General features: G+C 37.1%; 5 protein-coding genes across 6 annotated transcripts; 3 read left to right on the forward strand and 2 right to left on the reverse strand.

The window, feature by feature from the left end:
- Positions 1 to 2,368: 2,368 nt before the first annotated feature.
- Positions 2,369 to 8,404, forward strand: LOC126714607 (uncharacterized). Of its 2 annotated transcripts, XM_050414824.1 has the most exons (8): positions 2,369 to 2,528; positions 3,675 to 3,744; positions 4,414 to 5,084; positions 5,173 to 5,376; positions 6,537 to 6,629; positions 6,767 to 6,868; positions 6,964 to 7,348; positions 8,117 to 8,404. In XM_050414824.1, the coding sequence occupies exons 3-8, from the start codon at positions 4,446 to 4,448 to the stop codon at positions 8,170 to 8,172; spliced, it is 1,479 nt and encodes a 492-aa protein (XP_050270781.1). In that variant the 5' UTR covers positions 2,369 to 2,528; positions 3,675 to 3,744; positions 4,414 to 4,445; the 3' UTR covers positions 8,173 to 8,404. The 2 variants fall into 2 exon arrangements, with proteins under 2 accessions (XP_050270781.1, XP_050270782.1); XM_050414825.1 differs by lacking the exon at positions 3,675 to 3,744 and having other exon boundaries at positions 2,403 to 2,528.
- A 4,438-nt stretch (positions 8,405 to 12,842) lies between these two features.
- Positions 12,843 to 16,103, forward strand: LOC126714608 (pentatricopeptide repeat-containing protein At5g06540-like). The gene has a single exon (XM_050414826.1). It carries the CDS (start codon positions 13,006 to 13,008, stop codon positions 14,491 to 14,493), a length of 1,488 nt encoding a protein of 495 aa, XP_050270783.1. The 5' UTR covers positions 12,843 to 13,005; the 3' UTR covers positions 14,494 to 16,103.
- Positions 16,104 to 23,605: 7,502 nt separating this feature from the next.
- LOC126702163 (uncharacterized) lies at positions 23,606 to 24,052 on the reverse strand. Its single transcript, XM_050400825.1, has one exon. It carries the CDS (start codon positions 24,050 to 24,052, stop codon positions 23,606 to 23,608), a length of 447 nt encoding a protein of 148 aa, XP_050256782.1.
- Positions 24,053 to 25,929: 1,877 nt separating this feature from the next.
- LOC126702181 (uncharacterized) lies at positions 25,930 to 26,445 on the reverse strand. Its single transcript, XM_050400841.1, has one exon. The coding sequence runs from the start codon at positions 26,443 to 26,445 to the stop codon at positions 25,930 to 25,932; it is 516 nt and encodes a 171-aa protein (XP_050256798.1).
- Positions 26,446 to 33,241: 6,796 nt separating this feature from the next.
- LOC126714609 (uncharacterized) lies at positions 33,242 to 35,451 on the forward strand. The gene is made up of 3 exons (XM_050414827.1): positions 33,242 to 33,403; positions 33,566 to 34,081; positions 34,691 to 35,451. Exons 1-3 carry the CDS (start codon positions 33,349 to 33,351, stop codon positions 35,281 to 35,283), a joined length of 1,164 nt encoding a protein of 387 aa, XP_050270784.1. The 5' UTR covers positions 33,242 to 33,348; the 3' UTR covers positions 35,284 to 35,451.
- Positions 35,452 to 58,312: the final 22,861 nt, after the last annotated feature.

A 58,312-nucleotide genomic window follows, 5' to 3' on the forward strand; every position in this document is an offset into this window, starting at 1 on the left:
AGGAAAACCAATGGCCATACCAAGCCACTGGGGGAAAGAGTAAACAGCTGGCCTAAAGAGGCCCAGCAGGATTGAGTCATTACCGCAGGAATAACAGAATAATATGGCAGGAAATGAGGGCAATCAAGAAGTGGGCCAAAGAAATATAAGACCCATTATCAAATAAGGCACAGCTCCTAAGAGGAGCGGGAAATCGAAAAGCAGCTCATATAAAAGGTCAAAGAAAACGGACGGCAGGCTATGCAGGCAAGCCTCCAAACCACGGCAGACAAATGAGCAGCAGACAAATTTTGGACACATGGAAGGAAGGCACATGCAAGGCCCAAGCACCACCAGCCTGTACCTAACCAATACAGGGCATGGTGAGGTCAGGGGTTAGAGATTCAGAGGGCATGGTTTGGTGGTGGGGAGAGGGGAAAAATCTATTTTTGAGATTTCCACTCAAGTTCTTTCGGGGAAGTGTCCTGCTGGGATGACTTACTACCCAAAAGAAGCAAGCTGAGTTGGAACTACTAGGTGCATGCCATGAGGGATAGGGAGAGAGAAAGAACCCAGATCGTAGCAGGAAAGGGTGCCACGGTAGACAAACAAACAAAATACTCTTCTTTGTCTGGTGATGAGGGGGTGGCACACAGACGGACCAGTGGTGGTCGGCTAGTACACCTAGACCATACAAAGGAGGTTAAGGGCTAAAACAGTAAAATCCGATCACGGCAGGCACTATAAAAAGAGAACCTTGCCGTGAACAAAAAACAGAGTAAGAACGGAAATCATAACTAAGAAATAGGAATTCAAAAAGAAAGACCAAAAAATAGAAAAGAAACGAGTGGGAGGGAAAAAAGGAAAACAACCAGAAAGAAAATAAAGTGAGAATTAGAACGGCAGGCATGCACCGGTAGATTGATTCCCTCTCTCCCTCACGAAATCCTACTCTCTGTTAAAACCAAAAGGGGCCTCTGTGCATCAATCATTCAGGTCTGTTTCTCTCAGGGCAGTTAATCTCCACGGTAGGATTTTTCTTGAGAGATTAATTGCGTTGAGAAGGAACGTTCTTTCCTCTCTGGTTTTGCTCTTGCGGACTAGATTTTAGTCGATTTCTTCATCTTCTGATTAACCCATACATATTACTATTTGCCCCCTTTTGTTCTGTTCTTTTCTTTCTGTAAAAGTGATTATTATTACTGTGATTGTGTTTGGGGGATTATTTGGTCATTTCCTACTAAGTAGCCAGATATTTTATTTTTTTATTATTATGTCTGTCTGCTACAACTTGTCTGAAACAGCTCTGCCTGCCGCAAGCACGTTCCTGGCAAACCATGCTTAGTTTGCGCACAAGCCGGACCAAATTGAGTTGTAGCTGGACCGGTCCCAACTCCCTTACCCAGAAAACTTGGGCCTAGTGCAGTAGGAAGCAGCCCAACATTACTAGCACAGCCCACCACTTTACACATGGTAAATCGGGTACCACTTGGGCCACAAGGCCCAGTGGTGCCTACTATGGGCATATGAATGAAGTTCTTGGCAAATGAGGCATAATTTGTGCACAAGCCGAACCAAAATGAGTTGTAGTTGGACCGGTCTCAACTCCCTTACTCAAAACACTTGGGCCTAGTATAGCAGGAGGCGGCCTAACCCAACATTACAAAAAAAGGCCCACCATAGAAATTTATGTAAGTTGCATGTGGTATTTGTCTAGCTACTAAAAACTAACCATCAGTAAGTAAAATTTTGACGTATAAAAAACAAATAAAAGGATTATTAATGAGAAAAAAACACTTAATAAACAAACAAAATATATGATGGATATTCTATCTTTTGGTGAGTTTTCTATGTTTTCTTACATTAAAAAAAAAAAAAAAAAAAAATCAGGCGGTATCATGTCTAAATGAATGACTTCATATTTATCAAATTTATGTGTAACGTAAGTATACTCACTACCCAAAAAAAAAAAAAAAAAAAATACTTGACTTATTTTGATCCAATTTTTTTAAGGGGTTAACTAAAAAGGGTCGAAATAAACACTAAAAATGGGTGTCCGCGTATTAAGTATTAAGGTTGCGTTTAGTATTAACTGAAAAATGTAGTTTTTTTTACTATTTAACTTATTTTTGTTACTATTTATGAGTTTTATCGCACTTTTTGATTTATGAGTCTCACACTATTTCAACTAGTTTTTAACTTTATTTTTTGTATTTTCAGCAAAAAAATTTTAATTTCGGTTAAATAAGCTGTTTTAAATCCACTCTGTTAGGAGGGTTGTAAGATTTAAGTTTTGAGTTTAACCCTCGAAATAAACCAACAGAACCGTTAAGAGAAAAAAAAAAAAGAAAAAAAAAAAAAGAAGAAACAGAAAAAGAAAAAAGCGGGAGAGTGGCTCCATGTATTTATATTTAGAATTTAAAAAAATAAAAAGAAAAAACTCATTTCGTTCAGTCAGTCCCATTTTCGTTGATTTTAAGCTCTCCGACGACGATCAGAGGCGTGGTGGTCGGCGATATCATCTCCGCCACTTCTTCGTCCGATTACAGGTCTCTCTATTTAACTCTCTGTTTGTTTCCCGAGAATTTTTTTTTTTTTTTAAGTCTGTCACGTAAATTGCATAGCAGACCTTGCCAAACATTTTTTTTTTTGGTATTCTCTCTCATTTTCTCACTCCCGTTCTCTTCATTGGTAGAGAGAGACTACGAAGTATTGGTCCAATTTTGGGTTAGTCCTAGTGTTTTGGGGGTTCAGAGCGAAAGCAGTAGTATAATTTGGGGTCTAGGGTTTGGATACTTTGGAATTGGAATTGCGTAACTCTCCTATGGAATCTGAAGCATTGGCTTTGGGTTTTCTTTATTTCTTTCTTTATATCTGTTATTTTTATTCCAATCATAATATAGGATATGCATCTATTTCATTTGGTTGGGTCTTGACGATGAGAGGGAACGATGGGTTTGGTGAGAATTGGGATAACGTGAAGCATTTTGATGTTGTTCTTCATTATCCGAAGGATTCTGGCATTTTTGTTGTTTGATTGGGGGTGCATTACAGAGTTTGAATGTTGAGGATGATTATGGGTACATTATAGAGTTGATAAGTGTTGATGGTGTAGTATTTCAATAGTATCAATTTAAGTATGGGTTGGATTTATGAGGTTTTTTTTTTTTTTTGGTGATGCTGTTTTGTTAATTTTTGTTTCCCTGTAGACACTGCTTGCGCCCACACTTTGGAAATGAGCACTGGTTTTGTTTTTTGTTTTGTGTGGAGCACAAGGATTGGATGATGAAGTTTTGAGCTTCTGGGAAAGTGTTTGATCTGAGATTTTGATGCTGGTTTTGAAAAATCTATGTGTATAATTATTGTCCATTTCTTTTGATTCAGTGCTTAGGATTTCGTTTGACCTTTAAGCTATAGATTTTTTTTGATACAAGTAATTTAGCTATTTCTCATTTATTTTGAAATTGGTCTTGTTTTCTTAATTCTTTTAGTTGTAATCTTGTCTGTGTAAATTGCATAACTTGTAACTCTGAGAAAAAACTGGAGAGGGACATATGTTATAGTCATGTTGATTATGAGACTTTATTTGTACGGTCAATGGAAAGTAGTAGGCTTGGGCAATTTTGTTTTGTTTCATGTGTTGTACATTTTAATTTCTCTCAGTTCTAAATCTAACATGGGTTCTCACTTGACAGAGAAGCCAAATAAGTCATGAAAGACTTGGAGAAAAGGGCATTGGGAGAGGAACCATAGAGTGGTTTGTTGGTAATGTGTTATAGCAGCAAGGATTCAAATTTCACTAGGAATTTAAAAAATACAAGATCTATCATCTATCCATCATATTATATAATTTGCAAGTCAGGTTGTTCACTCTATCATATTGCACTAGTGATCTATCAGCTATCATATTGGTGCCATTGTGCCAAGGACAAAGTTATGTCTTTTTAAATTGTGACTTTTTTCCCATTTATTTCATATCTCAAACTCTAACATGGAATATTTCTTTTTTTTTTAGTCTTTTCCACTGGCTTTATCACTTGTTTTAGTATTCTTTTCAGGAAGAGGACAACCTAAGGGGTGTCCCTCATTTAAAATTTCTTACAATTTTATTACTGGGTTTGTATATTTAGTTATCAAGTTATTTTTTATCATTGGATTTATCACTGGTTTTGACTGGCTTTATCACTGATTTTGTAGATATAGTTATCAAGTAATTTTTTCCTATAATTTTTAGCTTGAGTAAATGAAGACTTGGATATTATGCTCCTAATTTTATATAATGTTCTTCATGCATTGGTTTTAAAATGACAAGAACAATGATAGTGCCTTATAGGCAAAAATATTTTAGAATAATTTTTCTATTGATTAGTGATAACACTTCGATGTACTTTGATGATAATAATTCAGTAAGTTGTTCTTTTATTCATATTGCAGCATTATATTAAGATATCATTTCTACATATAAGATGGAACACAATTGGGTAAAACTCAGGAGTAGAGCCCATCCTGAGTATAGACAAGGAGTTAAAGACTTCCTAGATTTTGCATTTGAGCATACAACAATGGGGAATAAAATTTTTTGTCCATGTAAGCGATGCAACAATTACTTTGCAAAGACTCGAGATGATGTTGAGGGTGATTTGCTTACTATTGGTATTCTCCCAAGCTATACTCGATGGTTTAGACATGGTGAGGAGAGACGTTTTGAGACATGTGATTCTTTGAATAGTGATGATGAGTCAGATAAGGATGGCGAGTTAGATGAGGATGGCTTGAGTGAGATGGAAGAAGATTATTGTGCAGTTTTCAAAGCAACAAGTTGTATAGCTGGAGATTCAAGTGGCAATGGTACTCCTAAAGGGAAGAAAAAAAGGAAGAAGAGAGGGCGAGGGCCTACTCGGAATCTTAAATTGTCCAAAGAGTTCAAAGGGGGAGAAAAATATGAAATCAGTTGGTTGAATGGAAGACCTATAGGGCCTCATGCTCGTGCTTTAATAAATGAATGTACAAAACTTGTTAGGGAACAAGAAAATGTACCTCTAAAGTTCACAGATTGGAAAAAAGTACCCGATATCAACAAAAGGAAGCTTTTTGATAAAGTATTGGTATGTAGTATAACAAAATCTAGTAGCAGCCTCTATGTCTTTTTTGTGATATTCTCATTTTTGTAAATTTTTTTTCATTCTATTTTAGGAGTATTTCAAAGTTGAGGGCCGAGAGAAAGAGGTTTGGCGACAAATGGGTAATTCTTACTCAAATTATCGTGACTTCCTAAAAACAAATTGGTTTAAGCCATATGGTGAAGCAACGGAAGAGGCGCGAGCTAATGTTCCACCTGGAGTAGAGAGGGATGATTGGAACTGTCTTGTGGATTTGTGGACCAACAAAGATTATATGGTACCATTACATAAAATTTATTCTTAATTATGACCTATGATGACTTGCTTAGCAATACAAAATATGCCTTTATTTTTAAAAAATAAAAACATCTCTACAACCCAATTTACTTTATGCATTTGTGGTTACTTTGTTACCTGTGAATCATTGAATTTATGTCATCCTTGATACCTTATTCATGTGTGGTTACATTGTTATTATCTCAAATAATGATTCTACATCATACAATGTTATACCATCAAGAAATTTTGCACTCATTTTCTTGATTCAAAACTGATAAGAATGAGTTTTTGAACACAGTAGTATTACTTAACGTTAAGACCCTCCACTGCTGCTACATATTGCAATGGACCCATTCTACTGCATTAACCTCTGCTGCATTAGTTTGCTGCTGAATTGATGAAGTGTTGAGCTACTGAACTGAAGTGATGTAATCTAGATATTGTGATGAACAGTTTATGTACTTAGTCTAGTATGTACTCAACTGATTGTAACAGTTAAGATCGGTTAATCCATTCTACTGCATTAACCACATCCCATCTCATTCCATCTTTCTAACAATTAAGATCAGTAGGACCTTAACAATTTATAAGTAGTAGACAATGGGGGCATAGGATTAGTTAGATTATGCAGCAAATAAAGACTTACCATTAGTAAGTCATTATTTATTTGTATATAGAGATTTAATTTATAAAATGGTCTAATGGGTTTTTAAATTTCATCTTTAAAGAATGATTTTTAAGCTCATTCAGTGCTTTTCTTGATGTAGCTGTTGATGGGTATTCTTCTGTCAGAAACTTAGAATAAGTGTATGGTTAATGCAGTAGATTATTAAAGGGGGAGTAAACATTTAATGGCTTCTCAGAATAATTTTTATCTCACTTGTCAAAAAATAAGAAAAAACTTAAAACATTTAAAATACTACAAATTGCTTGAATGTTTTGGAGTTGGCTGGTTTGTATACAATAAAATGTAAATATAAAACCTTGGTGGTTATGTATTGATGCATAGTTGATTTAGTATAATATTCTATGCTTTGATTCTATTATAATGTTTATTAGTGCTTAATCAAGGCTGGGCACGCTAATATAATGTAGGCAAAGATTAATTATTGTGTTATTAGAAATGTAGTTAATGCGTACTTATCATTCTTAATGTAGGACATGTGTTTGATAAACAAGAACAATCGGAGCAAAAATGATATTGTCCACACTTCTGGATCAAAAAGTTTTCAACAACGGAGTGCGGAAGAGGTATAATTTGATAAATTATCAGAGTTCATATAGTTACACATGATGTTTTTGTTGAAAATACCTTTTTTGCTTATTCTTATAATTATAATCTAGTCAAAAACCAAGTTTATTTCCTCCTTTGTTTTGTCAAATGGTAGAAAGAGAAGACGGGTCATGACCCTACAAGAGTTCAATTATTTGACGTCACCCATGTGCAACCTAATGGGCAAGCAGTAAATGAACCAACACAAGATGCATTGGTATGAAACCTTCTAATCATATTAATATAACTAGTTGTATATGGTAATTTTTTATGTGGTTTTGTTGCATGTTATACAATTACTTTTCTCTATAGATGGCTTTGAGGAATCTTACTGCTCAAGTGAATGAGGGAGCATTGCATATGTCTCAAGACCAAATGTTTACGGAGGTGTTTGGACCTGAGCGTCATGGACGAGTTCGTGGCTATGGGGCCGGTATTACTCCTACAAAGTTAAAGGGCTCCTCCTCATCCATAATGCATGACCTTGAGAAACAACTCCAGGAATCTGAGCAAAAACGTGTGGAGGCAGATGCAGAAGCTAATGCTAAGGTTGAGTTGTTGAAAGGAGAGGTAGATCAACTTAAGAGCATGTTGGAACAACAAGCTAGTCAAATGGCAGAACAAAGTAGACGTTTTGAAGATATGATGGCGCAAGTGATGAGTTGTATGACCTCACAATCAGCTCAATCAAATAGAGGTTTAAGGATCATTAACTTCAATTTATAGCTCTAAAATTTTCTTACTATTCTTAGGAAAATTTTGTAGTACAGTCATCATTATAACTAAGATAGCTATGCATCTTTTAGAAATCTGGTCTTATGACTAGGACATACAGCACTAAAGAGATGTTAAAACAGATAACAAGGAATTGGAAATCTGCTGAATTCTAATATTTCCCAGTTTAACCCAGACTCTCTCTCTCTCTCTCCCCAGCTTAATGAAATGAAAATTATTTTGGTATGATAGCCAGACTTACATAATTATTATATTAGCAAGTAGATTCTTGAAATGATTTAATTACACAATTCTGCTCGCTTATGCAAGTTGGCCAGAGTGGCATGGTGTTAGTAAAAATATCAATTAAAAATTGAAGCCTATTACCAATTACATAGATGAATTCTTTTTGAAAGTCCATTACTTCTTTTTTTTGGGGTAAAACTTTGGAAGTCCATAACTAGTTAGGAATGAATATGAAAGTACACGATGGCCTTATTAATATGTTGGTCTAGGGGTCTAGTTATATGATTAATGGTTCGTTTGGATGGAGGGAGAAAGGGGGGAGTAGAGTAAAATAGAGTAGATTTAGCACAAAATTAACTTATTTTTAGCCTACTCTACTCTACTCCCTCTCCTTCCCCCCTCCATCCAAACAGGCCATAAAGGTATCTAAGTTTGGTTTTGCCTGTCATCTCTTATAGTGAATTATTAAACTGAAGTCTTTTTGGTTTTCCTTCTTTACCATCAGCTTTACCATCAGCTTCAAGAGAAACAACACGAAATAGAAGGACAAAGAGAAAATAATTCTGATTGATATGATCGCCAAAGAAAGGGACCAGCAAATTGTGGAAGAGAAGTTAAGAGTAAGCCAAAAAAAAAAAAATCTGATTGTAAATTTAACAAAGATGCATATGGTGAAATGTGGTTTTTTTTTTTTTTTTTTTTTTTTTTTTGATGTTTTAGTTTATCATGTTAGGATTTTGGAACACATCGAAAGAGATTTGGAGCATGTTATATAATATTGTGTTTTGAGATAGTTTAGACCTTGTAATGTGCTTTAGAGTATATATGCATGGTTGTGGTATGTATTGAAATGGTCTGGAGCAGGTTATATAATATAATATTGTGTTTTGGAATATTTTGATTGAAGAAGCGAAGAAAAAAAGAAGAAGCAAAACAAACAAACGAAAAACAAAACTTATTTCGAGGGTTTGGAGACCTTTAAAAAAGGCTACTATTATGGAGGAATATGCAATTGGGAATTTCTCTACCTTGAGCATTCGCACTCGGGATTACAAATGCTAAATGTAAGGCATTTCAAGCATAAAAGAGCTCAGCATCTGGAATTGTAAATGTAGACTATTGCAAAAAAATTTGCAATTGTGCTATAGTGCAATTCTATATGTAGAATTGCATTGTAGCACAATTGTAAAAATAAAAATTTTATTTTATTCCTTTTCTCTCTTATCTATTCCTGAATCTCCCACTCTCTCAACTCTATCTCCCAGGTCTCTCTCTCTTTCAGATTTCTCTCTCTCCCCCTTTCCTCTCTCTCAGTGATTTCTCCCTCTCCCTTTACTCTCCCTTAAGCCACTGTTGGCCACCATCGCCCAGCAATGCCAAGCCCAAGCTGCGTCTCGATGTTTTGCTCCGATGGGTTCGATGTGGCTTCGACGGGTCTGGTGATGATCCCCAGGAGGATTGTGACCAGTGGCGTGGAGGGTCTCTCATGGTGTGATGCTCATGGACTAGGTGGAGGTTGATCTTGTCGTGGCTATGGTGATGAGTACTGTGGTGTTAAATCTTGTGGTGGTGGTGGTGGGTCTTGCATTGGTGGGTATTTGTTTTGTTTATGGGTGAAGATCGAGTGGGTTTGTGGTGGAGATCGTGGCAGATTAGTGGTGGGTTTTGGTAGATTGGCTTGGGTTATTATGGCGTGGGTTTCTTCGGAGGCATGGTTCAGGTGGTGGGTTTTGTTTGGCGTGAGTTGTGGTGTGGAGATTTGCTGTCCGGTGTGGAGTTGTGGTGGTTATGGCATTGTGATTGGCTTTGATGGCTCCATTAATGTTTTTTTTTTGGTATATGTGGGTTGTTTTGGTTTGGTTTTATGGCTTTTTTTTTTTTTTTTTTACATGGTTTTGCTTTTGGTGGTGGTGGTGTCAGGTGTGTGTAGTGCAACGATGGTGGGCTTGTGGTGATGGTGGTTTCAGTAAATTTGTGGTTGTTCTTAAACAGAAAGAATGAGAGGAAAAGAATAAATAATGTGTTTCATTGTAAATGATGGTGATTTTGGGATATATTATTTTATTGTGTAGAAATATTATTTTAATGAGTAGAATAGGAAAATAAAAATTGGAATGTTGGGAGTGTTGTAAAATGATATGGTATAAATAATAAAGTAAGTTTTAAGATGGTAAAATAGAATAATTTGAAGATTTCAGATGCGAATAATTATAAGTGGGTTAATTTTTATATATATTTCAATAGTTGGTGACCCTCGATAAAAATGAACTTGAAGAAAATCATTTTTTTTTTTTTTTTGGGTGGTGGGCACTTTATCATTAATGAAATAATTTCTCCATTTTAAAATTCTCCACGTGAAAAATAAAATAGTAAGACTCCTATACTATCTAAAGATTATTACCAACCATCATTATGGAAACAGGTGTAATCCAAAAATAGAGATGGATAAATAGTAACAAATTATATAAATCAAAGCAATGAACTATAATGCATTTGTAGGATAGAATACCTCATGGTTAAAATAGAGGTGAGCTCATGTGTTAAATGGCAAACCTAGAGGTCCTAGACCAATCAAATATTTGTAATAGCCACTTTTCCACTCTCCAAGTTCTCAAATTATAAATAAAGTCCATTAAACACACTCAATTCAATTTAACTAATTCCTCCAAATATTTCCAAATAGTATAAACAACATGCAAAGATTTTCTACTTTTGACTTCTATCAAGTCTAAAGATTTCTATGTTTGATTTTCACATTTTCATCAAACGAATGTAAGAGAAAGCTGTCTATAAATTATGCCATGACCACAAATATTTTTTTGGGATGAAATAAAAGTTGTTTATTTTATGAGATTACTTTAGCATGGATATTTGGACATTATATATTGTAATAGAATTTGCATACGGAAGCTCTAAGGAACTTGTTATCTAAATAACAAGTTTCTTGTAAACTCATAAATCCTAGTTCATAGTCGGTGGTAAATTTAAGAATTTTATAAAGTATCAATCAAAATGATTTGTTTTGATCATGGAAGTGCAGATTTCTAATTGATAGATTAGTGTGTCTTAAATATGTAAGATACATTGAACTTGATTATTGTGAGATCTATTACTCTACAAACTATTGTTACCTGAATAATAAATTTTACAACTTCTATTTTCATAGACTCTCAATCATGAGAGAATTGTGAACTTGAGCATAAAATGTTTGCTTTGATGTATACAAGAGTGAGATATCACATGTTTAAAACCTCAGTACGTTAGGCAATTACATGTAGTGTTGTAGAAACATACATTCTCAAGACATAATTCACAATCTTTTTCTAGAGAAACAAAACATTATCTTGAGATAAGCCTAATGAGAATTGGTTATTCTAAGTGTTAGACCCGACTACTTTAGTAAAGAGTTACTAAAATTTATATTTAATGAAATTAAATTTCACAATTATAAGAATAACTAGAAGATTAAACTAAGGACTCAAGGAATAAAAAATAGTGATTTACAAAATCACCATGTTTTTTATGACTTTGTTTTACTATGAGTATTTTTAAGGAGGGGTTGAATGCTAGTATAATATAGTTTTGGGATTTAATTTAATTAATAAAACCTATAGTACAATTTTATTTTTATAGTAGAATTAAATATAATTAATGATAATTTTGTGCTTTTAACGAGTTGACAAGAGGCTCAAAGTTCCATGGAGCTAAAGTTTTATTTATTCATTTAGTCTCATCTCAAGTCACATATTAAGGATGTGTTTGGATACTGTTTATTTGCTAAAACTGAAAACACTGTAGTAAAATAATTTTTAAATGTGTAAATAGTGCCGTGGAACCCATTTTTAATGAAATTTTTGTTGAAAAAAAAAGAAGTTTGTGGGTCCCATGAATAGTGCACAGGACCCACTGGAAACACACCACAACTACATAACACGCATCTAAAAAAAAAAAAAAAAAAAAAACGCATATGCAAGATGCTGCCTTTTCATCAATACCCAAACGGGTACTAAGGCCTAAAAAGCTAATCTATTTATTAAAAGGATTAGTTATCTGTAAGTAACATTTTGCTAACAGTTATTTAAAAAAAAAAAAAAAAAAATACTCCATGTAGGTTTTATGTAAGTTTTCAGCAGATCATAAAAGATCTCTCAAGCGTTCCCTTTTATTTCTTAATTAAGTGCATCAAGGTATGTATTCTACAAACAATATTCCAGTATTCAAAGATTATATATGTTTTCTTGTATAATGGGAGTAGATCCATTTTGTCTTCCGCTGCATACGTTTTGTATGCGATGCAAATAGGTTTTTCCAACGTATATGCATCAACAATACCACGTCATCTAACTTTAGTTGATATGAGAGAAGTCATATGCTTCAAGCATACATTCCACGAAAATACATTTTACAAGAAAAGCAAAAGTTAAGAAATAACCAATTATATGCTCGAGAAAACCAAGAAATAGATGTTGGACGAGCTGAGGTGTTTCTAAAAGTTCCAAAAAATATATATGTATTATTAGGAGTTGAGACTATTAATCTCTTAAATTCAAATGTCATATCACATATGTCGTTATGTACTATGATTTTTGCCTCTATATCTAATATGCATAATATTACAAAACAACCAAGAGGAAATTATAGTAGATAAAGTAGCAAGAGCCAACGTTGAGAGAAAATATAAGTTCCAATTAATTAAATTTTTTTTTCAAGATTGTAGTTTCATACCACTCTAAATCAAATGACATAGAAGCAGACTGCATAACCTTGTCATTTGTCTAAGCCTCTTTTTTTTTTTTTTTTGCTTAACTTGTCTAAGCCTCTTAAATAAGAGGCTCCTACTAAGCTAAATAATGCTAATACTAGAAAAACATTAGTATTTTCTTTAAGATCATGTTGAATATAATATATAGAGACACCATTTAACCCAAAAAACTATCACTCATTCTTTTCATTAATATTTAATCACACCTCTCATATGTAAATATTAATTCCAACAAATCCCTTTTTTTCATCTAAAATAACAAGAAGGTAAACCTTTTTTTCATTCTGAAAAGATAAATGCAAAGAACTCATCTAGTGATGTAATATTTTGCATTTAAATGAAGTGAAAAAGAATGAAAAAAAAAAGCATAAAAAAGAAGCATCCAGCAATGTTTTTTTTAATGATTTAGAATACATTTTAGTATTTTACTATACCAAAATTCCAAAATCAAATTCAAATCAAACATAATTTGACTTTCTTTCATCCCCGATCCCATTAATATTTAAGGAGAAAAAAAGGATCCTTGTTCAATAAATTAAAGAGAACGTGTAACAATATTTGAGTATAATGCAAAGTTTCTCTGCTATTCTCTAACGGCTCGTTTTCATGTCGGTCTCAACCAACCTCCAAAAATGTTCCCGCCAAAACCGATCTTCTTCACCAACTCACTCTCTCTCTTCACACTACGCTTACACTCTTCTTACACCTGTTTTCCTCTACCGCCAAAGCCTCCTGGTCTTTCTCTCCTAGCAGACCAATGCACTTCAATGCGCCAACTCAAACAAGTCCACGCCCAAATGATTGTCTCTGCTCGCATCCACGATACTTTCGCCGCTAGCAGATTGCTCTCCTTCTGCTCTCTCTCTGAGTTCGGCGATGTTCTTTACGCTCTAAAGATCTTCGAGAACACACAAACCCCGAATGGCTTTATGTGGAACACGCTCATTAGAGCTAACGCTAGTGGCCCAAACCCTTGTGAGGCTCTGTTTCTTTATGTAAGGATGAGGAGGGTCGGTGTTGTACCGGGTAAACACACGTTCCCTTTTGTTCTCAAAGCTTGTTCTCGGTTTTGCTCGGTTTTATTGTGCAAACAGGTTCATACCCATGTTGTGAAATTTGGGTTGGACTTGGATTTGCATGTGGTTAATGTGTTGGTGAGGGGTTACTCTGTTTCGAGTAGTTTAGGGGATGCCCGGTTGGTGTTTGAGGAATTTCCTGAGAGGAATTTGAGTATTTGGACGACGATGATTAGTGGGTATGCGCAGAATTTTTGTTCCAATGAGGCTTTGGTGCTTTTTGATCAAATGGTTGCTGAGGGGTTTGAACCAAACGTTGCAACTTTGGCCTCTGTGTTGTCTGCTTGTGCTCGATCGGGTTGTTTAGAATTGGGAGAAAGAATTCACTTGTTTATGAAGGAGAAAGGGATTGAGGTGGGAGTGATTCTTGGGACGGCATTGGTGCATATGTATGCGAAGAATGGAGCGATTTTGGTAGCTCAGGAATTGTTTGATAGTATGTGTGAAAAGAATGTTGCGACTTGGAATGCAATAATTTGTGGGTTGGCAAGTCATGGCCATGTTGAAGAGGCACTTAGTCTCTTCCGAAAGCTAGAGAATGTGCGGGTTCTGCCAAATGACATTACATTTGTTGGGGTTTTATCTGCCTGTTGTCATGCTGGCTTGATTGATGTTGGAAGTGAGATTTTTCGTTCCATGAAAAGGGTGTATGGCATTGAACCGAAGATTGAGCATTTTGGGTGCATGGTTGATCTTCTTGGGAGAGGTGGGAAGCTGCTGGAAGCAGAGGAATTGATAAAAGGAATGGTGTGGAAGCCTGATGTGGTGATCTGGGGAGCTTTGTTGGGGGCCAGTAAAAACCATGGAAATATCGAGGTTGCTGAAAGAGTGGTAAACGAAATTCTTGTTTTGGAACCTCATAATCATGGGGTTTATGTTGTTTTGTCTAATATGTATGCAGAGGCTGGACAGTGGGGAGATGTTTTGAGGCTGAGAAAGTTAATGAAAGAAGGGAGCCTGAAGAAAACACCTGGATGGAGCCTGGTGGATAGTGAAAATGTTGTATGTAAATATGCATCAGAAAATACCCATTTGGCAGTGTGAAATAGAAATGGCTTGATGATATATCATGATTGAGAGATGGTATAAATTTTAATTAACATACGAGAAGAGACCAGTGGTTTTTATCATGCATAAGTATCTTGATTGGTCTTTCTTGTAGACAAAAGAAGTGGGAAGGGGTATTTGATCTTGATTCATGTGATCTAATTATGTTTAGGCTGCCTTTTATTCTGATCTTAGTTAGAGGAGACACAAATTGCACTTCGAAGCCAAATTACATGGACTCCTGACGCACTTCGTTCCTAAAGTCAAAACATCAATTAAGATTGTTGCTCAGGTTTGCAGCCAGTTTAGAGCTGCATGACAGCTTAAGATTAATTGGAATTATAGCCAGTTTAGAGCTGCATGACAGCTTAAGATTAATTGGAATTATAACTTGAAATTACCATTTAGAGATTCTAATAACTTCTTTATCAGAGATTTTACCAGAGGGGCTCAAGCTAGACTGACAATTTAGTTCCTGGCAGAAAGGAACTGGATCAACCAAGGAATGTCTTCTTCTTCTTTTTTTAAACTGAATTCAAGCCACATGGAGTCTTAACTCCTATCAGTTTGCTCAACTATACCACCGTTTAGACCAAAGATGGAGTTTTCTGTTCAGCAACACAGGATGTGGTTTTGCATTTATTATAGTTTGTAATTCAATAGTTAGGGTAACCAATTCACTGTCATCAAACTTGAATTTGATTTTCAATTTAAAACGGAAGTTTGTGAAATACCAAATTGTTCTGATTGTAATATTTGTACTCTCTTTGGTACCCATTTGGGCAAGTCTGTTTATGCAGTATGATTCATCTATAGCTGACAAACTGCTCTTTTATATGTTCCTCACACTGTGGATTACAAAGGTACATTCTCTGTTAGAGCTACAAGCTGCCATGAACCATGTGTATTTGTCTACTTGGTTGATGGTAATATCTGCTTTTAAGCTTCCCAACTGAATTCCATCTTCTGATTTGATTCTGCAGGAACACAACCCATTAGTTCATCATGTGGGTATGAAAAATCATCTTCACTCTCAACAAAAGTAGCTTGGACTCCTCCTCCATTGGGTTGGCTCAAACTCAAATTTGATGCAACCATTTGTTGTGACCATGGATCTTACCTAACAGTTGTGGCCACTGACTGGCAAAGGACCGATCAACAAGTGGCTCTCTTGGCAACCACTTGTGCCAAGAATCTTGGAATTAATTTTGTAAATCTGAGGGGGACTTTCAATCTCTTTTGACAGTAATTAATGACTCCTCAGGAGATTAGCTTCTGGGAAATCCATTCACTAGTCCTTGATACGTCCAAAGCTATTTGAACTCTTTTGTTTTATGGACTTCTTAATATCCGAGTATTTCCTTTTATACAAATATCATAGCTGAGCCCCAGGAGATTATAGTCCAGCAACTTTCACTGGCTGAAACAGACAAGGATGGCAGCTTCCTATCTACAATATACAACCTATTGCTTTTCTCTTTTTCTGTCATGAGTAAATTTCATCAAGCATGATGAAGCTTGCGACTGGCATGCATATTGGTAATGGTTACCAAAATACTTTGTACAAAATAATTTCCTCTTTATTAATTGAGTTGTCTTTTCCCTAACATATTGGTGATGGGAGAGGGGTCCTTGACTTTTTAACCCCCTCCCACAAAGTATAATAATTATACAGTAATAATTTAATATAGTGAATAAATTTTACATTATGCCCTCTTCAAATTTTTTTTAAATTTTTATGTCTCATATTTTTTAATATTCAATTTGTTAGCCATATATAGCTCAATAATTTTAGGAGCATTTCAACCTTTTTAAGCTGATTTTCAAAAATATGTATAAGTAAATCTTTTATTAAAAAAAATTATTTTTCATTTTGTATTTAGAAAACTAGACATTAAGGAATACATTTCCCCCCCTCCCGTTGGAATAAAAATGCTATGATTTTATGGTTAAAAGTTTGTGTCATATTCTACTTTGTTATTTGTAAGCAAAAGGAAAGTTTTTCATTTAGTGTTGTTAATATTATTTTTCTCTTATATTACATTGTATATGTAAGTACTAGGAAATTGACAGCCCAGGCCCACTAAGAACAGTGATGCCTTGTCCCTCAACTCAAGCCCACACTAGGGGTGTGCATGGGTCGGGTTGGGTCGGGTTGAGGGGACTTTTTGACCCAACCCACCATGGTGGGTCAAAAAAATTTCAACCCAACCCAACCCATCACATAAGTCCAACCCAACCCAACCCAACCCACATGGGTTGGGTTGGGTCGGGTTGAACCCATGGGTTTGACAAAATTTTTTTATTATTATTATTAAATTGAGTAGAAAAAAATATTAATATTAATATATTAAAAAAACCTAAAGATTAGTATCAATGTAACTCCTTAAAGGCTCAACACTAATGACTAAACAACAATAGTAATTTATTAGGATTTATGTAAACTAATTGGCTTTTATATAGGATAGGAATAATTTGTTATTTAAAAAAAATTATTAATTATATAATATATTTTATATATATAATGAATTAGTATTAGTAGGAGAAATTGAGGAAATGTTGCTCTACAACTGGTTTTTTTTTTAAATTATTAAATATAATATATATATATATATATATATATATATAAGTTCCCTACAATTGATTTAAAAAAATTATTAAATATAAAATATATTTTAAATATATGTTAAATATGGTGGGTCGGGTCGGGTTTGGCGGGTTTGTAATTTTATGACCCAAACCCAACCCGACCCGCTATAAAATTATTTTTTGTAACCCAACCCAACCCACCAAGCCTTAAAAACCGACCCAACCCGGTGGGTTGGGTTTGGCGGGTCGGTGGGTTTTCTGCACACCCCTAGCCCACACAATAGAATTTTTAAGGAGAATGGGAAAAAAGTTTTAACGTAATTCTTGGACTAAATTCTGGTCTAATCTGAGGAACTAGAACCTCTAAAGATAGACAATTCAAATACTAATTAAGAATTTTACTGTCCTCGGGAGAATCCGAGGACTTGTTCTTATAGATGAATGATACAAATTCTACACCAAACCTTCACTGTTCATTCTATAGTTTATTTTTACACTTAGAGAAAAAATCCTCCTTTAACTGGGAGGTTCCCCTCTCTTATATATATATCCTTCCTCTTGGCATCCTAGCCCTCCACCTATATGCCACAAGACTTTCCTTAGGTCACTTGTCCCGTCAGAGCTTTGATGAAGATGGTAGAAGGGGTTGCTAGCTGTGAAACTACTGTTTAGGTGTCATTTCCTCATTAATGCAGCTAATATGGTTGTTGCAGTGCATTCAATGCAGTGGGGGAAGGTATACCCTTTACATGAAGCTTCCTCCCACCGTCTTGGCCCTCCTTCCATGATCCTTTCTCCTCCAAATGAGTCCGCCTATAATGCTACTCTGCATCCCTTTCCCTTCTCGAATTGGTGAAGTTCTTGGGTCAGATATATTTTTACAAGTGGAACCATGCGATACTTCATTTTACATTGTCTTTGGTCCTCGGATGCCCTACAACATATGTTAAGACATATTAAAGTAACATTTTTTTTAAACAAAATAGTTGATTTGTATATATTTTATTTTTTCTAAAACTATAGAAAAAGTTTAGGTTCAACTTCAAACCAATTTGAAGCCATCTTCCTCTATCCTAAGAAGTGGCGATTAAAAAGATCATACATATATAAATTTACTCACATTACTCAAAGTTTAGCTCCAAACTAGTTTGAAAATATCTTTCTGCATCCTACTAAGTGATGATTGAAAAGATTATCCATGTGTAATTTTAGAGTCACAAGACTTTTTTAATAAGTTATGTGACTTGTGAGAAATGTTTTTATGCACTTGGATTGCATGAATTTTTATGCAACCCAATACGTTGCGGTTAAAAAAACCATCCACAAACATAGTGAGTTGCATAAAAAATCTTGTAGTCCATGTTGTATAAAAGCTTTTCATTTAAATAATACACACAAATAATCTTATAAATCTCGATGTAAGGGGTTGAAGGAGATTCTTCCAAGCTAATTAGGAAGTTAACTTTGTTCTAAGACTATTACTATACTCTAATGTATACATTTTAATTTATTTAATACAAACTATGATTTAAAATATTTAAATAATATTAATTAAAATTAATATAATTTAACAATATTTGCCTTGAATTATATAAAACTAACTTGAAATTTTCTTATAAAACAAGGGTAAACAACCATGCCTTAATCCTAAGAAAATTGTTGATTTTTTCTTATATAGAAGAGTATTATATATATATATATATGTGTGTGTGTGTGTGTGTGTGTTATTTTATAGACTTAAAAGTTATTGATTTATTTAGTTTAGCCCCTTACAAATATTATTTTTTGGCTGTGTCACAAGTAGTTAAAGTGTTGAACAATTAGTGTAGTGAATTGAAAACAAGCCAATCAAAATTTCAACCAATTAAATTAATAATTTAATAAGAATGAAATTGAAAACAAAGAACTTTTTTTGTTAAAAAAATTAAACAAAAATATACTCCGCTGCCAGGACTCGAACCTGGGACCTTCTTGCGAAGGCCGGATAATCCAAATTTACTTAGCTACAGCGGAATCCTTGTAGTTCGTTGCACTAGTAATTTATTTATCTATAATTAGGTTGTGGTAATCAAGTGAGATCCATCTGACAACATATTCCTATTATAAAAAAAAATGACAATATAAATTTCATTATTCTTTTTTTGAGAACAACCTTTCATTATCTAAAGTCTTCACAAGCTCCCAATTAGGCAATTAGTCTTTGGTGTTCACTGTTCAGTCAAGCAGTATTGAAGCCCCAGACCGTCTAAAAAGGGCTTAGCCTGAGCTAAAAAATTAAAAATTGGATTTTGATATTAATTGCACAAATTATATTCAATCAAGGCAAAGTATCAAATTACAAATACATAAACAAAGCTCAAAGATCAAAGTTACATTCTTACAAATACCAAGTTCTAAATTATAACCACAAACATACATAATGTCTCACATAAACAACACAAAACAAATAACAATAAATAATTTTTGTAAGGACTGGGTTCGAGCACTTCTTCTATTGGAGGAGTGGACTCAAGCCCAACTAGCTCAATACAATAAATTTATAGAGAGTAAGTTCAAGAACTAGGTTTTAGTGAGGATTACAACAACCAGACACGGTTACAAACAGATTGAACAACAAGGACATGGACTAAAGTATAAAATTCTGTCCTAGGGTCTTCCGTTCAAGGAACTTAATGTTCTTATTCTTTTTTCAGTGCTAGGTTGCAAAGGTTTTCTAGAATCATGCAAATTGTTACCATTCCCCCCTCTATCGAGGAGGATTTTTCTCATTATATATCCCCTTTCGGTTGATCTTGGCCCTCCATCTGTTGGTCATGCAGGTTAACGCTCGAGTGCTTGTCCCATCAGCCACTTTCCCAGGCCTTCTGTGTGTTGCAGCGACTAAGACAGCACTGTTTATGGGTCATTTCCTCATTAATGCGACCAGAACGTTAGTTGTGGGCATTTAATGTGGAGGTGACAGTTTCTCCTTGAGCTATTCCTACACCATGCTTTCGTGGCTGTCCTACAGTACTTGTTCTTTTTCTTGGGACGCTCTGGGAGGCTGCCGTTAATGGCGGACCATTCTTCCCTACTAGGATCTGGGTTGGTTGAGGACAGGATTGTCCTCGGCGATGTTTCTGGACCACTTGGGCTTTCTTTATTCGTCCTCAGCCATTACTTCCTCCTCGGCATGGGCCTTGGGCTTAGTATGAGGTGAGCCGAGGTTGTCAGATTCTTTGACCCCACAATAGCCCTTCAAAATCCTGCTGTCCGGCTCCTTAGACGGAGAGGGGGATTTCGGTGTCCTCGGGCCTTTATCATGGTTTGTCAAGTCTTGTCCTCCGTCAGTGCCAGAGCCTCTTCGCTTGTCCAAGGCTTGCTCATGATGCTTTGGTATACGGAACACGCCCTCATTAAATTCTGGCAGCTCTGTGCTCCCCACTGATATGGCCGAGTTGGGGAATCTAAGGAGGCAGGAGGTCTTCCTCATCATCAAGAGGTATTTGGGCATGGTAAGGCTTCTAACACTTATGACTTCGTTGATTTTTGTTCCTTGATTTCCAACTTACCGTGTCCTTGTTTCTATTGGTAGGCTATCTAGGCCACCTATAGGCTGGAAGAGGACGCTAAGGAGCAGAGCAGGTCTTTGGAGCTCGAGCGTGACAAGTGCTTGGATGCTACGCGGACCCTCAAAAACTCCGAGGCTGATCTCTCGAAGGCCAGGGAGGAGCTGAAGGAGATGACCAGGGCCAGAGACAGCGCTGAAGCAGGCCTAACTGGCACTCAAAAACAGGCCGACGACCAGACGAGGCGCTTACTCGAAGCCGAGGGCCAGTTGAAGATCGCCAAGGAGGAGATCAATGATTTAAAGAAGAAACTGTGCGAGGCGGAGGGGGCCAAAAGCGTCGCGGAATGGGCCAGGGATAAAGCCTTAAGGGCTAAGGCAGAGGCGGAATTCGCCAGGACGGAGGCCGAAAGCTCTAAGGAGAAAGCCGAGGAGAAGGCCTATGACTTGGGAGTGGTTGAGACCCAGGCCACTCTCAAGGCTCAAGTCCTTGGAGTATGCAGGCTCTACTGCTCCCAGGTTTGGAATGAAGCCCTCAAGCAAGTTGGGGTTAAGGCTTCATCCAATTTGTGGAAGGTGGAGAATGTATACTACCTTTCGGCAATCTGGGAAACTGCCCCTGCCAGCTCCGAGGATGAGAGTGTTCCTGAGGAGGCTGAGACTGCTCAGCCTGAGGCTGCTCTGGCCACAACCGCTCCTAATGAGCCAGCCGAGGAGGGTGAGTTTCTTAGGGCCGCAGAAACACATGGAGATCTGAATCCTGTAGTGCCCCAGGAGGCTGCAGAGTCTACAGCTAATGCTCAGGCCCCTCATGCTGAGGAGCTAGCTCTCTCGGTTCAACCCCTCCAGACCGTTCCTCCGGGTGATGGCTCCAAGGGTCCTGAGGTCATTCCTACTCAGCTCCCCAAGGAAGGGGTCAAAATAAAGTTGAAGAAATAGGCAGCCTAGCTAACTTTTGTATTAGTCTTTTAGTTAGTTTTTTATTTTTTATTTTATTATTATTATTTTTTTATTTTAAGGACGTTGGAATCATTGTAATTAAACTTTTAGATTAAATATATGAAATTCCTTTCTTTCCCTCCTTTTTTTTTTTTTTTTTTTTTACATTATGTGTTTATTGTTATTACTGCTATTGTTATTACTGTGAGCCTTGTGTCTTATGAATCGGTTACCCTAATGGGTAAGAATGGCTATGTACATATCATACTTGAAATTAAACCTTTAAATTCTAACTCACCGGTATTGAGGGGACGCTTAGCTCGCCTTTACCCATATTTTTAAGGGGCAGGGGCCGAGTATATGATCCGAGGTTCCTAGCGTGTACTTAGGCCATATTCGCAACTTTTACGAATCTTGAAGTAGCTAGTTTCCTCATAGGTTTGAGTCCGAGGATCATGCAAGACCTTGGTTCTGTCTAGCACTTAGATTTTTCTTGAAGTAGCTAGTTTCCACATAGGTTTGAGTCCGAGGACCATGCAAGACCTTGGTTCTATCTAGTACTTAGATTTTTCTTGAAGTAGCTAGTTTCCCCATAGGTTTGAGTCCGAGGACCATGCAAGACCTTAGTTTTATCTAGTACTTAGATGGTCGCCGTAATACGAGACATATAACCATAATGGATTGAAAATTTGAATTAAAGAAATACTTTTGTTAATAATAATACCTTCTCAGGTTATTTACATTCTAGGGATGAGGTACAGCTTTTTCATCTAAGTCTTCTAAGTAGTATGCACCTATTCTTGCTATTGAAGTAATTCGGCATAGTCCTTCCCAATTGGGTCCTAGCTTTCCCTAAGATGGGTTCTTCGCAGCACCCACAACTTTCCTCAACACTAGGTACCCTGATGCTAGTGGTCTCAGCTTCACATTGGCATCATATCCTTGCTTGAGCTTCTGATGGTAATAGGCTGACTGGATCGCTACCTTTTCTCTTCGTTCATCGACCAGATCTAGGCTCTTCTATAGTAGTTCATCATTACTGCTTGGGGTGAAGGAGCTCGTCCTCAGCGTTGGGAAGCTTGCCTCTAGAGGGATAACAGCCTCGACCCCATAGGTCATGGCAAAAGGTGTCTCCCCTGTTGATCGTCGTGGTATAGTTCGGTAGGTCCATAAGACGTGCGGCAACTCTTCTACCCATCTTCCCTTGGCGTCATCCAGTCTTTTCTTAAGCCCATTGACTATAACCTTGTTGACAGCCTCGGCCTGTCCATTTCCTTGAGGATAAGCTAGAGTTGAATACCTATTAATGATCTCTAGTTCGCAGCAGTATCTTTTGAAGGCTTTGTTGTCAAATTGGAGTCCATTATCTGAAATAAGGGTACGAGGGACCCCAAATCGTGTAACAATGTTTCTACAGATGAATTTCTTAGCATCCATATCCCCGATGTTTGCCAATGGCTCAGCTTCAACCCATTTGGTGAAGTAATCTGTGCCGACCAACAAATATCTCTTGTTTCCTGTTGCCTTGGGGAAAGGGCCTACAATATCCAGACCCCACTGGGCAAATGGCCATGGACTGGACAAAGGGTTTAGGACCCCACTTGGCTGATGAATATTTGGGGCAAACCTTTGGCACTGGTCACATTTCTTAGCATATTCTAGGGCTTCTTTTTGCATCCCCGGCCACCAATATCCCTGGGTAATGGCTCGGTGCGACGGAGATCTTCCCCCTGTGTGATTCTCGCAAGTCCCTTCATGCAGCTCTTCAAGCAGTAGTTCTGATGCCTCAGGGTGGACACACAGTAAATATGGTCCAGAATAGGAGCACTTGTACAATTTGTGGTCCTCGGACAATTAGAACCGAGGAGCTTTTCTTCGTATTTTTTCAGCCTCTGACTTTTCCTCAGGCAAGATATCATCTTTGAGGAACCTCACTATAGGGTCCATCTAGCTAGGACCCGCTCTAACTTCATGGATATGAACCATGTCTTTTGCAACCTCATTTGCTCTGTCCAGATGTTCGACAAGAATAATTCAAGGCAGACCCCCTGCCGAGGAGGTAGCAAGCGTGGCCAATGAATCTACATGAGTGTTTCCACTTTTGGAGATGTGTGACAAGCTGAAAAGGTTAAAGTCTGACTGCAAGCGTTTGACCTGACTTAAGTACTCTTGCATCCTCGAATCTCTGGCCTCCAATTCTCCTTTTACTTGGCCCACTACTAGTCTTGAGTCTAAGAACATCTCTATTGCTTTTCCTCCCATTTTCCGCACCATGGGCATTCCTTGTAACAAGGCCTCATATTCGGCCTCGTTATTCGTGGCTGGGAACCCAAGTCTCAGGGACTTCTCTATGGTAGTCCTCTCAGGAGATATCAGGACTAGCCCTACTCCAGACCTTCTTTGATTTGCTGCCCCATCAACGTACACCTTCCAACATGGGGGTCCTGGCGTAGAGATTACCCCAACCAATTTTCCATCCATGTTGCGCTCCTCTGCTACTATTTTTACCGGTGGTTCAGCAAATTCGGCCACCAAGTCAGCTAGGACCTAGCCCTTTATGGAGGTCCGAGGCATGTATTTGATGTCAAAAGCCCCCAGAATTGTGCTCCATATGGCAATCCTTCCAGTGTAATCAACGGTCCGAAGTACGGACTTCAAGGGTAGTTGGGTTAGAACAACCACTATGTGGGCTTGGAAATAATGGGGAAGCTTTCGCGTAGCATGGACCACAACCAGTATGGCTTTCTCCAGGGGTAAGTATCTAACCTCAGCTTCATGCAGCGACTTGCTCACATAATAGACTAGCTTTTGAAGGCCATTATCATCCCATATCAGCACCAAGCTCACAGCATGAGGGGCCACAGCAATATATGCGTATAGGACTTCATCGGCCTCAGGACTGGACATGATAGGTGGCCGAGATAGGTATTCCTTGAGTTGCTGGAAGGCCACAATGTAGTCCTCGGACCACTCAAACCCTTTCCACTTGTTGATCAAGAGATAGAACGGTCTACATCTATCCGCCAACCTGGAAATGAATCGATTTAGGGCTACGATCATCCCAATAAGCTTTTGGACCTCCTTAGCATTCTGCAATGGTTTTAGATCATTTATAGCCTTGATCTGGTCGGGGTTAACCTCAATTCTCCTATGAGTAACCATGTAGCCCAAAAACTTGTCTGATCCCACACCAAATGAGCATTTGGAAGCATTTAGGCATAGCTTATGCTTCCTTAAGACACCAAAGGTGCTGCCGAGGTCTCCCAAATGCTCGGACACCACTTTACTCTTCACCACCATATCATCGACATAGATTTCGATGCTCATGCCCAACTGCGGCTCGAACATTCTTGTCATCATTCTTTAATAAGTGGACCCTACGTTCTTTAGTCCGAACGACATTACCTTGTAGTGGTAGTTCCCAGTTGGTGTCACGAAGGCTGTCTTCTCTTGATCTTCCAGGGCTAGCGGTATTTGATGATAGCCTTGAAAGGCATCTAAAAAGCTCATCCGAGGATGGCCTGCTGTTGCATCCACCAGCTGGTCTATTCGAGACATGGGGAACGAGTTTTTTGAGCATGCTTTATTTAGGTCTGTGAAGTCCACACAAACCCGCCATTTTTCACTTTTCTTCTTGACCACCACGGTGTTGGCCAACCATTCGGGGTAAAAAACCTCTTTGATAGCCCCTGTGTGCTTAAGCTTCGCCACTTCGTCCCTAATCGCATCGGCATGCTCTCTTGATGGGCGACGTGGTGGTTGCTTCTTGGGAGTGATGGACGGGTTGACATTGAGATGATGACAGATGAAAGCTGGATCAACCCTGGGAGCATTACAGGCATCCCATGCAAATACGTCAATGTTACTTTTGAGAAACTCAATCAACTCCTCCTTCTCCTGAAGAGGTAGTTGAGCCCCTACCCGAAAGAACTTTTTTGGGTCATCACCAATAACCACCTCCTTTAAATCTTCGCATTTTGCCTCCTCGGTAGCTGTATTAGGAGGCGAAACTGGGGCCCTTGATTGCTATAAGTGCTTTTCAACAGAGGTCGAGGATTCCGCATCGAGCCGATATGAGATGGCAGCCACCACACATTGCCTTGCCATGGATTGGCAACCACTGATTTCGAGAATTTGGTCCTCTGACGGGAACTTCACCTTCTGATGCAATGAGGAAGCAACAGCCCCTAAGGTGTGGAGCCAGGGCCTATCGACGATGGCTGTGTAGGGAGAGTAGGTGTCCACCACGATAAAGTTCACCTCCACTATCTCTAGGTCAGTCTGGATGGGTAGCCTAATCATGCCCTTTGGAATGACAAGCTTTTCATCGAAGCTCATCAGAGGAGAGTTATAGGGCGTCAGATCTTCCAATTCCCCTTGTAGAGGTTAGGGTACATGACCTCGGCCCCACTGCCACCATCCACCATCACTCTTTTCACATCGTAGTCCCCGATTTTAAGAGTGATCAACAACGCATTGTCGTGGGGCTGGGTGGTTCCAATCTTTTCTTCTTCTGAAAAACTCAAGATTGGATGAAAATTCATTCTGGCCCTCTTCGACTCTGGCTGGGACTCCTTGGTAGGCCGCCGAGCCACAGATAACACTCGTGAAGGGCACGTGCCTGTCTTTCCTGGTGTGGCCAAGATTACATTTATCGTTCCTACGGGTGGCCTTAGGGCAGTATCTCTCTGGGGTTCCTGATGGGTTTGGCCTTGGTGACTACTGGGATGATGCAGAAGGTGTTTCAGCTTTCCTTCTCGGACCAGCTGGTCCAAATAGTTCCAGAGGTTCCTGCAGTTCTTCGTGGTATGCCCATGGTTCTGGTGGTATTGGCAATAAAAGTTCTGATTGCGCCTCGTGGACTCTCCCGCCATCTTATTCGGCCACTTAAAATATGGCTCGTTTTTTATTTTCTCCAACACCTGATGTACTGGTTCTTGGAATATAGTATTGATAGTCTATGTGTTGGTTACTCCAGATTGCCCTACGAAATCTCTCCTCGGACGGTTGCCATTATACTGGTCCGACTTGAAATCCCTCATCTCCTGAGGGATAACCTTCTCTTTTCCTCTACCTTGCAACTGGTCTTCCTCCACTCGTTTATATTTATCGATTCGATCCATCAGTTGGCGCATACTGGTGGCGAGCTTGCCAGTCAGAGACTTCCTCAAGCTATGCTCGGCTGGGAGACTATTTTTGAAGGTGCTAATGGGGACATCGTCAAAATTGTCGTCCATTTCATTAAACGTCTCCCAATATCTGTCCGAGTAGGCCTTTAGAGTTTCTCCATCATGCATGGATAATGACAGTAAAGCACTCAAAGGCCGAGGAGCTCTACTGTTTATAACGAAATGGGACCCAAAAGCTTGGGTTAGCTATCTAGACGAACCTATGGAATTCGTCTTTAAGCCATTGAGCCACCTTATCGCCACTGGTCCCAAGTTAGACGGAAAAACCTTGCACATTAGCGCCTCGTCTTTAGAATGGACAGCCATCCTTTGATTAAACTGACTCACATGCTCCACGGGGTCTGTTTTGCCGTTGTAAATGGCGAAGGTTGGCTGTTGGAATCGTCGAGGAAATATAGCCCTTTCTATGTGGTGCGTGAAAGGTGACTTGGAGAGTTAATCCAATGCCCTACTCATGGCATCGTTTCCCAAGCCCTTAGGAGATTGGCTTTTACGCTTACGCCTTCGGTAGTGCTCTTCTTCGTGAGAAAATGTCTCACTTGGGGGAGTCCTCGATCTTTGCCTATAGTCATCGTCACTTTCATCATCGGAGGGTATGTTAGGCCTAGAATGAGATTGCCTTCGTTGTGCATGGCGCAGCTTTCTCTTCAAATCATCTATCTCTCGCTACATGGCTTGCTTATCGTTCTGTCTCTGGGATACATGACTCCTAACTTTTTCTGGTTGCATGGCCCAATTGTTATTTTGTCTCTGGAGCACATGACTGCCCATATGAGAATAACTTTTGCTGGTTTGAGTGGTGTGTACACTTCCCTCTCGAAACCTTCCATTTTCTTCATTTCGATCACGTTCAGGGTTAGGAAAGTTACCCTGTTGTTGGGATCTAACCGGTTCGGGCTGATGGGAGCCTACTTGATGAGGGCCTGATCCTACCATGTTTAATTGTTGCCCTTACTAACACACGAGTTCGTCCCACAGACGATGCCAATTGTAGGAACTGAGTTCAAGCACTTCTTCTATTGGAGGAGCGGACTCAAGCCCAACTAGCCCAATACAATAAATTTATAGAGAATAGGTTCAAGAATTAGGTCTTAGTGAGGATTACAACAACCAGACACGGTTACGAACGAATTGAACAACAAGGACATGGACTAAAGTATAAAATTCTGTCCTAGGGTCTTTCGTCCGAGGAACTTAGTGTTCTTATTCTTTTTTCAGTGCTAGGTTGCAAAGGTTTTCCAGAATCATGCAAATTGCTACCATTCCCCCCTCTCTCCAAGAGGATTTTTCTCATTATATATGGATAATCTTATAAATCGCTATCATAGTAGGTTAGAGGAGATTCCAAATTTGTTTAGAGTTAAACTTTATTCTAAGAGTACCACTATACTCTAATGTGTAATTTTTAATTTATTTCATAAAAGTATTTGATTTAAAATGTTTAAATAATATTAATTTTAATTAATATAATTTAAGGATGATTAGTTAATTATGAGTTAATGAAAGAAAATTATGTATTAAATTATATAAAACTAATATGAAATTTTCTTATAAAACAAAGTAAACAACCATGCGTTAATCCTAGAAAATTATTGATTTTTTCTTATATTGAAGAGAATTATATATCCATATATATGTTTGTATTATTTTATAGACTTAAAAGTCATTGATGTATTTTAGACCCTTAAAAATTTTATTTTTTGGCTATGTCACATGGTAGTTTTCTTTTATTTTTATTTTTATGAGAAGCGTGTCATTTGTATATATTAAAAGGATTCAGAAAGTTAGTTATTGTTTTTTTTCATGTAAAAAATACCCCTAAATTAATTAACCAACAAATTAAAAATGAGGTTAAAATAGTAAATTGAAAAAAGAAAGTTAGTTATTTTTTTTTTTACTGTCAAAAATACCCCTACCTAAAACTTAAAAATGGAGTTAAAATAGTAAATTGACAAAAATAATAAATTCCTACTTCTACGTTGAAATGCCTTCCTGCTTCTAATAAACTCCTACTTTTACATTGATTTAAATTCCTACTTCTACTCACTAACTTCCTACAAAATAAGATTACTCTTTTGTTAATTTTAAAACTCCTCCAATCTACAAAACGCACCCCACGTATTCAATTTTTTTATTTCTTTATTTTAAACTTCATCACAATGTATTTGTTTCTTCTGTCTTCCTTTTTTTTTTGAATTTTTTTTTTTAATTTCATTACACCCTTAGTTTTTTTTTTTTTTTTAATTAGAAAAAGTAAAAATCCCAAATTATAATAAATGTAAATTATTAATTTTTATCCAAAAAATAGAAGAGCCTTTGAGCACGCTCACCCGCGTGAGCGTGCTCAAAAGCTAGTGTTAGTTAAAGTGTTGAACAATCAGTGTCCGTGAGCGTGCTCAGATGCTAGTGTTAGTTAAAGTGTTGAACAATCAGTGTAGTGATGGCAAAGCCTATCAAAAATTCAACGAATTAAATTAATAATTTAATAAGAATGAAATTGAAAACAAAGAACGTTTTTGTTATTAGGAAAAAATGTGGGGTGAGCGTGCTCAAAAGCTAGTGTTAGTTAAAGTGTTGAACAATCAGTGTCCGTGAGCGTGCTCAGATGCTAGTGTTAGTTAAAGTGTTGAACAATCAGTGTAGTGATGGCAAAGCCTATCAAAAATTCAACGAATTAAATTAATAATTTAATAAGAATGAAATTGAAACAAAGAACGTTTTTGTTATTAGGAAAAAATGATGGCAAAGCCTATCAAAAATTCAACGAATTAAATTAATAATTTAATAAGAATGAAATTGAAACAAAGAACGTTTTTGTTATTAGGAAAAAATGTACTCCGCTGCCAGGACTCGAACCTGGGACCCTCTTGCGAAGGCCGAATATCCCAATTTACTAAGCTACAGCGGAATCCTTGAAATACGAAGCGCTAGTAATTTATTTATCTATAACTACGTTGTGGACTTGTGGTAATCAAGTGACCTCAATCTGACCATATATTCCCTATTAAAAAAAATGACAATATAACTTTCAATATCTTTTTTTTTTTTTGAGAAAAACCTTCGTTATCTAGTCTTCACAAGTTACCAATCAGTCATTGGTATTCACTGTTCAGTCATGCAGTATTATTGAAGCAGAGACTGTTTAAAAGGGCTTAGCTTGAGCTACAAAATAAAAAATTGGATTTTGATACTAATCGCACAAATTACATCCAATCAAGGCAAAGATATAAACAAAGTTCAAATATCAAAGTTACATCTTACAAATACCAAATTTTAAGTTCTAACACCCCAAACATATATAATTTCAATCAATTCTTGCCAATATCCGCACTAGGAAATTAAGAACATAAATCCAATAGCACAAACAAGATGTTCATGAACATATATAATATCTCACATAAACAACACAAAATAAATAGTAATACATAATTTTCTTTTTATTATTATTATTATTTTTTTTTATTGAGTTCTCTTTTCCCTAACTTATTGGTGAAGGGAGAGGGGTCCTTGATTTTTTAACCCCCTCTACAATGTACAATAAATATGCTGTAATAAATTAAAATAATGAAAGGTAAATTACGTATTTAGTCCTTATTTTTTACATCATATTTCAATTTAGTCCCTAACTTTTCAATTGTGTCAATTTAGTCTCTGGCCTTTTAGGGTCATGTCAATTTAGTTCATACCTTTATCTTTTGAATGAAAATTGCTGACGTAGCAAATAACCAAAATAAAAAATTAGATTATTTTTACATCAACATAAGCTAATATTTTATTTTGGTAGTTAGTCACGTCAGCAATTTCTATTCAAAAGATAAAAGCAGAGACTAAATTGACACAAAACTAAAACCAAATTTAAATAATTGAAAGATTAGAGACCAAATTAAAATATGGTATAAACGATAAGGACTAAATATGTAGTTTATCTAATAATAAATAAATTTTATGTCATGCCCCATTCAAATAATTTTCAAATTTGTTATGTCTCATTTTTTTTTAATATTCAATTTGGTTGCCATTTATAGCTCATTCATTTTAAGAGCATTTCAAGCATATGTTTCCAAAAATAAGTAATCTCTTCGGAGCATTTCAACTTTTTCAAGCATATTCCATTTAGAATAAAAAATGGACAAAATTTAGTTACAAAATTAGTTGTAGTCTAAGATTACAACTTTGCTCAATATCTTTTTATTGAAGGTGAATTTTGACAAATTTACTATTGGATTACATCTTCGTTTTATATTCTCCATGCTTGCAAAATTTCTAGAAAATTAAAGATCAATAGCTATGTCATCAATAAATTGTTTAAATTGTAGTTTTTGTAGTTTAAGATCATATAGTAAATTATATCTGATTGACACAAAATTTAAAATGTGCATTAAAAGCGTAAAGAACATGTAATTCAACAGTTAAAATTTTAAAATATGTAGTATTATTTATTTTATTAAGTAAGGTTGTAGCCTTAGGCTACAACTAATTTTGTACCTAAAATATGTCCATAAAAAATGCTATGATTTTTATGATTAAAAGTTTGTGACATATCCTACTTTGTTATTTATTAAAAAAAAAAAGATCTTGTTTAGTATTGTTAATATTATTTTGCACTTATTCTACATTGTTATGTTAAGCATATTAAAGTAAGGACAAAGTTTAGTTAAAGAGATGGCAATTTTGCTCCCCCCTCCCCGCTTTGCCTCATGCAGGTTTTCCCTGCACCACAAAGGTCGTGGGGTAAGGATGGGGCGAGATTTTAGCCCTGCACCACTAGGCGAGGCAGAGATGGGTTTAGATTTTTTAGACCCAATTTGCCCCGCCCTGCATTGATAAGGGTTAAATTGTAAATTTTTCATACCCAAAAACCCTACAATTTAAACAAATATATCATCAACTTATTTTATTCTATTCAACAAGGATTTCTGCCTTTTTTTTTTTTTTTTTTTTCTTTAGCAAGGTTAGAAATAAGGTACCAATTTTAACATTTTCTTTTGTCTTCATTATAAACAAATTTATATATTATTGAATCATTGATTTTGTATTATGATATTTTTGTTGTGATATTGTCTTGTTAAACACTTTAATAATATTATTTTTGCTAAAAATTAGTTTGATTTGATGGGATAAATTTATTTTTAATTTCAAGTATATTTTTATTAACAAAATAGGTTTTATTGAAAACAATTGCAATAGTTGTGGGCAAATTAACAAGAAGTAAAGTTTTACGGGGTGGGGCGGCGCTTCATAGGGCTCCAAGGAGCGGGGATGGGGCAAGAAAATTTTCCCCGTCATACAAGGCAGGGCGGGGCGGGGCAGGGCGAGAATGGGGTAAGACAAAACTATGCAGGACGGGGGCGGAGACCCCATTCTTCGGACCCGCCTCGCCCCATTGCCATCCCTTATGGTAAACCAATATGAAAATGATATTATTCGAATTGGAAAGTGCTAGGATCACAAATTATTGTACAACTTTTGCCACAACTCTCCTGGCTAGTTGTGACCTATGAGTAGTGGATGTGTGGACCTCATGGACTCACTATTTTCTCTTTATCACTCATAACTTGATATGTGACAAGTTGTGACAAAAATTGTGGTTCTAGCATCGCTCTATTCAAATAACAACATACCATATTGATAATTATATTTTAAAAAACTATGGGAAAAAAATATTGTCTCCCTAACGTTATTCTTCCTTTAAAATTCTACTAATAAAAAGTAATTTATGAGGAATATAATACAACATGCGTAGTTTACATAACAATAAATAAACTAATGCAAAGGTTGTAATTCCTGTTGGTTGGAATAAGCCAAGAGAGGGTTGGTTCAAACTTAATTTAGATGGTGCATCATTTGGAAATCCGGGTAAGGCAGGGGGTGGAGGGATCATTAGAGATAGTCAAGGAACCTGGGTCAAGGACTATGCAAGATCAATTGGTTTCACCTCAAGCATCATGGCTGAGCTATGGGCTTTGAGAGATGGGTTGAGACTTGCGGATCACCTTGGAATTCGGCAACTGGATGTTGAACTGGATGCTATGGTGATTGTTGGGCTGCTAAACTCAAAAAAGAATCCTAACTCAGCTTATGCTCCTCTGTTATTTGATTGCAGATACCTCCTGGACAAGTTTCCTCAAGTACGGGTGGTGCATGTGTTTAGAGAAGCCAATAAATGTGCGGATTGGTTCACAAAATAGGGCTGTTCTATGCAGGAAGATTTTGCTGTGTTTGATTTTCCTTTTACTGCTGAACTAGAAACTTTATTAGCTAAGGACATCAATGGCTTGTATTATTGTAGACTGGTTGCTGCCAGTATGGCTTCTGTTGCTGTGTAGTCTCTCCTTTTGTGTTTAATAATATTTCCCTTTTACCAAAAAAAAAAAAAAAAAAAACAATAAATAAACAATAATAATAATAATAATACAACGTGCCTAGAAATGCCTAGAAAAGGCAACATGTACAGCTCACGTAGTCATGTGACTTCCATAGAGTCAACGTTTCAGACTTCTAAGGTTACTCTCTTTTATATTTTGTGGATCTACATTCTTGCTTGTTGTAATCAAACAATCCAATTTTATTCCTTCTGTAGCAAAGAAAATGCAGCCGGAAATCATCCTTCTCTCACTTTTTTTCATAGGATTAGCATCTGCAGGTAACATCAGCAACAAAGTTTCGATCTTTATTCTTTACTACGCAATTTTCCAACACCCAAAAGTAAAAAGACACAAGCAAATATTGTAGCAAATGAAGTATCTTGTTTTGAGTAACATATATATATATTTTTTAACATATAATAACATGTTCATATATGCAGATCTTCTTCAGAATCCAGATTTTGAATCTCCACCATCAAACTTGACAGGAAATTCCAACTCCTCAGTTGTGCCATTGAGCCAAAACAACACAATTCCTGGATGGACATTTGAAGGTACCGTGAATTATGTAAAAGCTAGTCAAAACATATCATTGCCAGGGAATGGACATGGCATACAATTGGGTCAAGATGGCAAAATCAACCAAACTTTCACTGCTAATGGCAATATCATAAATTACTTGCTTACCTTCACGTTGGCCCCAGGAGGTCAAAATTGTTCAGCCAACGCTGATATAGTAGTGTCAGCCCCAGATAGTACCATGGTCTTTTCTTGGAAGCAACATTATGGGAAAACATGGGAGAGCTATGGTCACTACTTGGGTAGTTGGGGTGAGGGAGAGCCTATTAATCTTGTGTTTCAAAGCCAAACCACAGAAACTGATCCCAACTCCATATGTTGGCCTGTGCTTGATACGCTTCTCCTTAAGGGCATTGCAGAATCTTTTGAAGCCACTGGTAAGTACATTTCTAATTCTACATAACAATTGAAAATAGTCCATCAATTTTGAGTCAAAATTAAAATTAAAATTTATAGATAAATAAGGTTGGAATTATGGAATTAATAAAGCTTAAAGATCATGAAGACTTTTCAGTTTTTCCAAGTACCTAAGAGGGGAAATCCATGAATTCCAGCCTCTGTTTGTTGCCAAGGATATTGTTTTTAAGTTCAAGATTTGCCTTCACAGGTTCTAGCTTGCAACATAGGATCTATTTTATTACTAGCGTTTACCATATTATGTTCATAGTATGACCGGAAATGAATACATGTAATTGACCGTAATTAGTCTATTGAGGATCCACGGCCAACTTCAAAATTTTGGGATTAAGTTTGTTTTTTTGTTATTTTATTTATTTATTTATTTATTTTGTTGTTGTTGTTTACCAAATTATGTTCAATAGTTCATCTCTTTAGTCAAAATTTTCTTCGAGAAGAACATAAGGCACAAGTAGTTTGAGGCTCTTAAGTCTCGATAAAGCGCATTATGCAGAGCATTGTAAAAAAAGAACAAAGCTACATTTACAATTTTACACAATTATTGAAGGGTTGTTTGTGGTTGGACACAGATAACCTATTGCTAAATGGAGGATTTGAATACGGTCCTGATTTCTTGAGTAACTCTACTGAGGGAATTCTGCTTGATCAAACACCAAGTCCTGTTCAATCCCCATTACTACTATGGTCTGTGCAAGGAACTGTCAAATACATAGACTCCAAACACTACTTTGTCCCACAAGGCAATGCTGCTATAGAGATTGTCTCAGGAGTTTCATCTGGCATACAAATACCAACAATTCTTAACGAAGGCTCTACCTATAACTTGAATTTCACATTGGGAGATGCTAATGATACTTGCGTGGGAGATTTCTTAGTAGGGGCTCTAGCAGGATTGACCGCCCAGAATTTCTCGCTGAAGAGCAATGGGACTGGCTCGGCTGAGAAATTCTCTTTGACATTCAAGGCAGGTCCAAGTCCAACTTTAATCAGTTTCCTCAGCTATAAAACAAGCCAGACAAAAGATGGTGTGTTCTGTGGTCCTTTGATCGATGATATGGTTTTGCTTTTGCGTGCTTCTTCTGGCTTGAAACTAGAAATGCATTTGAAGGTTCTGATTTCTCTTTATATACTGGTAACCATTCTACAAATACATTGGAGATGACATCAAGCACTGTTTAAAAAACCAACTTAACAGCCTTGCTCATGTTTGAAGTTAGTTTGAGATTGTATTGGGTATGTTAACCTTTTTGTTGCTGAGGAATGTTAATTGCGGACTTTCTGTGCTTGTAATATTATATTGTTGATTAATTATTGTTATGTTTGTGATGGTGATTGAATCTTCTTATTGAGACTGCTTGGTAGGTGATCAAATGGCTCTGATGCAGGATTGCCTGGGTCAAAATACTCAAAAACTCAAAAATATGGTTATTGACTGGGTTTAAATTTGGTACAAACTACGAAGTACAAACACATGCCTAGTTATGTGAACTGTTATGTTCCTGTGGGCGGAGCTACATGTTAGGGGGGGGGGGGGGGGGCCAAAATTTTTGAAAACATTTTTATACTCTATAAAAATATTTAATATTTTAAAACTTAGCCCCCAAAAATAGGACTTGGCCCCCCCAATTATTTGAGTTAGTCCAATAATTTTCTTAAGAAAAATTGTCCAATTGGTCATAGTAGTTATAAAAAATGTATTGTTTCTCAAATTCATTTTTTGTTGTAAAATGTGTTCTTGTATCTTTTAAAGTTTTGGATCATTCATGTCTGAACACTTCATTAGTTCAATTGAAAATTTTTTACTCACAATGGTAGACAATCAAGTAACTTATATTAAAAATGAAAATTTTAAAGATTTCACTATAGAATATGGTGAAAGATGAATTTAACTCTATAAAACATTTAATTTTAAGGATTTCACTATGAAAGATACTAAATTGTGTGTGTTTGTGTATATGTATGGAAGTTTGTATAGACAACAAATTAGTAACACAAATTGGCCCCCTCAAAAAAAAATTTCTAGCTCCGCCCCTGACTGTGCTGTGCCATTTTATGAGAAACGTAAATCCCTCTTATGTTGTGTTTGGAGAAAGAATTTGATGAATGACCTTTAGGAGCCATCTAGATGCAATTTGAAGTGGCACAAACCTTTTGTTACTTATACACATATTGATGCCGTGGAAATTTAGAAATAACAAGTCCAAATCTTCAATCCCATACTTTATGCTCCATTATATACTCCACAAATAAAAATATGCCACATGTCTATCTAATTTATTAAGTGCTAAATTTAATAAATTAGATATGATGGATTATTTATTTATTAATTTATTTTAGGAAATTGAAATAATAGAAGGCATAAATTTAATATTTAATAAATTAGATGGACATGTGACATGTTTTTATTTGTGGAGTATATAGTGGAGCAAAAAGTGTGAGATAGAAGATTTGGACTCTATATATAATGGTATGGACAAAGTTTGTCCTAATGATGGTAATAAAAGCACAACATTATGGAATTATAAAAAATAAAAATAGAAAGACGATATTACTGGTTGAACATTTTAATAACCTGCCCAATTTGTTTATGAGAAATCAAGACCCCACATGTAAAATAAAGATAAAAATAAGTAGTAGCCACTCTATCAAATATTCCTCACTATCCCTTATTCATGCTTACTAAACATTATTTATTTTGAAGTTTGATTGATGAAATTATACACCATTCACCTTCTATTTTAATCATTAAACTTCCTAAAAATTACTCATGCTCGAATTGGAGGCTTTGTTGGCTCTGAAACTGATAGGATATTAGAAGGGGATGCTTGGTGGAGTAATTACATGTCGATCATGGTATAGCTTAAGTGATGTGCGAATTGGTAGCTTTGTTGGCTCTGAAATTGGTAGGAAATCAGAAGGGATGCTTGGTGGAGTAATTACATGTTGATCATGGTATGGCTTAAGTGATGCACGAATTGAAGCCTTTTTTGGTCCTGAAACCTGTAGGAAATCAGAAGGGATACTTGGTGGAATAATTACATGTCGATTATGGTATAGCTTAAGTGATGTGCGAATTGGAAGCTTTGTTGGCTCTGAAACCGGTAGGAAATCAGAAGGGATGCTTGGTGGAGTAATTACATGTTGATCATGGTATGGCTTAAGTGATGCACGAATTGAAGCCTTTTTTGGTCCTGAAACCGGTAGGAAATCAGAAGGGATACTTGGTGGAATAATTACATGTCGATTATGGTATAGCTTAAGTGATGTGCGAATTGGAAGCTTTGTTGGCTCTGAAACCGGTAGGAAATCAGAAGGGATGCTTGGTGGAGTAATTACATGTTGATCATGGTATGGCTTAAGTGATGCACGAATTGAAGGCTTTTTTGGTCCTGAAACTGTAGGAAATCAGAAGGGATGCTTGGTGGAGTAATTACATGTCGATCATGGTATAGCTTAAGTGATGCTCGAATTGAAGGCTTTTTTGGCCCTGAAACCGGTAGGGAATCAAAAGGGATGCTTGGTGGAGTAATTACATGTCGATCATGGTATAGCTTAAGTGATTCTCGAATTGAAAGCTTTCTAGAAGATGGTTGCTCGATTGAAGCATTACCCAAACATATGAGAGTATAAAAAAAGAGAAGGGAAGCATAAGCAAATAAAGAAATTGGGAGGTGGGAAATGGAAGCCATAGTTGTATTAGCTATTTGTTAGTGCATTAGAGAGGGTGGTGAGAATTTATAGGAAGAAACCTCTCATGACTCTTGGCATATGAAACTTTTTTTTTTAGGTAACGAGGGGGGGGTTGTGGAGCGGTTTAATCCATTAATTTTGACTTTTTTTTTATCAAGTTTATCATCACCCATTAAATATATTAATTACTCGCTGTATTAGATATTAAAAAAAAAAAAAAACTCTGACGTAAAGGGATAAAACGGATTTGTAGCATTATTAACTGTACGTAATTGAGATTTGAGTTATCAATTATTGATTTATTGCTGATTTTGTTTCTTATCCAAAATTAATGAGAATTTGGGAATTGGGGGATTTGGAGTCCAAATCTTCTTTTCCACTTTTCTTACTCCACTCTATACTCCACAAATAAAAATTTGTCACGTGTTCACCTAATTAATTAATTACTACTATTAATTAATAATGACAGTATTAATAAGTCAATAATGAGAGTATTTAATTAATTAGGTAAACACGTGGCAAGTTTTTATCAGTGGAGTATAGAGTGAAGCAGGAAAAGTGGAGAAGGAAAAGTGGGACTGAAGATTTGGATTCGAGGATTTGATAATAATGATTTGTTTTACTTTTACCAAATGCCATAGGCATAATTGACATTTGATTCTTTTTGATTGAGCAGTAAAAATTACTATCATTTTGAATAAATATTGAAGTGTCGTAAAGCAACAATATGGAAAGTTAAAAATAAAAGAATACCAAAGAGATCGTTATCAAATTGCAATCTTTTTTTTTCTTAAAAAAAAAAAAAAAGTTAAAACATTTTTTTCTATTTTAGAGTCCTAGTTTAAACTTTGAATGTTACTTCAGTGTATATGTATTTAACTTACTAATCTCGATATTTATGCATTTGCAATTGTTTCATTTGTGATAAATTAAACCTTAGATTTCCTAGGTTCACGGTTCATTGTTTGGATTTATTGTAAATTCTAAATAATTACAAAATAATTTTTCAAGCCTTTTTGGTAGGTTTGACCCTTCTACAGGTTTCATGGTTAATTTTATTGGCCCTATTAATTGGGAAATTATTGTGTACTGAACCTAGCTAATCAAATTCCATTAAGGAGAAATTGCACTTTACCCACATGTGGTTTTGCCCATTTTAACAATGCCCACCCATGGTTTAAAAGTTGTCACTTTACCCACCTGAGGTGGCCTCCGTTAGACCCCCGTTACCTACATTTGCCCTTTTCGTTAGAAAATCCCATTTACTATATAAGCCAAAATTAGAACCCAATTAGAACTCTAAAAAAAGACCGAGCTCTCTCCCTCTCTCTACCTTCGAACCCCCAAAAATCCCCAAACCCATAATCCCTTTCTCTCTTTACTTTGATTGTCAAAGTGAAATCCCCGAACACTTGCAAGCAAGGAGGAGGTGTGCTGAAGCTTGGGTTTTCCTCTATATCTGGTATGAAATGACTTTCTAGGGTTTACCATTGTTGTGTTTATTCTTTTTCAATATGTAGTGATTGATGAAGGTGATTCGGATTAAAGTTTTTCTGTCATAAAATTAGTGGTTTACCATTGGTGTGTTTGTTCTTTTATAGTTGACATTGATGACTGTGGTCTCTAGGAATATTTTGGTTAGATGCATCTTTAGGTTGTCTATGGTCCCATGGAGAAAAATTGTTTAGTTGGTTGTGTTTCTTGTCTCTGACCCCACGTTACTTGGTTTTTAGTGTGCAACTGAAATTATTTTGCTTTTGTCATTGGTGCTCTCTATGCATGTGTTGGTTATGTATTTAATTACTATTGTTTGTGCATGTGTTTTAACTCTTGCAGATGGCTACTAATATTCGTTTTGAATTTACTATTCACCATAATGGGAATTTTGAGTAGAACCCTGGTTTAGAGTATGTAGGTGGTGAGGTATCCACAATGGCTAATGTTGATCCAGATCTACTAAGTCATTTTGAGATACAAGATATTTATGCTGAGGCTGGGGGACCCATTAATAGTAGGATTTATTATTTAATACCTGATGGTGACTTAGAGCAAGGGTTAAGGTTAATTACTTCAAATGATGATGTGACCTACATGTGTGAATTACATGCTGAATGGCCAACAAATGAAATCACACTTTATGTAGAACCTGAAGTCGAACCAATTGCTATTGAAGAACCTATAGTTGAACCAGATCAACCAATTGCAGTAGACCAGCCATGGGAAATGAATGATGAAGATGATGAAACTGATGATGACACTGATTGTGAGGAGGTGACCAATACTGTTAGATCATCTATGGTTGAACAAAATGATGTTAATGAAAAACCTGTTGAGGGTTTAAAGGATGGCAGTGTTGGTGGAGCTGTGCATGTGGATGACCATGCTACCCATGGACAAACTGTTGGTAGTGAAGATGTTCATGTGGATGAACCTGATTGGCTAGATGAAGGGTATGAAGGACCAGATTATCCTGATGACATATTTGGTGCTCAGAACAATGAGGTGCCCAATATGAGAGAGCATTAAAGAGATATTGAAAATGTAAATGAGGGAGATGGTGTAAGAGAGCCAGTTACAGATAATGGGAAGAGACCAGAAGCTACTGCCAGTGATCAAGCTGGTGATAATAATTATTGGGCTAAAAAAGCTCTTGATGATGATGACACTAGGAGCATAAACAGTTCAGAGGATGAGGATGAAAATGTGAGATGTCCAAAGTTTAATGAAAAGACTAGCATGAGTAACCCAGATTTATGCAAGGGTATGAAGTTCCCAAATGGGAAGGTGTTTAGGGCTGCCTTAAGGGAATATGCAGTGAAAAAGCCTGTGGACATTAAGTTCAAGTTTAATGAGAAGACCAAAGTTTCTGTCCGCTGTAAGTATGAATATGGTTGGAGGGTATATGTATCACAGATTGCAGGGGAGTTAACCTTCCAAATAAAGACCATGGTTCCAACTTGTACATGTGGGAAGACATTCAAGCATAGCCAGGACACTTCTACATATGTGGCTAGGAAATACTTGGATGATTTCAACAAATACCCTAATTGGGTAGTTTCTGGTGTGAAGCATCGAGTTATGCAGGATGTGTATGTGGACTTGAGCATAAATCAAGTGTATAGAGCTAAGAGGAAAGCTACAGAGTTCATACTAGGTGATGAGAGGTTGCAGTATGGGAAGCTTAGGGACTATGCAAAGATGATAAGAGTAACTAATGTGGGAAGTAAGGTGATTCTGCAAACTGAGATTACTGAGCCTAACACACAACCCAAGTTCAAGAGGATGTATGTGAGATACAATGCACAGAAAGTTGGATTCTTGAGGGGATGCAAGCCACTTGTAGGATTAGATGGTTACCACTTGAAGGGCAAGTTTGGTGGACATATATTATCAGCAACTGCAAGGGATGGAAATAACAATATTTTCCCTGTTTCATTAGGTGTAGTTGAGCAAGAAAACAAGGATTCCTGGGTGTGGTTTTTACAAACATTTGCAGATGATAATCAGAGGCCAGATGAGCTGAATCTGGTGTTCATTTTAGATAGGCAGAAGGTAATACAATTCACTTGCTTTTTGAGACTGTTGTTTGTTCTTAATCATTACATTTCTACTTTTTGATAGTTTTGTTTTTATTCTTAGGCAAATGGTGTTCATTTTTGTTCTTTGGATTTTTTTTTTTTTATTGTATATATGATAACCAGGGATTGATACCTGCCATGGAGATGTTGTTCCCAACAATTGAACATAGATTTTGTGTGAAACATATTTACAACAACTTTAAGTTAAACTTCAAGAGTTTAGAATTGAAGGCTGCATTATAGAGGTGTGCTGCAGAAACAACAGTTAGGGAGTTTGAGAAGAGAATGCAAGATATGAAGGAATTGGACAAAGAAGCATGAGAGTATCTAGCAGACATCCAACCAACCCAATGGACCAAGTCACATTTCACTCCAAAGGCCATCTCTGATTGTTATGTGAACAATCTTAGTGAGTCATTTAATTCTATAATTCTAGTAGCTAGGGATAAGCCTATCATTGACATGCTAGAGTGGATTAGGGTTAGGTTGATGACTAGAATGTACAATAAGAGAACTGGGATTGAAAAAGTCACTAATGACATATGTCCAAACATAGTGCAGAAGCTTGAGCAGTTGAAAGTTAATTCTAAGTCATTTTCTGCTATTCCATCAGGTTGCTATATATATGAGGTTGATAATGAGTATGAGAGGCATTTGGTTAACCTTACAAGAAAGTGTTGTACTTGTAGAGTTTAGGATTTGACAGGAATCCCATGTAAACATGGTGTTGCAGCAATCTATAAGAACCTGGAGATGCTTGAGGATTATGTGCATGGATGCTTTAGAAAGGATGCCTATGTGGCTGCATATAAGGAGATAATTACCCCACTGCCTGGCCAAGATGAATGGGTTGAAACCAACCAACCTGCCCTTGTTGCTCCAATTGTATACAAGCCTCTAGGCAAGCCATCAATGAAAAGGAAGAAAGATGCAGATGAGCCAAACAACCCATACAAAGTTTCTAGGTCATATAGACCTATAAAATGTGGGTTTTGCTATCAGGAGGGGCATAATTCAAGGAGGTGTAAGGCTGGAATAATTGGTGAGACACCATGGCAAAGGCGGCAGAGACTTAAGAGGCAAAAAAAATTTGTAAGTAAAGCAAGAATGTGTTCACTATGAAAATTATATTACAAATCTATTTTTGATGCAAGACAATTCTTTTTAGGGATGGCAATTTGGGTTTGCGAGTTGGGTTCGTGTCGTGTTGAGTCATGAGTACTCTGCTATATGGGTTAACCCGAACTCGACCTGTTTAGTAAACATGTCAAGAATTATCAACCTTAACTTGACTCGTTTATTAAACAGGTCGACCCGACACAACACGTTTAACCCATTTAATTGATAAGTCATGTAAAAGTCAATACAAATGACCCATTTAATAACCTATTTGATTAATAGGTTATACATGACCTAAATAACCTATTATCAATTTCCATATATCTAAAATTAAAATACAATTACAGTCATAAATATAGTAATATACATATAATTACAACAAAAAAATTAAGCAATAATAACAAAATTTAATATATTTATTATCTAAACGGGTTAGACGGGTTCACATGTTGAACACAAGCACGACCCGTTTATTAAACGGGTCAGTCGTGTCGACCCGAATATGACCCGAACCCGTTTAACCTCAACCCATGACCTGTTTGTAAACGGGTTAATCGTGTTAAGTTTGTGGGTCATGTCAGATTTTGCCACCCTTAATTCTTTTTGTAAGGACAAGAGGGACAAGGAACAAGCAGCCAGCCAGCCAGCCAACAAACCAACTAGCCACTTAGGCAACCACTAAGGAGGTTTGCAAGGCAACCAGCTAGCCAGCCAGCCAACCAGCCAGCTAGTCAACCACCTAGGCAACCACCAAAGAGGTTTGAAAGGCAGCCACCTTGGTTTGCCAACCAGGTAGGCAGCCAGGCAGCCAACCAACCAACCAACCATCAATGAGGTTTGCAAGGCAGCCAACCACCCAGGCAGCTAACTAGGCAACCAATGAGCAAGCAAGGCAGTCAATAGGATTAGCAAATAAGAAGGCCAACCAGCCAACCACCATTCAAGCAAGGCAGCCACCTAGATCTGCAAACAAGGCAGCTAACCAACAAGCAAGGCACCCTCCTAGGCCAGTAAATAATGCAGCCAAGCAGACAACCAGTCAACCAACAAGTGGAGTAGCTAGCCATTCAACAAGAAAACCAACCACCCATCAAGCAAGTCAACTAGTCAACCAGCCACAAAAGCAGCCACTGAGGCAGCCAACAGGCATACCCTACACACAGCCAACAAAAACATTTGCTTCAGTTTCAAGTAGACCACCGCCATCTGTAGCAGATTCAAGCAAACCACCACCAAATAAAGCACCCGCAGCTCAATGGTTCTCATATAGCCAGCCCATCTCTCATACTCCTAAGGAAACATGGGACACAAGAAAACCTCTATCTAAGGTATATACACAAACACAAACAACACTCTTTATACTTACATAAAACACTGGATTAGATCTTGATATGGAGTTTCTATGTATTTTGCAGCCTTGAAGGGGGTTGGTACCACCAAGGGTAGTTAGGAGCAGTCATCTGTTCTCATATGGGAGAAGAGGTGAATCAAGAGCTGAGACATCTGGTGCAATATTCTCAACAGGCAGGGGTAAAGGCAAGGACAAGGGCAAGGTCTTTGGGAAATGAAAATTGGAGAATGTGCAAGTAGAAGAGTTATCTTGAACGGGTTGAAAAGAAGGTTGGACGGGGCAAAAGGGAGGTGGGCCGAAGAGTTATCTAACGTTTTGTGGGCTTACTGCACAACTCCCAGAAGATCCACGGGGGAGACCACATTCTCCTTGACATATGGGGTAGAAGCGGTGATACCGACCGAAGTGAGTTTGTGCAGTGCATGGGTCGCGGGATTTTACCCCATCCAAAACGATGGTTTAATGATGGAGCACTTGGATTGGTTAGAAGAGTGCCGGGAAGCAGCAACCATACGACTCGCGGAGTATCAATAGAGACTCGCCTAAAGATACAACCGAGATATAATAGGTAGGGAATTCAACACCGGGGACTTGGTGCTGAGAAAGGTCGTGGGAAACATGCAGGACGTAGGTGCAGGGAAGTTAGCTCAAACGTGGGAGGGACTGTACAGAGTTACCGCCATTGCAGGCGCAGGGGCTTACTATCTAGAAGACCTTAACGAGAGGCCACTCCCCCGACCATGGAATGTCCATAACCTAAAGAAGTTTTATCTGTGACCATTCATACACGAGAACGTAAGTCCAAATCTTGTACTCCGCTATAATCAAGTTAATGATGAAGTTACTTGTCTAAGCTATTTTCGATTTCGTCATTGCACTATAAGTGATTGCATATTTAGTACGAATGGAAAACACTAAGGACGGAAACCTCATTCTTGGTTCGATCAAGATCGCCGAGCAGGTTGAAACCTTATCGTTCTTACAAAAAACTCTAAGGATAGAGACCTCATTCTCGGTTCGATCAAAATCGTCGAGCAGGTGGAAACCTTATCATTCTTACGAAAGACTCTAAGGGCAGAAACCTCATTCTCGGTTCGATCAAGATCGCCGAGCAGGTGGAAACCTTGTTATTCATACAAAAAACTCTAAGGTCAGGAACCTCATTCTCGGTTCGATCAAAATCGCCGAGCAGATGAGTACTGTGCAACAGGTTCTGAGGCACCGTGCAGATCACATTCTCAGTAAAACAAACATACATCGTATAAACACGACATATTGGGGCTTGATTTAACCCACCGTGCAGGCAACTCCCGACCAAACATGCAAAAGAATAAATAGCAACTACAAAAATAGATGAAAAAAGGCAACACCGAAGATCAAAGTAAAGCACTCACAGGCATGGTCCAAACAAACACACAATGAATAGATAGTCATTCAAATAAAGTTAAAAGCAGAATCAATGTCTCATTGCCAAATTCGGCAACCGTGTACGGGTCATTCCCGCAAAATAAAAAAGCTGTTCAGTCACCACAACCTAGTGACGTAGGCAAATTTACCAGGTAATATAAAAAAAATGCAGTAAAAAGAAGTAAAAGCATGAGAAAAGCAGTACGGCAAGTAACTTATTCAGGTGGAGGGTCTAGTCTGATCTGCTGCTTCGGGCTGCTGCTGGTCGGCCACGGGAAAGTGCAGGTCCCCACCGAGCTGATCTTGAGCATTTGGGATGTTGGTGGCTTCCATTTCATCTAGCTCTGCATGAGCGTCGATCTGTTCACCAGCTCCCTCATACTTGCTGTTTCCTCCTCCTCAACGAGCACTGGGGGATCTTGCATGGCAGTGACAAAGCTCGGAAAGGGAATTTGGCTGGGATCTCTCAAAGGGGAATCCTCGGGAACCCCTAAAACTTGCAGAGTAGCAAACCACCCGGCCTCAAAACCCAGCCTTCAAGCTTGGTTCACCACTGGTTCCGCGGAATTCTCGGCATCGACAAACCCTTCATTGTACCATTTTTCTTCACAAGCCTCCAAAGCCGCCCTCAGGTCGGCAAGTTCCTCGGCTTGGGCCGTGTTTAGGCTAATTGCTTGAGCCAACTTGACATCTGTTTCATTCTGCTTAGCCAGGAGTTCTGCGCACCTCTTCTCCGCCAAAGCTCTATTCTTCTCCGCAGCAGCAGCCTTCTTCTCGGCAGAATCAGCTGCCTTTAGTTTTTCCTTCGCCGTTTTGGCAGCTATCTCCCGTGCCTCCCTCTCTCGATCAACCTCCTCGGCAAGATCCTTTGCACGACCACCCAGAATATGGGCCAATTGAGCAGCCTAACAAAGACGGAACTTAGTACGGCAACGAAATGAAGAGGATGATAAGTAATCGACAAATAAAGAGCTACCGCGATAGTATGCCACTGTAACCTGCACCCCACGGACTCCTCCGACCCTTCTTCGAAGGCATGTACATCATCGGGCAGAAAGAGACCCGTGGCCAAGGTTTGAGCAATGTGGCCCCCCTCGCCTTTCTCCCACATCCGCACACAGGCAGTTGAGGGCAGAGGCTTGCTGTCCAGCAGAAACTTAGGCTTCCACGCCGGCGCGGCTTGAGAGGAGGATGTAACACTCGGCCCGACCTGGGTTTGCGGCTCGTGAATAACGACACCTCCTGTTGGCCAGGGAGGAGTCTGAATGGCTACATCTCCCGGACCCGTGGGCGGTTGATCAGCGACCCTCTGCCTTTTCCGAGCTCGTCCAGCTTGAGGAGGGGGTGGAGGGGGAGACGCCTAGGTTTGGCTCTGAGAGGGTGGGGGCTGAATGGCCTGCCGCGCACTAGGTACGAAACGATCAATGGTCATGGTCTTCCTGGTCACCATGTCTTCGCCGAGAAAGGGTTCGGTGGCCGACAAGTTGGTTACGTCAACTACAAGATGCTCGGCTTCCTCTATAGGGGCCTCGGGTTCAACAGGGTTCTCGAGGTGAGCGGGTCCTTGAACAAGAGCTTCTTCTTGGATAGCCTTGTGAGCTAACTCTCGGAGACGCCGAGACACGCGTTTCGCAGACTCGTCCCGTAGAGGCGCTAGCTCGTCTGAGCAGGTATAACGCTTTCCAAATTCCCTCGCCTTGCCGATCGTAAGCTTCGGCGGTAGAAAATTCGCATACCGAACGTCTATATACGACAAAAGTGGGCTGTCAACTAACAGCGCCTGCTTGAAAGACTGCCAGGTAGAATAAACGGGTTCTACCCCGAGGATCAGATGTGAGGCTCGGAGCTGTCCATCCCAATGCACAAATGTCTCGGAACGAAGGATTAAATTCAAGCCTCTGACGTGGATTGTTCTAATGTCCGGGACGAACAATTTACCGTCTGCAAAGGAATGAGATGCGATGTCAACAACCAATAATAAAAAGTTACTTCAATAAAAAGAAAAGAAAAAGAGAAATGGTTAAGTCAGAGATTGGTACGAACCCACTTCACGCCGTGAAAGGGGGTAGGGGATCTCCCCGGCAAACCAGTTGTCGCGCACCCGGACAAACTCCCCGGCCGAGTTCCTATTCGAATCAAGTAGGCATGATATCAGCCGTACCCAATTATCCCTAGTTTTTAAGTAATAGTTGGAAGTTTTATTCCCACAGAGACTGTACATGTGATTTATGTCATGGTGATACAATTGTAAATCAAAGGTGTGATTCAACTTACTAACGCAACTAACTACCCGGTAAAAATTGGGAGGGAGCTGGTCGGGGCACAGCCCGTAGTACCTAAGTGTATTAGTCAAAAGAGGGTCCACGGGGAACCTAACCCCACCCTCTAGAACTGTCATTAAAGGAAAAAAAGCTGTACCATGCCCTCTGTGGAGAGCGATTTCGCTCTCGTGGCAGTAAGCCACTTCCACGTCACCGGGGATGTCAAACTTCTGCCTAAAGGTGGCCAAAGCCGCCGGGGCCTCCAAGAGATAAGAATATCCCATTTTTGAAATCTAATACTGTGAGAGGGAACTTTTAGAAAGAAGTTGAAGAAAAAGGAAAGGGAAGAGAACTTACTTTGGGCTCTAAGGAAGAAAGGGAATCTGGGCTGGTGAGTAAGCGCTCCAAGGAGTGATCGGCAGAGAGTATGCTCAAGAAGTAAGAAGTGAAAAAGTGAAAGAATGTTCTAAAGAGAACTATTTATAGGAGCAGAAGAGGGCATGGGAACGTTTAATCAACAATAAATAGGCACGATTCACAAAAAACCCTACGAATGCCAATGATAACCGACACACGCGCCGCTTCGGTTCACGAACCATCAGGCAATAATGACAACTGAACTTGGTGCTCTGGAATAGCGTGTCTTTTGAGAAGAGTATTAATGGGAAGCCATAACCACATGAATCCCTAGCTGTAGGGCTTTCAAAACAAGAGGGCCTGATCGGTTCCTTGATTCTTCCCGGCAGCCAGACATGAATCAAGGGGGGGCTAATGTACAGCACCGAGGTACCCAGACCCAATTGGGCCCTGGGTCCAGACCCAATTGGGCCCTGGTTTCAGGCCCAATAGCACGGCGCCATTTTTCAAATCTCTGCTTTAAACTACCTTCATAAACTGCGAGTTTTAATCTCATCCCCTAACCGGTGCTCGGCATAAATTTCCCGAACAACTAAGAAAGTCTTTTATCCAGACGTTCCATAGGGTGCTCGGCAATTCCCAGGAAACATCACTACCGGGCATATTAGCTTGAGTTGGAACCAAGTTCCAAAGCCATAATCTCAGCATTCCACTCTCACCTAAACACCCACTTACAACAGATAATATTGGACCTTTGATTGCACTAACAATGGCAGTAATCATGACCTCCCCACTAAATTAGAGCTATAAATAGTAGAAGTTGGGGAAGAAATAGGGGTTCAGAAACAAGGAGAAAAAACAAGAAAGAGAGAGAGAGAAGGAATATCACTTTGAGTCTCTGTGCCGAGAACGACCCAAAGTAGGAAATCCTAAAACCCACCTCATAAATAAGTTGTGAGCCCAAGTGAAGTTAGGCCTAATAATTTCATTTCTAGCGCGCACAAATACATTTCCCTTGCATCGCACAGGTTAGCGACTAGTATAAAATTATAATGAAATTTTTTGAGATTTTACTTTGTTTTCATATTATAATATTCAATGAAATCTTTTGCTACCTTTTCTTTATACAATGAGTGATAGCATGAAAACGGGAATTATACAATGAATGCTATAAGTTGTGGTACTAGATTTTCTCAATATAGATAAGGAAAATTTCGAGATTTTACCTTCCTTTTCATGTTGCTATAATATTCAATGAAATCTTCTTCTTTTTTCCTGTTTTGTATCAAAAAATAATGAGTAATGCCAAAGGTGCAATATAACAATCCATTAAAGGATTCGTTAGTGCACATTTAAGGCAAAAGAAAAAAAAAGAAAAAAAGGAAGGTAAAAGAAATTATTTTTAATATAGGAAAATTTCTTATCGTAGGAGAGATTTAAGGAGATCATTTTGCATTAAATTAATATAAGAGTTTATATGGAAAGAACTCATTATATAATCTTGCCATATATTAAACATAAAAACCAACTAATAATGCATTTTTCATAATTTTTTTTAAACAAACGCTAAAAAGGAATGGTCAAAATTGATTGACAAATAATTAAATACACAATTAGATAAGAATTGCCATAGAGTTTTTTAATTTGATAATTTTTCTTCCCTCGTTGAACTTTTAATTTGTTAATAGAGTTTTTTTACCTTACATCATTATCATAAGATAATGTTATTTGCATACCATTTTCTCAACCAAAAAAAAAAAAATGTTATTTGCATACCAAGATAAGAATGGACATTTTTTATATTTTAGAATAGATGGAAGAATCTAATTGTTCATCAATATTATAAAATAAATTACTTTAACAACACCCTATGAGGGTCCCATTTGATGTATGTTAAGGAAAACCAAGAACTTTTTGAAGAACTAATTAGGACATATGTTGTTGTCATACGAAGAAACTTTGGACATATACAGAAACGTATTAGGCCAAAAAGCTGCTATTAAGAGATTGTTTGCTCTTAAACGCATTATGCCCTAATTGTGATTGCTTATTGATGTAAGCTTTTTTCTTTTTTTCTTTTTTTGAGAAATAAATAGGCACACACAAGGGAGGGAGAAATGGGTTCTAACACAAAGATACATCACAAACTCCTTAAAGTTAGCCGAATCACCTTAAATATTGTTATTTTGTGTGGTTGTTTTATTTTCTAATTTGTATGAATACACTTCCGCTAGCAAAACATTATTCCAATCTTCAAATGTAAATAGATATGAGCATTGTGCCCTTGTGGTCCAATAGCACATGCTCTCACCTTATACAAGATGAGAGCATGTGCTATTGTAAGGTTTAATTTCAAAGTTCAATCATTTACCATTTCACTTAGCTTAAAAGAAAAACATGTGTAGGGTTTATGATTTATAAAAAGTGATATTGAGGTAATTGTTAGGTCCAATAGATTGGATGTTGGCAACTGATGACAAAAAGGTTGAGTCATGTTGAGTCTTTGATGTACATTTGTGAGTCCAAGATGAAGACTCAAGATCTGTTGAGGAAAACAAAGTTTCTGGAATCTCCACACCTGCTCAACCAATCAAGATTTAATCTTAACTACTCTTTGATTCCTTCTCAATCAATCAAGAATCGCAAATTAATTTAGAATTTGACCTGAGGCGATTCTCATTTAGTTGGTTGTACCAAGTGGGTTTTTGTAGCCCTAATAGAGCATCTATATAAAGGCCCATTAAGCACAACTTTTACTGAGGTTGGAGAGGGAAACCCTACACTTTTCAGAGAGAAGATTTTCGCCTCCACCTATTCAACCCATGATTTTAGAAGAAAACATAGATTCATCTTCCACAGTGTTGTTGCTATCATATATAGAAATATAGAGTAGATATAGTTTAAAGCCATAGAGTTATCCCATGGTTTGTTATGGATATCAAATCTTCAGGTGGATACTTGAAGTCTTGAGCGAGTCTTTGATGTATATTTGTGAGTCCAAGATGAAGACTCAAGATTTGTTGAAGAAAACAAAGTTTCTAGAATCTCCACACCTGCTCAACCAATCAAGATTTAATCTTAACTCCTCCTTGATTCCTTCTCGATCAATTAAGAATCGCAAATTAATTTAGAATTTGACTTGAGGCGATTTTCATTTAGTTGGTTGTATCAAGTGGGTTTTGGCAACCCTAATAGAGAGCCTATGTAAAGGCCTATTAAGCATAACTTTTACTACGGTTGGAGAGGGAAACCCTACGCTTTTCAGAGAGAAGATCTTCGCCTCCACCTATTCAACCCCTGATTTTAGAAGGAAACATAGATTCGTTTTCCACAGTGTTGTTGCTGTCATATATAGAAATATAGTGTAGATATAGTTTAAAGCCATAGAGTTATCCCATGGTTTGTTATGGATATCAAATCTTCAAGTGGATGCTTGAAGTCTTAAGCGAGGTGTTCACATTCAATGGAGTCTGTTGTAAAAAAGTCTATGGATTCAGAACAGCACACTTGTGTAACGTTAGTAAGTATTAAATGAGTTAGTGGTAGATTTAGAGTTAAATCTATTGTATTAACTTTAATTTTATTAGTGGATCTATTTTGCCACTGAGGTTGGTATGGCTAAGCCCTCATAGTGGTTTTTATTATGGGACAATTATTGTTCCATTGGTTTTTCCTGCATCACATATATTGTATTAATTGTTTATTATTTTTTATATGGAATACATTGATCTATATGGTAATTAATTTGAAAATCAATTTGAATTTATAACTCTTTAATTTAACAAGTTGATTATTTTTGCAATAAAATCAACCGAGGTCTAAATTTGTCATAACAATAATGTTATGTAAAAATGATGTTACACCACTCACAATTAATAAATTATGAAAATGATTTTATTACCAACCAAGTACAAAACTAGGATTTCATCTTTGGGGGGGGCATGATATGAACGACAAATTTTCAAATTTTAATAATGAGAATTATGCAAAGATTTAAGAGTAAATTAATGCTATGGAAAATAAAACTTACATCTATTCAATGTCTATTTATTGTTAACAAAATATAGATAAAATAAAAAGACTAATTTTTTTAATACATTTTAAGTTTTTTGTTTTTTTGAGAAAGAGTTTCAACCTATGGCATTCACTAAGTGTATCAAGGTGTATTTATCATCTATCAAGGTGTATTAAGTTAATCATCTATCAAGGTGTATTAATTTTTGTAGCAATTTTCTTTATATCAAAGCAAGATGCTATCCCATTTGTTTCATTCTGATTTTTGTTATGTCAATCGTTCCTGTAATAGACTAGCCGATGCTTTGGCTAAACGTGCAAATGATAAATTTTAAGAACAGAAAAAATGATAAATTGATGATTATGGTGATTGGAGAAAAATTTGTACGTTTGAGAAAATGCAAAAACCAAATAGTTTGACATGAAAATAGCTCCATTCGACTCTATTGAAAATACTTAGCATTATGTTTACATACCAAAACTACAAAACAATAGGAGAAAAAGATTTTCATAACATCTTTTATTCCTTGTTTTCTTAGCTATATCAAATCTCCAAACAGGCAAACACACGGACATGGCTAGCCTACATTTAAAAAAAAAAAAAAAAATTCCTCATGTCATTTCTGGAGCCTCTTAAGTGCCAATCCACTGATTTACCCAGTTATTGAAGTCTCAAGGCCTTTAGAGTTGAGATGTGATGTGGATGGAAAGTTTTATTTATTTATTTTTAAAAGGTGGATATAAGTTGTTAAAGGAAATTTTAAACACTTTTGGATTCTTTGTTATTTTTATGACTTTATCATTCTAAATTTTCCTTTTATTCACTTTAAGTGTTATTGGCATAGCTTCTTGAAAAATTACATTAATTTTATTCTCCACTTTTTTCTTGCCTGAAGTTCAGAGTTAAGTAGGCCTGAAAACAAGGGGATTTTAGTAAATGAACTAGGAAAAAGAGAGAAGAAATAATGTATTTTTCAATAAAAATTTTAAGCATTGTTTAGTGAATAAAACAAAATTAATAAAAAGATTGATTCAATTTTTTTTTTCCCGAAATTCATTTTAGAGAGGGAGTTGAGGGATAGGACCTTGAGATATTGGTGGTCCGTGGATGAGTTGACAACACTTCTTGAGGTAGTTAATTTCTGCTACGCCGTTAATATGTTACATATAAATATGCATCAGAACACACCCATTTGGCAGTGTGAGATAGAAAAGATTTAATAATGTGTCATGATTGTGCTTGATCTTTCTTGTAGAGAACAGAAGTGGAAAGGGGTATTTGATACTGATTCTGTTGGAATTATACTTAAAAAGTAATAATTCAAAAGAAACAAATATAATACATCTATCAAATAACAATTATATCATGTGCATATGTAATAAAAATCAATAATAAGATGTGAGAAATTTACATACTAGATTATGTTATTCAAGGACCTCACAAGCAATCAGGATGCTCTCCCCAGCTGGTCAGAATTAACAAGAGCTTTATTTTCTCTTTCACACCCCCTTGCAAGTGTGGCCTTGACAATATTTATAATATTCAGAAAGGACATGACCAACCATAAAATTCTTCCTATCATAATAACACTTCATGTAACAGAAATGTTACATTTGTTAATAAACAACTTTATTATTTAGATTCATTGATGAAGAAGTTCATTAATGTGTTATTACTTTTGTAACTCCATGCTAATACATGGATTCATCTATCGTTCATATCCAGAACTACTATAATGACAACACCTTTAATAGGAGTTCAAGTTACTGGTATTGACACAATAGATTTATTAAAGCCAACACTCAATGTACATGAATCTCATTATGGAAAGACTTCCGAGATTATTATGCACTAACCATCGAAAGACTAGCCCTTATTGTCTTCCATAGTCTGAGCAATTTTAACTTGCACCTCCCTTCCATCATGGTCCAACAATGTACTTATCAGAATAGGCTACATCATGATGGATATGGTCAAGTCAAGGACTACAATGAATGCATTCATAATTTTAGTCTACTAAATCAAGTAGACCTATTTCAATATATCAATATCTTACATTATAAAAATATTGTATAATTTCACAAGAGACTGAATATTTATTTGTTAATAATAGAGGCATCATATATATAATTATATATTATGTTGGGCCACATTATTCTAACCGATTCGTGTGATACTGTGATCTAATCATGTATAATCTGCCTTGTATCCTGAAGTACATGGACTCCTGAGTACTGACACACTTTGTTCCCTAAGTCAAAACATCAATTGAGAATGTTGCTAAGTTTCTAGTTAATTTAGAAGCAGCATGACAACTTACAGTTGGTTGGGTTTATAACTTGATATCAGCATTTAGAGACTCTAATAACTCCTGCATTGGATGAAGGTTGAGCATTTGCCATTAGGGGGCTCAAGCTGTTTTCACAATTTAGTACTTCACAGAGTAAGGGACTAGATCAGCCAAGAAAATTTTATGAAGGTTGAGCAAGATAGAGTCCATCTCTTACTGCTTTACCTAAGAATCTAAGATGCGGTTTTGTGTTTATTATAGTTTGTAATTCAAAATGTAGGGTAAGGGTAACCACATCACAGTAGTCAAACTTGTATTTGATTTTCAGCAGAAGTTTGTGAAATGTCAAATTGTTCAGATTGTAATATTTTTAATCTCTCTTTGGTACCCATTTCAGCAAGGCTGTTTATGCAGTATGATTCGTCTGTAGCTGACGAACGACTCTTTAATATGTTCCTCTCATTGTGGTTTACTAAGGTATGTAATATATTCTTTGTTAGAGCTACATGCTACCATGAACCACGTGTATTTGGTGCTTTTCACCAGAATTCAATCTTTTGAATTATTTCTTTAGTTCAGGATCACGAACAGTCTTACTCATGTCTTGTATTTAATCTATCTCTAACAAAAAGCCTTCCACCTCAACACACAGCTATCAAAGAAAGGGATATTGAGTGGTTTAAATTTGTTACAAATATATGCCTAGTTTATGCGAATTGTTTTAAGTGTGTGTGCCATGTTATATATGATACACCTTCTTTCTTCTCAAAAAAAAACTTTTAACCTTCTTAAATCTATCTAATAATAAATAAATAAAACTTCTTAAATATATCTAATAAAAAAAGAGGATATTACTATTTGAACATTTTAAGAATGGACACAATTTATTTATAAGAAACCAAGGCCGAACATGGGTATACAGTAAAGATAAATGTTAGAAATACTGAATAAGTGTATTGTATTTCTCAAGTAATAGAATATACATGAGTGTCTTTATATAGGAGGTAAAATGTACAATACAAGTAAGTGTGCTATACAAGTAAACAAGGTGGGCTTAAAGCCCACATACCCTAATACACATTAACAGCCCCTCTCAAACTCAAGGTAGATGTGAGACCAACTTGAAGTTGTCAACCAAAGTATGAAGACGTCCCTTAAGATGTGACTTGGTGAAGATATTTGCAAGTTGATCTTTAAAGGAGACTGAGATCAGCTTGAGAGCACCATGGACAAGATGATAACAGATAAAATGACAATCAATCTTGATATGTTTAGTCCGTTCATAAAAGACATCATTGTGAGCAATATGCAGGGCCAGCTCAATAGGTGATGCAATTGATGTAATCGCCTAAGGCCCCCAAATAAAAAAAAGGCCCCCACTTGTAAAAAAAAATTATATATAATATATTTATCTATATATTTTAATTAAAAAAATTTAAAAACTTTTATTGGTCAATAAAATGCATTAAAAAGGCCCCATTGTATCCTAAAATGCAAAAGATTAAAAAGAGAAAAAAACAAAAATAGTCAAACTTCATTTGACAAAATTAAATTTTAGGAGACAAATTTATTAACTCATTCTTGAAATATGCTAAAATCAAAATTAATACCAGACAAATACATTAATAATACAACGTAATTGTCTTGAAATATGCTAAAATAGAGATTATAAATTTCAAAAGCAAAAGAAAAATCTCTCATCTCTCTATCTCTCTGCCTCTCCATCTGTATTCTTACCTTTCTTTTCTTCATCTTCATCTTGATTCTTGATCTTTTTCCATAAACTCAGTCAGTCAGCTTGAAAATTTTCTTTATCCTTCAATTCACAGCAATTTCAAAATTAAAAGGGGAAGTGTACTAGTCTACCAGAGGTAATCTTCTTCCCCTCTGAGCCCTCTCTGTCTTTCCGAAAATGAAGACTCAAAGTCTTCTATTTATTTAACTTAGTTTATTTTATTGCACAATTGTTTGATGGGAGTCCCATCATGGGAAACGTTTGATAGGACACGTTTTTTGCTTTAAAACTTAGCCATAGGATGGTTTCTAAAAAAAAAAAAAAAAAAAAAACTTAGCCATAGGATGATAGGAATAGGAGTACAGGCTAGACTGCACAGGCGCACAGCAGCACAGGCTGCACAGTGCGCAACTATGCAGTGCAGCCCACAGTTACAACAAGACAACACGGTTTCTCACCTTTTTTTTTTTTTTTTAACACGGTTTCTCACTTTATCTATTATTATAAATTATTATACCAATTAATAATTTGATGTGTAATTTTGCATCTCAAAAATCAAGAAAAATAGATTTTAAATAAAAAATTCAATACATATATATATATATATATATATTATTTGATTAATATTTAAATATAAAAAAGCCCCACTTAAAATTTTCGCTTAAGGCCCCCAAAGTTGTTAAGCCGGCCTTGACAATATGAATGACACTCTGGTTGTCATAATAAAGAGAAGTAGCAGAGGATGTGGACACACCTAAATCTTTAAGAAGTCATCGTAACCAAAGGAGCTCAGATGTGGTATCAACAAGGGAACGATATTCTGTTTCAGTACTGGAGCGGGCCACATGAGTTTGTTTCTTGCTTCACCAAGAAATCAGAGAAGAACCAAGAAGAAAGCAATAACCAGTGGTGGACTTGCAATCAGCGGGATCTCTTGCCCAATCAACATCAGAAAATGCATGGAGAACAAGAGGAGAGTGAGCAGAGTAGAAAATACCATGGAAGAGAGTGTCTTTTAGGTATCGAAGAATGCGCAGAACAACAGCATAGTGAGTCGATCGTGGAGCAGATAGATACTAGCTCACCTGGTGAACAGCATAGGAAATGTCTGGATGAGTGACAGTGAGATAAGCTAGGCTACCAACCAAGCTTCTGTAAAGAGAGGGATTAGACAATGGTCTCCCCCCTGGGAAATCTGTGGTTGGTTCTAAGTGGATCTACAAGATTAAGACTCGCTTTGATGGGTCCATTAAGTGCTACAAAACTCGTCTTGTTGCAAAATGTTTTACACAGGAGTATGGGATTGATTATGAAGAGACCTTTACTCCGGTTGCTCGTATCTCATCTGTTCGTGCTCTCTTAGCTGTTGCTACTGCCAGTAAATGAGACCTTTTTCAGATGGATGTCAAAAATGCATTCCTTAATGGGGATTTAAGTGAAAAAGTTTATATGCAACCTCCTCCTGGTCTCTCTGTTGAATCAAACAAGGTTTGTCATCTTAGACGTGCACTTTATGGCCTTAAACAAGTTCTACGAGCTTGATTTGCCAAATTCAACTCTATCATCTCTCGTTTGGGTTACATGGCCAGTCATTATGATTCTACCTTATTTTTTCGTCGCACTGACAAAGGCACTATTTTACTTCTCCTGTATGTGGATGATATGATTATAACTGGTGATGACTTCATTGGCATTCAAGAACTCAAGGATTTTCTCAGTCAGTAGTTTGAGATGAAAGATCTTGGACATCTCAGCTACTTCTTGGGTCTTGAAATCACTCATTCTACAGATGGACTTTATATTACTTAAGCCAAGCATGCCTCTGAACTCTTGTCTTGAGCTGGACTCACTGATAGCAAGGCTTTTGACACTCCAATTGAGTTTAATGTGCACCTGACTCCCTCAGGGGGGAAACCATTGTCTAATCCCTCTCTTTACAGACGCTTGGTTGGCAGAGCCTCACGATAGGTGTGAGGCTTGTGCAGTGCAACAAAGGCAGTGTAACAATGATAGTCAAGTAAATGTGTAGGAATGGATCTTACCCAAGTTAAGTGACGAGGTGGAATGTCTTGTGTAAGATCTTCAAGCGGAGTAGGAGCAGGAGACCCAAGCTTAGGGTTGGGAAGCTCGTCTTCAACCTGTTCATCTTCCACCTATTCATTAAAGGGTGAATGATGACTTGCATAATTGAGTGTAATTTATCACTCCTCAACTTTAAACTTTAGTCTAATTTTATTTTTATTTTTTGTTGATTTTAGACTTCATTATTGTTATTTAAATTTTATTTCAGATTTGAAGAAAATGAAGATTTACTCAAATAAAGAGATATGAAGCAGCTGAAAAAGGTTTTGAGTTGAACACTTGGGCTGAAAAAGGGCAATACGATGC

This window comes from Quercus robur, chromosome 2, assembly GCF_932294415.1.
Source record: "Quercus robur chromosome 2, dhQueRobu3.1, whole genome shotgun sequence".
NCBI classification, from domain to species: domain Eukaryota; kingdom Viridiplantae; phylum Streptophyta; class Magnoliopsida; order Fagales; family Fagaceae; genus Quercus; species Quercus robur.

Excerpts from the sequence above, each read along its gene's own strand:
- LOC126714607 (XM_050414824.1), top strand. The coding sequence starts at position 4,446 with ATGGAACACAATTGGGTAAAACTCAGGAGTAGAGCCCATCCTGAGTAT. Across the intron at positions 5,085-5,172 it reads AGCTTTTTGATAAAGTATTG|GAGTATTTCAAAGTTGAGGG; the intron begins GTATGTAGTATA and ends ATTCTATTTTAG. Across the intron at positions 6,869-6,963 it reads AACCAACACAAGATGCATTG|ATGGCTTTGAGGAATCTTAC; the intron begins GTATGAAACCTT and ends TTTTCTCTATAG.
- LOC126714608 (XM_050414826.1), top strand. The coding sequence starts at position 13,006 with ATGTTCCCGCCAAAACCGATCTTCTTCACCAACTCACTCTCTCTCTTC.
- LOC126702163 (XM_050400825.1), bottom strand. The coding sequence starts at position 24,052 with ATGGATGGAAAATTGGTTGGGGTAATCTCTACGCCAGGACCCCCATGT.
- LOC126702181 (XM_050400841.1), bottom strand. The coding sequence starts at position 26,445 with ATGGCGGGAGAGTCCACGAGGCGCAATCAGAACTTTTATTGCCAATAC.
- LOC126714609 (XM_050414827.1), top strand. The coding sequence starts at position 33,349 with ATGCAGCCGGAAATCATCCTTCTCTCACTTTTTTTCATAGGATTAGCA. Across the intron at positions 33,404-33,565 it reads CATAGGATTAGCATCTGCAG|ATCTTCTTCAGAATCCAGAT; the intron begins GTAACATCAGCA and ends TCATATATGCAG. Across the intron at positions 34,082-34,690 it reads AGAATCTTTTGAAGCCACTG|ATAACCTATTGCTAAATGGA; the intron begins GTAAGTACATTT and ends GGTTGGACACAG.